Source organism: Vigna unguiculata, chromosome 1 (assembly GCF_004118075.2).
Source record: "Vigna unguiculata cultivar IT97K-499-35 chromosome 1, ASM411807v1, whole genome shotgun sequence".
NCBI lineage: Eukaryota > Viridiplantae > Streptophyta > Magnoliopsida > Fabales > Fabaceae > Vigna > Vigna unguiculata.
This window is the reverse complement of record NC_040279.1, coordinates 8,460,803-8,532,891: the sequence shown is the minus strand read 5'-3', so window position 1 is coordinate 8,532,891 and position 72,089 is coordinate 8,460,803. Positions and strand designations below refer to the sequence as shown.

At 34.7% G+C, this 72,089-nt stretch overlaps 2 protein-coding genes across 2 annotated transcripts; both read left to right on the top strand.

Annotated features, from left to right (window-relative positions):
* The first annotated feature begins 38,693 nt into the window (after positions 1-38,693).
* On the top strand, positions 38,694-39,676 carry LOC114187816. The gene is made up of 3 exons (XM_028076193.1): positions 38,694-38,891; positions 38,970-39,074; positions 39,362-39,676. The coding sequence occupies exons 1-3, from the start codon at positions 38,694-38,696 to the stop codon at positions 39,674-39,676; spliced, it is 618 nt and encodes a 205-aa protein (XP_027931994.1).
* Positions 39,677-41,916: 2,240 nt separating this feature from the next.
* Positions 41,917-43,377, top strand: LOC114176312 (glutathione S-transferase U19-like). Its single transcript, XM_028061314.1, has 2 exons — positions 41,917-42,415; positions 42,779-43,377. The coding sequence occupies exons 1-2, from the start codon at positions 42,101-42,103 to the stop codon at positions 43,121-43,123; spliced, it is 660 nt and encodes a 219-aa protein (XP_027917115.1). The 5' UTR covers positions 41,917-42,100; the 3' UTR covers positions 43,124-43,377.
* Positions 43,378-72,089: the final 28,712 nt, after the last annotated feature.

Sequence of the window (72,089 nt, the reverse complement as noted above, 5' to 3'; positions counted from 1 at the left end):
CTACCTTCTTCTCTTGCATCAACACGCAGCCTAAACCTAGATGGGAGGCATCATAATAAACCTCAAAGGGTTTACCAACATCCGGGATAGCCAATATCGGAGCACTCGTCAATCGTTATTTCAAGTCTTGGAAACTTTCCTCACACTTATCCATCCAAGTGAATGGTTGGTCTTTCTGGGTAAGTTGCGTCAGAGGCACCACTATCTTGGAGAATCCCTCTATGAATCTCCTATAGTAGCCAGCTAGCCCCACAAAGCTCCTGATCTCGGTTGCTGACTTGGGACTTTCCCACTTTATTATTTCCTCTACCTTTGTTGGGTCCACTACAATTCCCTATGCAGATATCACGTGTCCCAAAAATTTGACTTCATCTATCCAGAACTCGCACTTGGACAACTTGGCAGATAGTTGATTCTCCCTCAAGACACCAAGCACCAACCTCAAGTGTTTCGCATGTTCCTCTGGAGTCCTGGAATAGATGAGTATGTCGTCCATGAAGACTACAACAAACTTATCCAAGAACGGTATGAAAATCCTGTTAATATAGTCCATGAACACCGTCGGAGCATTGGTCACACCAAAAGGCATAACCACGTACTCATAGTGTCCACATCGGGACCAAAAGGCTGTCTTCTGCACATCATCCGCCTTCACTAAAATCTAATGGTATCCCGACCGCAAATCAATCTTCGAGAACACAGACGATCCATGCAACTGATCCATCAAGTCATCGATTCTCGAGAGAGGATATTTGTTCTTGATCGTCATCTTGTTCAATTGCCTGTAGTCCACACATAGGCGCAAACTTTCATCATTTTTCTTCACCAACAACACTGGTGCGCCCCAAGGCGAAGTACTGGGTCTTATGAATTGTTTCCCCAGTAATTCCTCAATCTGACTCTTTAGCTCTACCAGTTCTGCTGGAACCATACGGTATGAGGCCATCGACATTGGACCTGTTCCTGGTACCAAGTCGATAGAGAATTCTACTTCTCTACTAGGAGGCAACCCTGGTACTTCATCTGGGAACACATCTTCAAACTCATGCACCACTGGTATGATCGATGTTCCTTCCTTCTCCTCTACCTCCATACGAGTGAAAATTATGAAGCACTGCACGCCACTCTAAATCTCCTTCACAACTCCATGAGAAGATACCAACTTAGGCTCCTCTGAGTCGGGAAATAACAGCCTCTTCTCTCGGCAATCTATGAGAATGCGATTGACAAAGAGTCAATCCATCCCCAAGATCACCTCTAACTCTTGTAGAGGTAGGCAGATTAGGTTCACCTTATACCTGCGTCCCTCTACCTCCACTAGACACCTAACACATAAGGACGACGTCTTGACCAAACTCAAAGCCAGAGTAGATACCACAAGCTCACACATCGGCATACCCAAACGTTCCACACATGCATCTGACACAAAGGAGTGTGTCGCTCCAGAATCATATAGCACACAACAATTTTCACCAGCTATCACACAACAACCAATAACCAAGTTACCTTAGCCTGCCGCTTCCGTCCCTGACATAGCATAAACCCTGCCTGTCGCCTGAGGTCTGTTGACCTTGTTCCTCTGCTGGTTTTATGCAGAAGTCTGAACTGGAGGTCGTACCACTGCCCTAGTAAGGGTGGGGCAATCTTTCCCAAAGTGGCCTTTTTTGCCACAATTGTTGCATCGACGATAGCCCTCCATGCGTGGGCAAACGTTCCTCAGATGAGGGCCTCCACATATGAAACACTGTAATCGGCCCTGTTGGGTAGGTAAGTTCCTAGACCCCTGAGACTGATGGTGAGGTTGTTACAAGGCTTCCTCCTTTCCTCGTGCCTCGGCTTAGACCCAGATGGTCCACCTATCCTTTGTGATCGTTGTGGCCGCTGACCTTCTGCTTCATTTTTCATCTTTTCCATCACTCGTGCCTTCTCCACTAGTGCAACAAAGTCCTTGATGGACAGTGGGGCGACCATCAAGCGAATATGGTCCCGGAGACCATTCTCAAACTTGTGATATCTTCATTCTTCGTTGAGTGGTAGAGTGTAGAAGCGGCTGAGGTACTTGAACTTCTTAGCATACTCAATCACAGATTTCCCTCCCTGCGATAATTGGAGGAATTCCACCTCCTTCGCGTATCTAACACTGTTGGGAAAGTACTCAGAGAGAAACTTCCCCCTGAAAGCTTCCCACCTGACCGGCTCATCCCTTTCCTCCATTATGGACTTCATGCAAATCCACCAATGCTCTACCTCACCAGTGAGCATGTATACCGCAAACGCCAACCTGTTCTCTGTCGGGCACATCTTCTCATCGAAGATCCTCTCTATATCCTTCAGCCACTGGTCTGCTGCATCTGGGCTAGCTTTACCGTCAAATTTCATCGGGTGATGCTTTAGAAAGTCTTGTAGGCTCCACTCCCTGACTATAGGTCATGGCTCAAGACCAAAGGTGGGTGCAACCATCCTATTTTCCTCCAACTAGCGGAGGGCCTCCATATGCTGTCGGTGGGCATCCTCGGCAGCTACCCTAATAGCCTCCATCTACTGCATCACCATTTGTTGTTGCTCAAGCGACGCTTCTTGTTGTTGCATTGATGTTTCGTGTTGCTGCATCATCGTCGTGCTCTGTTGTGTCATCGCAACCACCATCGCCTCTATTGCCCTGGCGATATCGGGTACATCGCCCTGAAAGGATTGAGAAGTCATACGAGGAGGTGCCATAGTTCACTAGCACACAGGAAAACTGTAGGTTAGGCTTGATAAAACATGAATCTAACTAAAGGCACTTAGAATGACACATAGAAAGCTAAGCGAACATCCAAGTCCACAGACCTAAGGAATGACCGCTCTGATACCATAAATGTAACGTCCCGTTTAATAAAAAAAAGTTACTTAAATGACACGTCACACAATATAATAATACGACAAAAGATACGGAGTATAGACTCACTCCTTAAGGTATCCCAGAGTTTATAAAAGGAAATTTTGAGGCACACCACGATGCCAATACAAGATAGGGTACAAGGTCTAATGTAACTAGAAACACATTACTAATAATATAATACATGGGCCATAGCCCTAGCGAACGACGTGAAAAGCAGAGCCCAAGTCCAATCAACTAAGCAGCGAAACCTCCATCACCCTGATGACCACGGGTAGTTCTCGCATCTGCTCACATCAACAAGTTGATGATCATCGCAAAAAGAGAAAACCACACAAACAGAACACACAATAACAAACAGAAAGATAAGCTAGAGTAGAAAACAGTCTATCATGCAGTCACATGCTATTTCACAGTCCAAGCAGTATATGTCATCCAAACATGTTATGACTTCTCAAACAATACATTAAGACTCAGACTCGACTCATCCGGATACATATAATTTAGTCAGATTCAACGGATGCTTGCACTTGTGGTGGATTTCTCTGCTCACCCCCGAGTTGTTCACCCCCTTGCTAATACAATGTTTCAACCCCCACACACAAGGTTAGCCCTTAATGGATTTCAGGCCTCCTACTACTCTCACCACAAGAGTCAGTCTGCTTTAAGTGAGACTAACTGACTCCTTAGAGTGTCAGGATACAACCTTACCTTGAATCCTTACCAAATTATATAGATGGGGCACCACTATAAACTCCCACTAACAGGGGTCATGGAATTACGTCCCGACCACTGAAGCACCACCATGAGGTCTCACCTAGAGGCTCATGGAATTAGGTACTGACTACATACCAATCATACTCAATCAATCAAGTAATATTTATCATGCATATAAATATCATGCCAGCCTTTATAATTAATCCTCATTCATATGCCATGTTGAATCCACTCCAACTCATCCTTCCCGATCCATGAATATAGAAGTGTATTTCATACCGATACCATGTCACTTTGATAACCAACCATCCCATTTAAAATCACATGCCAAGATCATACCACACCCATCATTTACAACTCATGCACCATATGATTCATGCATAATCATTCTCCTCGTGCTTTTAATATAACAATTCAAATCAAACAAATTGCCAACCATCCAAGAACAGAGAAACAACAAAATATCACATTACCCTCGCCAGCTCCTCGCTCAGGCTGAAGGGTCTCGCTCAGGCGAGAGCTCGACAATCTGGAATAGTGGCCATTCGCACCATCTCGCTTAGGCGAGATCTCCTTGCTTGAGCAAGGCATTCTCTCGCTCAAAACAAAGATGGTCCGCTTGAGCGACAGCTCGTGTAGAAGGCCTGGGCGAGCCTCTGCCAGTCTCGCTTAGGCGAGACTAGCTTGCTTGGGCGAGACTACCTCGCTTCGGCGAGACTATCAGTTCTCACCCCTGTTCTCACCTGCAGTAGCCACATTTTCACATCCAAATAACAACCAAAGGCATCCCACATGTTCACAATAACTTATACTCCATACAAACACCAAGCAAACTCAAAAACAGGCCAAAAATAATTTAAAACTCGAAACCCTAGCTTCCCTTACATGGAAAGGGGCTGATATCATACTTCGACTCTTAAGCCAACGAAACTAGTAGCTCCAAGGGCAAATCTATGAACTGAAACAGCGGCACAACAAAGAAGATTGGATTCACTACAGTGAGCCCCAACATAAACCACGAAAACAACTTAGAAAGGGGGTTAGGTTCAAGAACTAACTTACGTGAATGGAAGAAGGAGGTTGAGCTCACTTGAACTTGGATGGATCTCCAAACCCTAGCAGAGGGCACTGATTTTTCAAAATGAATTACAAATGAGAGACCTTGGCTGCTTTAGGGGCCTTGGCACCCTATGGGCCAACCTTTAGGCCCAACAGTGTGGCAGCCCTTAACCATTAGGGCACTAAATAAAATTGGGCTTTACAACAAATAGTAAAATTATTCCAAGTAATTTAACATGAATCTCAAATAAGGCTACTAACAATCGTCCAACTAATATTAAAACCATGGGTGCAAAAAGTAAATGAATAGAGGTGGGTGCAACAACTGTGGGGTACACAAAGTAAACTGATAATTACACTACAAAAACCATAGTGGTATACTAGACCTGTCAAAGTGAGTCAGAACCCGTGGGCCAACCTAGCCCACCACGGGTTTGAGTTGGGTTGGGTTGAAATTTTTTTGCAAATGTCAATATGACTCAATTTTTTACCCGGCCCACCAAGAACCTGGTTCACCCGGGTTGGCCCACCAACCCGTATGGTCATACACATTATGTTCAACTTTGCAATGTTAGGTTGTTTTTTTAATCAAACACATTAGTGGGTTGACAAATGGAAACCTAGCTTCAACTCCAAATAGATGAGGATAAAGAAGATGCTTCAAGAGATGAAAATGTTGTGGATTTATCCATTCAAGACTCTAATATTATAGTTGGATAATGACAAGAATGTTTTGATCTTAGGTAGTAATTTTTCTTAAAATTTTGGTTTGTATTGGAGTTTAATATCATTTTGAATTATATTTAGATTGTATTGAAGTTTATTTAAATTTTAATCCAAATTATAATTTATGACTTAAGAAAAAAGAATTATATTTTATTTTAATTAAGTGAACTAGTGAATCAACCCGTTTAACCCACCAATTTGTGGTGAACCAGGCCGAGTTCAAAGTTTTTCAACTCGCTTATAAGTGAATCAAATTGGGTTGGCCTACTAAGTAACCAACCCGTGATAAGTCGGGTCGTGCCGGACGACCATTTTGACAGCTCTAGTATGTAGAATAAACAAAACAAATGTGAATCTAAAACTGGAAACCCAAAATGAATTTACTTATTCATCAATATCATATTATCTATGACCAAATGAACTCAAAATCCTATTATAATAAACCAATTCATTCATTCGGTAATAAAATTTTATCCCACCATTCATTTTCTCGTATTTATATCATCCACCACACAACAATCCTAATCGGAAGAAATTGGTGGAAAAATCGTCATTGGATGAAAGAGGATGTCACTTTGTTTCTCTATTGTAAACAGATATTTAAAAAAAACTAAATAATATATATTTAAAAAAATTTTACATAAAGCTGAACGTAAAAAAAAAAACAAAAACAAAAAGTGAAGTCGTTATGTCTAATGAGGACTTCACTCTTAAAGTGAATGGAAATCGGCTTCCTAGATCACGGTTTCGCCTTTTGGAAAAAAAAAAGAAACTGGCATGGTGGAGGATGACTTTACCTATAATATCGTCCTTGACCCTGAAGACTTGACCCTAATTTGCAAAAAAAAAAAAAATCAACCCATTTTTACAAATTTAAATTTAAAAGAACCTCTAAAATACAAAAAAGCTGCGTTTAGGATTCGCGCGACACTGGGCTTCCTTTTTCGTATACCGGAAACGAGGGAGAAGAAACAAATGAATGGAGGTTTGTGGTTGCAGCGATGAGGCTTTTACAGTAGACGTTGCCTTTGTGCGAATTTGAAGAAGAAGAACGGAGGAAGAAGAGAGAGAGAGAAAGAGAGAGAGAGAGAGAGAGGGAGAGGGAGAGAGAGAGAGTGAGAGAGAGAGATGGAGACAGAGAGAGAGAAAGGGAGGGAGGGAGGGAGGGAGAGAGAGAGAGAGAGGGAGAGGGAGAGAGAGGGAGAGGGAGAGAGAGAGAGAGGGAGAGGGAGAGAGAGAGAGGGAGAGGGAGAAAGAGAGGGAGGGAGGGAGAGAGAGAGGGAGGGAGGGAGAGAGAGAGGGAGGGAGAGGGAGATAGAGAGAGAGGGAGAGGGAGAGGGAGAGGGAGAGAGAGAGGGAGAGAGAGAGAGGTGTTGGTTTGGCATTTTTTTTTAACGGTGAGAGTAAAAAAAAAGGTGAGGATGTAATAAAAATAAAAAAATTGGTTTTAGATTTCTTAGAAAAAAAAAATGATAAGAATAGAAAACAAAGAGATCATACTTTTAAGAAAAGAGTTAATATTTTTAACAAAGAATGGGCCAAAAAGATATGTCTAAAAATGATATATTCTTTTTTATTTATGCTTTAATCAATTAACCTCTTTTTAATTTTTATTTCACATTTTTATTTCATTTTTTTCTATTATTATTGCTAATTACTATTTTTTATCTTCTGAAAATATTTTTTATCTACTCGGATGAAATTGGGTGTTGACAAAAACCAATTAATGCCCATTTTGAAATTCTCAAATCATAAAGTTTTTCGTCAAAGTGGAAAAAAGTTTTTACATTCTGAAACTTTTTCGTCTTGTCACTAGAATGCAATGATTAATAAAATTTTTCTTTCTACAAATTATTTGTATTGGATAGACATCACACAACACACCAACCACTATAATTTTGTTGGACTCGATGAACATTTGCAAAAAATCAATGAAACTTTTAACACTCGAGAACAAACAATTTGAGTTTTTGATATTTTTTACTCCAAAACTTGACATAACTTCTTCAATAATATTTCATTCTTTATTTTTACTGAAGAACCTGTCAAAGCTTCTTCCAGAAGCTATATTATTATTAAGACTTAAGAACCAACCATTTGATTTATTTATATATTACTCAAAACCAATCCTTCTACCACTATCAACATTCATGAAATTCAAACCGATCTAGAAAAATAATCACAAATTAAGAAAATAAGTATCACAAATGGGTTACTGGAACACAATTAAACAAACCACAGACCTTAAATAAAAATCGACTTACATTATCTGGATTAAGTAAAGAAATATAATTTTGGAAAAAATTGTGAAACTATGGTGCCTAGTTTACATATTCTTCCTAAGAAAAACCAAAGCACCAAAGCCAATGAACTCTATGAAAGAAACCTCGAGAAAAAAGAAACAAAGAAATACGAAGTGAATATTGGAATCAACAAATTGGTTCAAAATGCACTTGAGTATATAGTTCAATCAATTGTTTTTGGCACATCCACTAGCATGATTTGTTTTGGGGGATTAGTAAATTTTGAAGAGGTTCCCAAGAGATGCAAAGTTCTAGAATAAAATTTTGATGCACATGGGATGGTAATTGAGGAAATTAGAAACTATAGTAAGTTCCAATTTGCCAATGGTAGGATGTGTTTTGGGCCATGCAATGCATCAATTGGCACTGATTTGATATTTTTTTTGTTGGCGTTTTGAAGCCAACTAGAATGTATGAAATTGGTAGCCAAAAGTCATGTTCTATATGATGCAACAGTTAGACTAATTTTCGTTGTAGTAGAGTAAAAATCCAATTACTGGAAACTCTAAGCTTGAAGTACTGATTTGGTGTCGCTGGATTTGATTTCAGGAACAACATGAACAAGTTTCTTTAGCGGTTGTGATTTTGTGGTGAGTGACTTGCGTGTCGCTTAAAGAGGTGCCAAAAGGAGGTGGTAACAAGGAGGCCTATTTCCTTTTGACAATACGTATCTTGGTCCAAGCAGTGGAAACCCTCAATTTTTTGCACAGCTTTTGAAAGGAAGCTATTGGTGGCAGCAAATACCTTAGACTCGTGCAATTATCTCTGCAACCTATCTAGATTTATGCAATTGACAACAACCAATTTCTAGTGTATACAGTAACACAACAACCAATCCAAATTATTAAGTTTGGTCATGGTCTAATACCTTGAGGGGTTATTGATTGAATTTGTTTGGTGCCATCTTGAAGTGGTGACAATTGGTGCGTCAGCCGCATAAAACCAAGTTGATATTAATTGCATCAAAAACTCAACAACCAATTCTTTAATTCACCAAGGAAACCTTAAATCATTCGGTGGTAACTCTTAGAACAATTAAAAACTGATTTACCGGAGCAAGTGCTTCTTGCTTTGGTGATGTTTTGCTGCTACCTTATTCACGTTTGACTGTAGGTTTGGGGCCACTAATTGAGGTGATATTTGGATACAAATTGTAGTGCTTTAGTCACTTCTCTAGTTCAATTTCTGATACACCTTTTGCATTTTGCTTTGCCTATTATTACCACTTAGAGTCATTAATTATTCATCCTTGCTTTGCTTAAGTCTTTTGTCTATCATATTCCTTCGAGTTTAATTTCCTTAAATTCTTGGTCATGAGACAATGTATCTTGAACTGAATTGTTGGAAATATTACTTGTGGAAGTTTGAATTGATCGTCACAGAGTTTAGCTTGAGTACTTTATTTCACATTTCTAGTAGTAATTCTTAATACATTGTTTAGATTACCCTTGCTTTTAAAGTTCTTTTCTTGTTGTCATATTCTCTGTTTTGTCACATATTTACTCTCTTTGGTTTAGCCATGTCTTGATTTTGGTGCTTGTTAGTTTGTCTTCAAATTTCCTTGTTTTTTTCTTAGAGTTTTCCTTTCCTTGGCCTCTTGAATTGAGCTTTGATGTTAAATTCTTGATAGGTTTATTGGAGGTTCTTTGAAGAACTAAACAGGAACTTAAAGCCGACTTAATAAACTTTTGAGAGTGAAACACGAGTGGAATGAGTGTAAACATGTAAGGAGTGTCAAGGTCCATTTGAAAATTTTATCTACATTACTTGGGTTAACCACTTACTTTGTTTTGTGTAATTTTTTGTTTTCTATCTATCCCTGCAGGATTTATCAATTTTGAGCACTCTACAATGTTCCACACACGTCTGGCCTTGCTGAAGGATATTAATGTCATTTTGTCCAAAATTATCAAGTTGAATAGAAAACTTGCCAATCTTGAAAGGGAGCACAAACATGACAACAAATCATTGCCAAGAGGAAAAACAAGTGCTATTGGATGATTCAAGTGTGAAGGTTATGAACATGAAGTTTATCAATATCCTAATTGGGATGTAAGTCCCATGACTCATGAATACCTCAAGGATTACATTATATAGTTGAAAGAGATGGAGAGGATTATGGTGCAAAAGCACGAAGTGCTACACAAAGTGAGATGAGAGAAAAAAAGCATAAAGAGAGCAAGAAAAGAGAAAGAATGAGGAAAGAGCACAAAGACAAAGGAAAATAAAAGACACGGGAGAGTACAAATTCTATTACAACGACTAGAGATGTCGGAAAAAAGCAAGACAAGTGGAAAAGTTGAAGAGATAACAAAAGATGAAAGAGCTAAAAGAGAGAAAGGAGAAAGAGGGACAAGACACAAAAGAAGAACATAAACAAAACAAGAGAATGAGTCTATGCTCACCCATTTCATACATGGATGAGATGGAATCTTTAAAGGGGGATCACAATGCATTGAATTGTTGTTCCTATTCACATCTTGATTTGGATTTTCATTGGAAAAACTTACTAACCTATCTCTTTTTGTCTTTATGCCTAGGGAAGACTTGAACATTAAGGAGCAACGACATAAGCAATGGGGTGAAGAAAAGATGATAGAAAAAGAAGGAACAAGATTGGAAAAATATGAACCTATTTTTGAAACTATGCTTGTTTGTTTGTCATGCAGTGAACATTTTCCAAGGCTCTTTCTCTCTTTTGTGGTTTATTTGAGTGTTCTTCCTTGTTGTTTTCTTGAGAATAAAAAAGTTGTTTTGAAATTCTTTAATGTGTTTTGTAGGTTGGCCTTTAACCCTAGAGGATGACCTCCCAACACATTGATCATAAGCGATTGGCATCTCCTAGGATTTTCAATCTCAATTTAGATAGCGTTTCTAATTTTACATTATTATGGTTTTGCGTGTTTTAGGTATTTATGTTTGTGTGTTTTTTGTAGGTAACAAAATGCTAAAATTTGAGGTCGAATTTTCTCCAACCCGGAGGCAGTGATGGAGACATGGCTAGGATTGTCAAAGGAATTTCATAGCAATTGATGGAAACATGCCCAAGAAATTCACAGGGATCTTGAATTAGCTTTGAATTATAAAATAAGAACTTTTTTGTTTGTAATTTTGTAATTTTATGTTTGGGCTTCATCGGGCTTTTAGTCATGTTATGCTTTTGTATTGAGGCCCATAGTATATAAGCCTTTGTGAGACACATTTATAGCTAGATTTGAGAATATGAAAATTTGAGTTTTTCTCCCAAGTCTCGAGGTTTTCCTTTGAACCACCGATCCTTATTGTTGAATGTTTGATTCAAAGTTGCGGATCTTCCACACTTATATTGGAATCTCCTCCAATCAGCGTAATTTCCTTCCATTTCATATCTCCACCCATTCAATGTCACCCATATTCCCCTTCGTTGATTTTTGTTCTAGGGTTTTAACCACCTTTTTTTCCAAGACACGTTTTTCACTCCCAAATCCGAGACGATCCCTAATCAACTAATCTAGAAATTTATTTTAAAATTAGAAATTGTTGATAAAGCTAACATGAAATTATGATGTCCTATTTAAATGGTTGGGACCATTGCTAAGTTGCTTTTCCTGTTATACATGCAAAAATTACAAAGCTTCGTCATCTGAAGTTTGGGCTAATGATGGGCCCACAACGGTGAAATAGAGTTCGTTCTCTCCTTTTGAATGAGTTTAGGTACGATGATGTTCATGTGTTTTCTTGTAGTGTAAATAACTCCTTTGAAAACATATTCAAAGGCAAATTAAATATGAAAGTCATTAATTTATTTATTTAATCAATATCATTACTACCACTAGTACAGGAAAACCTTTTTATAACAATTAAAAAAGGTTTTCTATATCGATTCTAGAATCAGTATAGATACAACCAGTATAGAAAGTTTTCACTCTCTATACGAGTTCCAAATTCATTCCCTCATGTGTATGTTAATGTCCATTAAACAAATAATAGAATCATAATAAAGTCAACTTAATTCTAATTGAGCCTAATTTACTTTTCATAATCGACTCTTAATTTTCTGTCTATGTCGAAATGCACCTTGAACCTAGCCCCAACCTTGTCCAAATTCATTATCACACTAAGATTGACCAAGATGACCACTTTACACTTTTAATTTCAAATTTCTCGTATTGTCCCAAAAATTTAACGTTAATTATATAGTTACAAACTTCATGTTCCAAAAATTCAAGACCATAAGAATCCAAATTTTTGAAAAAAATATAATTCACTATAAGAAATATTAAAATTAGTGACAAAATTTTCCCATTGGATTTCAATTCATTTGTAATTTGTCATTACAGATAAAAATACCGACGATAATTTTCGTCGGTAAAGAGTTTCAATAAAGTTGTTGGTACGTTTCGTTGGTAATCGCTTTGTTTCTAATCGATAGGGTTCGTCAATAAATGAGGGTTAAAACTAAAATTTCATCCTAGGAAAACTTAAAATTAAAAACACAAATAGTTGATTGCATCCCAATAAGCATTTGTTCAACATATGTTAGCTCGATGCCCTATATTCACGATTCTTGATCAATTCTTCTTGTGTGATTCTTCCCTTCACACATATAAAGCTTTACTTTCCACTGGTCACCAATTTTGTCATTCCAGAATAAGGCTTTTAAATCTCCACTCTTCCATCAGCTTTAATCTCTTTGATAACCCATAGATTTGACCATTTTTTCTTTAGTCCTCCAAGAATAATTTTCCACTCTAATTTCCTTAACATAATTGGTTTGATTGGTTTGAGTTCATTCCCTCCTATCAAAGTGTGATGATTAACTAGTACATTTTTTTTCTTCTCTAAAGTAGGATCCTTTTCTTTTTCTTTTGCCCTATGTGGAGAAAACTAACTAGAACATTTTTTCATAACTTTGAAGTAAGCTTTGGTTTACTTGTCACAAATAGAGGACTTCATTTATAGTATTAAGATCCTTCTATTTTTTATTGTGTGTTGCCTTAAACACATTGAAATTCACCTCCTCATCTTGATTTCTAATTTTTAGCTTATATGATAATTTTTGTGGATTTCATGAATGGTTTCCCAAGTACCTACTGAATGACTCTATAAGTGCATTTGATAGACTGATCTACTAACTTTAAAATCCACATTCACAAGTACATCTTCAATGACTCCATAAGGGCATTTGATAGACTAATATGCTAACTTTAAAGTCCACCTTCACAAGTACATCCTTAATGACTTCATAAGGACATTTGATAGATCGATATACTAAATTTAAAGTCATCCTTGTTGGTTTGACTTCAATAGCATCATTTCTCTTAAGCATAGATAAAGGCATCAAGTTGATACTAGCTCCAAGGTCAATCAATGCTTTCCCAATAGCAAAATTTCAAATTATGCAATGATAGCATTGTAATTCCCTTAAACCTCAATAATCTCCTCCTCTATATATTTCGTGTTTTTAGTGAGCAAATCTTACATAAATTTTGCATAAACAGAGACTTGTTGTAATGCTTTTGAAAAAGGAAGATTAATCTCCAACATTTTAAAAATATCTATGATCGAGCAAATTGTTTCTCCTTACTCTTCTTAATTTTTTTCTTATTTTTTTAACTTCTTCTTTTTTATCTTCTTTACTTTCTTCCTCTATCCTTAGTATTTTTCTCATCCTCTTTTTTTTTCCAACATTTCTTCATTCCTAGAAATGATAAAATTACAATGCTCTATTGAATTTACCTCAGTATTGGTTGTAAAAGTTTTCGCAATTTTTCCTCCATTTGCTTTGCTAATGGACATAATTGTGTTTCCAGATTGCAAATAGAAGCTTTTGTGCTTTTATGATTTGAGAAAGACAGTTACTGAATTGTTGAAATGCCCTTCAAGCTTTTACTACCTCTCATGCAATGAAGGTTGTTGTTGTGGTGGCCTATTTAATGGTCCAGATTTTCCCATGCTTGGATGAGACTTCCATTCTTGATTGTAGTTTCCATAATTAACTTGGCGGCCTTGATTGCCTATGTAATTAGCCTCTTCTTGGCTTTGCATAGCATATTAGCCATTAGCATGATCTCTTCTACACAACACACAACTTTGTACTTGTTGGTGTTGAACTTGAATTTGCGAAGCATTTTTTATCTCTTGAGGTAACATTGAGAGTTTCTTCTAGAGCTTCCATTTATTGCCTCACAAGCTTAGTTTTAGCTAACAATGCATTGCAAGTTTGAAGTTGTAATACACCCCTTTTTTAGATTTCAGTTTGCTCATTCTGCACTTCATAATCATTTGAAGCCATGTTCTTTATTAATGCCTTGACTTCAATTGGAGTTTTGGATTTCATCATGCCTTCACAATTAGTTGACTAGGTATTTTTATTATAATTTTACATTAATGATCAAGTTTTTGATGTTATGAATTACAAAATGTTTCACATCTATGTCTAACATGTGAAATCTATTAGATGTTTTATCCGAATAAGGTTTCCCAAATTATCTTTCAATCAGTAGGTACTCCCACACATGCAATCAATAATCATGCGTTAAAACAAGAATAAAACAAAAGACTGGTGGTAAAGAATTAGATTGAATAGCGGAATTAAAAAAGAGTTAAGAATACATTACACCCAACTCTATGAATCAGGGAGTTAATTACTCTTAGACATACTGAATACTATATGTCACAACTGAAATCGTGACAGGACGACGAACCAAAAAAGGAATCGAGTTTGAAAAGAGATTTTGGAGTCACCACCATAGTTTATTTTGAAAAGCTATGGAAAAACATAAAGATAAAGCAAGTCTGTGAAAAACTAGGTTTTCGAATCCGGGAGTCAGTTATGCTTCGGGAAGGTGTTAGCAGCCTATAGTTCCCGCCCGAGGGTGGTACCTTTAATTAAACATGCAAGTTGATGTAGTTTTCAAAATTTTAATTTTTCCCAAAAATAATAAGACAAATAATACTATAAAGAAAAAAAAATTGTTTTTTTGGGCCCGACAAGGATTGACCTTAGTCCTATGTATTCTCATTAAAAATGGGAAATCAGAGTTATGTAATTCTTTACAAGATATTTAGAAAACTATATGGGAAATGATTTGGTTTTTTTAGAGGTGAACTTGACAAGGATTGACATTTCTCCTACGTATCTCACAGTGCAGAATCAAGGATCACATAGTTCTTAAAAAAAGACTTTTTGGCTGGAAATGTTGATATTTTTATATTTTGAACATTTTATATATTTTTTGGTATTTTTGAATTATTTGAAAATCATTGTCACATGATGCGAACGGCCGGACAAACACTAGAAAGAAAGAAAAATTATTTTTTGTATTTTTTGAATTTTCTATTTTTGTGAATTTTTATGATTTTCAATTTTTTTTGGCTTTTTAGAAAAATATCGTGTATAAAAAGGTGAGATTAAATAAATAAAAACTTGGTGAAAAATGAAACAAGATGCAAGGGAAGGTGTAGGCTTTAAACAATGGGGTGCAATGAGTAAAAACTGAAAGTAAAGTGAATATAAAAGGAGGGGTGTGAATTGTGAAAAGTGGGGTGCAATCAACAAATGGGGACCCATGAAATAAGGGGTGTTAGACATAAACAACAAGGGTGTAATGAGTGAACACAATTAGATACAAAATAACACAAGAGGTGTAGGTCTAGTAAACATCCAAGTACACACATCATAATAACAAAACAAGCATAAAATAAACATCAAACATAGGGGTGTAGAGTTAGCAAAATATGGAGGTGCGCGAAGAATATAAAACATGCTAAAAAATAACACAACACAAGGATCCTCTAACGAGCACCATTGTTGCAAGTGGCAGGTCTCCTCGTAAGGCCTCCTTCGTTTAGACAATTCAGCAGCCGCAGGTCTCCTCCATGTCGTCCCAATCGTCACGGGCCACCGTGTTTCCCTAGGTTACTACGGTTCCTTTAACCGTCCTCGATGCCGAACCAAGAACACCACCATAGAGTTGTCACCGTGGAGATGTTTCACCACTTGAAGACGTTATCCCTTTCCCCTCTATGTTTCTCTCTCTGTGGTTTTTTCGTTTTGGTGAAGATGAAGTTGTGGATGATTGTTGTTAATGATGTAAAACAAAAGACCGTGAAATGAAAGATTGGTTGGTGTGTTGTAAAAAGTTGGCTTGTGTCGTGAAGGAGATTATCGAAGGTGAGATGGGGACAGTGGGTTCTATTTTGTATTTTTATGCAGATGAAATGCGATAGTGTTGTGTAAGCCTGATGGAGGAAGATTTTTGGTGAATAAGAAAAGAAATGCTTTTGTGTAAATGGATTGAGATGAATGGAGGGCAGATGATGAAGTCGTGATGGATTGAGAGGCTTGGTATCTGTTTTTATTTTCTTTTTGTTCAAAAATTAAATAACACACTTGAACGGATACGAGCAGGTGAAGCAAGAGGAGAATGGTGTGGGGACTTTGGATGGGAGGAAACCGCATTTTGTTTTCAAGCATTCAAGTTATAACACCCAAATTCAAGTAAAAACACCCAAGCACATTTGCATATTGAGCATTCAACAGATAAAGATTCAAAGAATAAAGAAATGTTGTGCCAACACAAAAACAATCATGTTTATGGCAAGTCTTCAAGATGTAATATGTACCTCTTGTAGATCTCTTCAACGATGCTACGCCTCCTAACATCTTTAACAATGGACTTCCCTCTTATTTTTTGTTTTTGGCTTTTTTTTTTTATTTGATAACAGTGGCAATGAATGTGAACGAAGATGGTGCATAATGGAGGATGGAAGGGGATCAAGAGTTTTATACATGTGTGAGGGTGATAGTGAAGTTGGTTCACGGTGGTGTTGTGGGTTAGTGTTATGTGGTGTTGAAATTGTGAGGATGGAGGTGAGTCAAGGATGAATGCAAAGATGTTGTTCTGTTTGGAGTGAAAGGAACAAAGAAAAATGGTTTTTTTTTTGTGAGTTCCAAGATGAGGTTCCCTCTCTCCGTGACGAATGGTGATCTTTGGAGTTTCGTCCAAACTAGAAAATGTGGCTCAGGCCCCCCTCTGCATAGGGCGTCGCCTCCTACCATTTAGCCCCCTACCTCCTCCGATACGTACATACTAGTGCAACCATCAATGCATTCCTCATTGATGAATAAACCAACAACACATGGTTGACCCTTTTGGGTCACTTGACATGAGGGAATATAAGGAAAGGGTAGGATTGCTAGAAATTGTTGATAACTTGTGCAATGTGTAGCAACAACGTGATTGGGGGATTTGAAAATGGTTAGGATTTTAGGTGGGGATGTAAAAGGTAATGGAGAGGGGGGTGAGGATGTTAAAAATAGAATTGGACCAAACTTAAGACAAATAAGAGTGTTAAAAAAACAAAATATTGGACTTGATTTATGGAAATGCAAATGGAGGTTGTGAAAATAAGATGGGATGGTGTAAAAGTAGTAAAAACTTGTTGGACTCATAATTCAATAAAAATAAGGTATGGATAGAAAATAAGTGGTGTAGGTGGTAAGATTGAGATGAGCCTAACAAAAGAAAAAAATAAGGTGTAAAAAGAAAATGTGGACGGTGTAAATATAAAAAAAGATTTGGCCAAAACAAAAGTATAAAAGAACACTTTTCACCTTTTTATTTACTATCTATTCTTTGAAATTTGTTTGAAATAATTTTTTTTTTACCTGGACGAAATTAGGTGTTGACACTAGAATAATGATGAAATTAAATGCTTCTCGCCTTTAAAATGTGCTTCTACTGTCAAGTGTTTTTAGGCCAAGTTTCTTTCTCTTCAAGTGTGTTTTGACCTCTGTCAGGCCATCAATATATAGATTTCCTGCAACTTGCAGCTCATTGGGCAACTTAACTCGCTAGGCAAGTGATGCATGATTCACTAGGCGAGTGGCTCAGATTGGACTAAGCTTGTTGTTTTGTACTTGATCTTGTACTAGAATATCCTAGTTATAAATCTTTTTAATCTTTTGATACTCTATATCTTTAATGATTGGTATTAGAAGTAACCAACTCGGTAGATACTGATTTTGTGGATAATCTACTGAAATCTCTTAGATTTCCATTTATTTGCAAAATATAAACCAAATATTTATCTTTTGAAAATTTATTAAATAAAACATGAAATATCCAAAAACATAATAATAATAAAATAACAATAAAAGATAAAAAATGAACAATTATAAAAACATGATAATTCTAATTATTAGTAGGAGAAGGTTAAAGGAAACTTTTGTCATAGGAGTTGAAGAGTTTGTCTAAACAACTTGACTATATAAATATTATGCTATTGATGGATGGATTAGATGCTTACGCCTCAAGTGTGACTTGACTAGAATTTTGAAAAATGAGATTGTTAAAGTTCATCTACACAGATAAGAATTCATACCAAATTATTGGATTTGGACATATCATGGTGAAGAGATGCCTCTGTTGATTTGATTGAACATGAACATTACTTTCCTAGTTCAAGTACTATTGTACATACCTTTGAGATGGATCAATTTGTGAATATGCAAGAGATGGTTAATAATTTTATTAGCTAACATTATTCATTTGAACAACCAAACGATAATTATTTGGAAGAGTCTCCAAATGAATCAACTCAAAGGATTTACAATTTATTGGTAGAGGCAAAATAATATGTATTTGAAGGGGCATCAAAGTCAAACCTATCAGTATACATTACACTTATTACACTTTTGGCTTACAAATCGAATTAGAACATTCTCAACAAATGCTTGGACTTCATTTGAAAAATCTATTTAGATCTAGCACCACTCATACTTCTTTTCCAAACAATTATTATGAAGCTAAGAGATTAGTTTCAAAGTTAGTATTAGAGAGTAAGAAGATTGATTATTGTGTGAATAACTGTATGCTTTTTTATGACAATGATAGTGGCCAAACTAATGCATCCTTGCTTCAATGCAAATTTGTAAGAAGCCTCAATTTACACAACCTATCTAGGACGAAGGCAAAAAAAGACAAATTCCATTGAAGTCCATGTTCTATTTGTCTATAATTCCAAGATTATAAAGAATGTTTACTCCAATGCAAACAACACAACATATGACATGGAATGATGAGACAAAATACAAGGAAGCATAGTAGTACATGGTCAGATAGGTCTTAAACCTTCTCTATTTATTAGTAATGTTCTTCTTGTTGATGATTTAAATGTTGAGCATAAGCCATTTAAGTGACAATGGTTGTGACATGTTCTGATTTATGGGTAAGAAATAAGTATTCTTTGTTAATTTATCCACTTTTACCTATATAGCATCCATTCCCTTCTCATCCTTGGCATGTGTTACGAAGTCCATGGCCACAATATCTCATTTCCTCTTTGGCATGTCCAAAGCTTATAATGTTCCTCTAGGTCTCTCGAGCTTTAGCTTGGCTTTCTAACAAGTCAAACAACTTGTCACATATTGTGCCACATCTCACTTCTTCCAAAACCACCAAAATGATCCTTTTGAGTCCTTGTACATCTTGGTCATGCCAGGATTCATCAAAGGCAACTCTTGTGACCTTCCTTTAGCGTCATCCCTTTCAACTCTCCATAATCTTGAACATTTACACTTCTTTTTAATCTTAAGATTCCATCAATGCAAATTATAAACTTTCTCTCTTGCTTTGTTCCCAAGGCTTCCATAACTCTCTTCAAGATCATGTCTAACCCTGAATTTTCCTTTATCATCAAAAGAAACTCATTTTGTTAATGTTAATCATAAAAAAAAATGTTGCCCGTAGCAAACCTGGTGATCAAGTTTAGGTCCCTAAACTTCTTAAGCAATTCAACCTCCATAATCATCGTGAATGATACTTATGTTGCCTTTCTACACATTGTGTTTGCTATTGTGTTAGCCATTCCTAGATGATACAACAACTCAAACTCATAATCTTTCAATAATTCCATTCACCTTCTTTTTCTCATATTGAGCTCTTTCTAGTCAAATTGATATTTTGACTTTTATGGTTACTAAAAACTTGGAACTTAGACCCATACAAGTATTGTATGCACTTCTTCAAAGCAAAGACTATTGCTTCCAATTCCAAATCATGAGTAAGGTAGTTCCTCTCATGAACCTTGAGTTATCTAGAGGCATACGTGTAAGATTCGCTAAATTTAATTAATTAATTAATAATTGCGGGCAATGGGAGCCTTTATCACATTTAATTCTGACAAGTATGACGTTGAAAAGTATTAGCTCAAATGGTTGAGAGTACTTGATTGTGTGAGAGGACTTGGGTTCAAGTCTTATGTATGTCATTTATGTGATATTTAAATTATAATTATTTTAATTATGTAATTGTTTTATACAATATTTTGGTTGTGGGGCGTGATATTATATTCTTAAATGATTAGGAATTATCACAAAACATGAATTAGTTGAATGGTTGTGCATTGATTTGGCATTGGCATGATTATGGGTTTGAACCTTGGTAACTCTAAATTAAACTTCCTTTTTGTTAAAATTAGTTTTGGCATGAAGGTGAAAGGGTAGAGAAAACCCTAGATGAATGAGCAGCCAAGGGAGGCTGGAAAAATAATCCATAATGACTAATTGAATGGCAATTATCATGAACATTAAGCCATTTTCGTTGTAGTACATTAAACTACCATTAAGGTACCATTAAAAGTCAAATTTTGAGTGAGAAGGAAGGTTTTTGGGCGCAGAGGAGAAAGTCGACAGTGGTGCGGTGACGACTAGCGTTGGGCACGACAATTGCGGCATGGTGAGGGTGAGAGAGGAGGAAGAATTAGGGTTATGGTTTTTGATTGTGTGAAGGAGAGAAGGTGATAAGGTGTCATTCTATGATTGGGTATTTTAGTGAGTGGAGGATTAAGGATGTGGCAAGCTTTAATTGGTTATTTTAGTAAGTGAAGGATTGCAACATGGCGTAATCTAGTTGAGTGGAGTTTAAGTGATATTAGGGGTGCAAATTAGTAAAATGAAGAGGTGCAAAACAGAGTTAGAAGACTCAATTTTAGGAGGGGTGTGGAAAATTAAAACTGGAGGTGCATTTAGCTCCAAAAATATTCCTTTTTAGAAATAGATGGTCCAATTGCAAAAGGGGTGTAAAAATGAAAATTGGGGGTGCATTTAGCTCCTGAATTATTCCTCTCCAAAATTATGATTTTGGGACTTATTTTATGACTTGAAATATTCCCAATTTACACTCTTAAGGATCTAAAATAAATTTCAGTTGCATTATTAAACTTAAGAATATCCAATAATATATTATGCAACTAAAATCAATTCTTAAGTGCAAAAATAATATTAAATCCCCAAAATTTAAACACTTAATAAGAGAAAATGTTCGAACTCATCATACCCTCTAGACGGTCTGGAAGTGGAAATTGCCTGGCGCCTCGTGAGCAATGCCAGGCGATTTTGCTACAGCAAAATTATATTTTGCATGTGTGATTTACGTGGTCTACAAGGCTTCTAGGATAACTTAAAGGTCGAATTGCTGGTGTTCCTTGAGTTGTGGCTCAGAATGTATCCCTTGAGTTGTGGCTCAGGATAGAGGTTAAGCATGTGGCATTCCTTGAGTTGTGGCTCAGAATGGCATCCCTCGAGTTGTGGCTCGGGATGGCGGATGAACACGAGGAACTCTTAAGTTGTGGCTTGGGTTGGCAAGTGTTACCGGTGTGAGTGTGCTGGTTGTGGCCCGCACGGATGGGTCCAAATAGATTGCCCTCCTCAGTAATTAGCTAACGAGTTTGGTAGTCTTGGGACGTTACGAGCTATGTTCGTATTGGGAACTCCACCTGGCGTTACGATGTGTGATCTGTAGCATGGTTTCCCGCACGTGCTTTATCGGTTGTGGTCCATAGGTGTGGCAGCAAGACATCTTATGGTACTCACTAGAAGACGTAGAACACAATTAACATTGTTGTGGCCATGTGAGATGAAATCGAAGGATGGAATTCCTTTGGTGTGATTGTGTTATATATATATATATATATATATATATACATATATATGTATTGTATATATGTTTATTCTGTTAGCTCACCCTATCTGCTTATGTGTGGTGATGATCATATATGTGGTATACGTGAGCAGATGATGTTGATGATGGGTCTGATGAGGCATAAAGTCAAAGCGGGGCTAGTAATATCAATGATGGTGGGTCTGATGGGGTAATGATATTTCATTAAATGCAGTTTAATTATATTTCATTATTTTAATATTTAAGTCCATAATATCCGGTCGGGATGTTACAATACGTTATGACTCTCCTTTCTTGCATTAACACAAAAGTCAATCCTAGATTAGACATTTCACGGTAAAGTTCTAAAGGTTTAATGACATCTGAAATTATCAACACTAAGGCAGGGTCTACTATATGCCTTGCGTTGAGATCATATGTCCAAGGAACTACACATCCCCCAAACAAAAATCACATGCAGATAGTTTCACATATAACTTTTCCTCCCTCAGAATCCCTAACATTGTCTTTAAATGCCTTTCATGGTCCTTATTAGTCTTGGAGTAGAAAAGTATATTGTATATGAAGAGCACCACAAATTTATCCCAGAATTGGAAAAAGATCTTATTCATGTAATCCATGAATATGGCTGATGAGTCCCCAAGTGTTGAAAATTTTCAAAGTTAAAAGCACTCTTTTAAGGCTTAATTTGTGTGAGCCTTGACTTTTTTGGATACTTTTAGTGTAGATTAGAAGAGTTAGTTAGTTTTTAGACTATTTTTATTGTGAACCAATAGTATAGTAGTATTGTCTTCGAATTTCTTAAGTTGCATTACTTAGTTTAGATTATTTTTAATAGAGTAGGATGTTTCCCTAACTTTTCCTATTACAAATAGATTGTTATATTTGTTTTACTTTGTTTACATGGTTAGTCAAGTTTTATCTTTGATTCTAGCATAGCCTTTAGTATTATAGTTAGCTTGTTAGTGTAGGCTTTTATAAGTAGAGATTTAAATTCCCCATTTTAGTTGTTGTTTTGAATTTATAATAGTTTATTCCTTTGTTGTTTATAGAGTAGGAGTTGATATATCTTTGTTTAATTGAAAGTTAATTCTAGTTAGGAGTAGTTGTTTTAAACAATTTTTTACTCTATTTTTATTCTTTCACATGTTAGACTTTTATTCTTTTAAAATTAGGTAGTATTTTCAATATTTTAGATAGTTGATATTTTCTTTCACTTGATTAACAACTAATTACAACATTACCTCAATTCTTTTTCATATAAATTTCCTCCAATCTATGACACGTTGTCAGGTGCACTTAAGCTAAGGAGAAGTAACCTATGATTGAAGGTGAACATTGCAATTAAAGAAATGAGAACTAGGATTTCACTTGCACTTTTTGACATGTAGTTGTTGTAAAGCTTATTGCTAAATGACCCAGGAAAGGATGGTCTGAAAGGTTGTACTTGTTATAGGTTGTTAAAAACTCTAATGAACACTTTGGAAGAGCTGCAACAACTTGTTATAACTAATGGAGAAGAAGAAAACTTGATGGAAGACCATCTGGAAGGACTCACATTAGGCCTTTAACTAGGGTCATGGTTAGGAGAATGGAAGAGGAATGAGGTCTTCAAATATCTCTACTTTTATGGAGTGTGTTTTATTAGCTTGTCTTTTCCTTCTCTTGTCTTTGTAAAAATGTGAAAGTAAAAAAGTCCTTTCTTTAGGCCTTGTATTTTTGTCTAACTTACATTTCTTTTTGGGTAATCTATTTTGGCCATTTTAGTGTGACAACCTTAATTTAATCAATTATTTAAGTAGCATAATCAATTATATCAGGCAACATTTTACAAAGTGTGTAGTTTTGGCTTTTTAGCATAACTTCTTGCATGACAAGGCCTTGGCAAGTGGATTAGGGTTTTATTTGGGTTAGCTTAGGCCTCATGGAACCCTAGAACACTTACTTGGAGAGCTCTAGCTTACATTTTTCACATGTGGCAATGTGGAAAGCATGAATTTGCCAAAATGGCGAGTCACACTTGAAACATGTCTATTTTGGAGCCAATTATCTTTGAATTTTCTCCCTGTCTTTTTGTTCAGCCTGTGGTCAACTCCTAAACCTATAAATATGAGTGCTCAACCATGTAAAATCTACTTGGAACTCTTTCCTTTTCAAGTTTTCTTACACTATCAGGTTCAAAAGTTACTATTACCAGTTATTGATTGAAAGAAGGCACTCACAATTGTAAAATGACCCGAAGTCATCAATCATTGCATTATTGATTCTGCTTCGTTTCTTGACTGTCTTTCAGTGTTCAATTGTCTTCTAGTTCTGATATTTACAAAGAAAATACATCAAAGAATAAATGAGAGGCTAAATATTTCTTTGATGATGAATGGAAGGCTAGACAAATTGAATAAATTGAATGAGTGCAATTTGTATTACTTCTCTAAGGAACGATCTAAATTGTGCCACTAAAGATTCTTCGAATGATTTCAAAAACAAATCACCTCATTAGAAAAAATTTTCAACTCTTTCTTGACAATATAATCCAACATCACATTTTGTTCATATCTTTGTCTTACAAAGCTATGGTAATGCAAAACAATAAAGTAGTTAAGGTCTATTTGCATAAATTTCCCCAGAAGCACATTGGAAGAGAAAATATAAAGAAAAAAATTAAATAAATTTCTCCAAAACCTAAAATTAGGTTATGCTAATTTGTAAAAGTTCTCTCGTTATGTTGTTAGCCTTTCCATGAGTTAATTTTAGCTTTTTAAGAAGTTTATTCCATTTTTTCCTTTTATTTTCTTCTCCAAGTAGTTATAGAGAAATTGATCCAAATCTAAACCTCTTAGTTTATTGATGGCATAGAGATGAGGTCATTCTTAGTAATTTAATTCAACCAATAATTTACCTCTTATCTGGTACAATAATCCTAAGAAGTTCATTCATATATTCTGATATTAAATTTTGCACACCCTCTGAAAGAAGGACGTTTTCTTTTGAAGTCCTAATTCTTCTTGCGGATATAGATTCCAGAATATTAAAACCTCTGACAATTGTATTTGCAACCTCAAATGCCAAAATAGAAATTCCATTTCCCTTAATTGCTGCTCTAGATGCACACCCACTTCCACCATTTAAATTTGCAATGTTGCTTCCAATGGTATCCAAAATTTTTCCACATCCAATATTGCCAGCTTTGCCCAAAAGTAAACTCATCTTTGAGACCTGAAAATCAACACTTCTTTGGATAAACTACCAAATAAACTGTCACGGGAGAGAAAAAGAAAATCAAAATAAATCAAACACCCTCTAAAAGCTGAAGTGCACAACTTGAGGAAATTTTTTTCAAAGTTTATCTAAACATGTCCAAGATAAGAGACACAATTTAAAAAATTGTAATAGTTACTAACAAATATACTTTAAACCCAGTTCTATTTAACAGAACACACATTAGTAAATTAAATTAAGGGCGTTAAATAAGGACTGAGTATGATGAGTGACTACTTGATTTCAATGACGAGGTTGATTGGCGTCATTGTTTAAACTTAAAAGCCTTTTTGTTTATTCTAAAGTTTTCTTTTATCTAGTTTTTGTGGTTTTTTAACAAAGTGTAACATCAAAGGATGGTAAATTATAACGTAGAACTAGTTTTATATTAGGAGGCAAGCTTTGATATAGTGTATCCTTTGTATTTGTAGTAAGCATGGTTGATTTGGCTCCCCAAGTGTCAATAACGAACGTAGTAGAATGTTACTCAAATGTATTTGCTTAGAATGACACAAAATTGAACAACTATGATTAATATATATAACTACACCTTATTCTATCAAGAAAGTAAAAGAGGAATCATTAGTGAACAAATCATTATTTAACATGGAAAAAAAGGCACGACAATTATTTTTCCATTCTTAAAGTACCTGAAGGGAGTGAGGCAAGTTGAAATAAACAAACCATAAAAATACAAGATTTTCTCTTTTTAGAGGCAGTGTGCATTCAAATATTCCAGATTACAATAACAGTTGTTGAAACATGTCTTTCAAAATAACAAATCATAAGAACCATAACAAAGTTCTGCAACAATTATAGAAAAGGTTCATAAACATCAAAGACTTTCCTCCTAGTCTCTTACATTACATTACAAACGTGATTAACTAAATTTTCTACCAAATTATCATCGTCCGGTGTGAATGGCAGCCAAAATTTGTAGAATTCAAATGCTTTGCTTTGTTGCTGATTCTTGGCTGAGTTTCTCTCTTAGTTTTAATGTTTAAAATAAATAAGTTTACAGTCAAATCCAAACATTTAACTACACCTGAAAGTAATTAGGAATAAAGTTACAAAGAAGTGGCACAATAGAAATTCAATACTTAACAACAAAAGTTACTCTAGAAATTCAACCTCACCTGGTTCAAGATATTAAAAAAAATAGAGATTGAATGGGTTAAATAAAAATTTTAACTCACAAGAGTACCAATTTGAACACTATATTTGCATAATGTAAAGCCAGGCCTGTAGGGCCCAATCTTTGGTAATTGTTCATGTGTCCAATTGATGGTTTATGGTAATCTGCAAGTGTCCATGGATAAATATTACAGGTGCATGGAACATAGATCTCATTTAAAGATGGATTTCACCATGAATTTGAAATAAGAATCACTACAAAATAAATAGACCAGGTGAAGCAAACATAATCTAATAGCATCATAGATCAAGTAAAGTAAACATCATAGAAATGATATGTCTAACATGTATAAGAATTGATATTTAATACTTAATATTAAGTGGCACAAAACAACATCATAGATCAAGTGAAGCAAACATAATCTAATAGCCAACCTATATTGCCAAACACATTGATTTTTCCAAATGCAAAAAAAAAAAGAGGACAATATCTACAAGCTTCTCCATAACCTATAACACATTAGATTATGAATTATATTCAACTTTCGTAGGTTCTCTATTTATAATATGCACAAAAATGAACCCACATCTATAAAATAAAAAATATTCGGATATCTAATTGAGAATAAAACAAAAAAGGAGGACAACATTAAGCGACTAGATAAACATATTTTGTAGAGGAGAAATCTGGTGTTACCTCCTCCAAACTTCTAGACCAGAGTGACTTTTTCTTTAAGTGATTAATTTGCTTCTTTTAGCTTTTAATTTTCGTGCTCAAGACTACAAGATCATCAATACTTATATGATAGACATATTGAAGGTCAAAAGTATATCTAAGATTTTTCTTCACTTTAAATTAAGTCTTTAAGAGCTTCAGATTTAAGATTAAAATTTTCTACACACAAAGACAAGATGAATATTATGCTATGACCCATTGGTAACATTGAATAACTCCCTCTTTGATCCTGCAACTCACACTTACGAAAAATCTTGTTAAAGTTTATCCTAAGCATCAAACTCATGGTACAATTTTTGTAGCCACAAACAATTGTTTTCCAATTGTAGAACTAAACCCGCACAAAAGAAAAACTTAGTTGAATAACAAGAAGATGCATAGAGAACTTGTTTATGTAAAGGAGAGTAATAGAAAATATAGAAGATTAAGTAACTACAAAATGGGAGAAAATGAGCGGAGATAACAAAAGTTGCAGTAAATAAGATACCTAAGGTAATTTAATAAAATACATTTCCATAATTACTTGTAACCGTCTATTGATATGTATGCAATATAACATAAATAGTTTGAAATCCCTAAATAATTTCCCCTATAGTAAATTTCTGAAAAATTACAAAAAGTAATTCATGGATAAAGTATTTACTGTTAGAGGACGGTCATTTATTCAACTAGTTAAAAATATTGAAAGATTGGTTTCATTAGAAATAATTTATAATTAAATTATGTGGAGAAACTTTTCTATATCCTCCTCCAAGCCACCAGCGCAACTATGTCAATCAATCGCAACTAGCGCTTCTTTTCTTTCTCTCATTTTCTCAAATCTAGATCTACTAGTGGTACCAATCATGGTTGTTGCTTCTAAAAATTGTGGTATGGTATTGTATTCTTGGTTCATGTGAGTGGGTGTTTTGAAAAATGGAGGATGGTAACGGGTGTTTATTGGTGATGGTAGGGGGTTAGAATGAAGGATGAAGATGATTGAGGATGTGATTCCGGAATGAAGGTGTGATGAAGATGTGACAAATGAGCAAGGACAAGGATCCACTTGAAGAACTTGAAGGACCTATGACAAGGGTGAACAAGGAAAGCAAAGGAAGCTCTTTAACAAGTGTTGTCCATATTATTTGAATACAAGCCCAAGTTTCAACGAGAAAAGACCAAGGTTATAAATTGCATCATGGCCCAAATGAAGAAGGACTAATGCACCACTTTGATGTAGTTTTTTTTAAGTTATTAGTTTGTTTAAATAATGGTCCAATGCTTTGCAAAATTGGCTGACCAAATTATGTTTTGGGTTAATCAATTAATGCGCTTTCGTTTGGTTTTATTTCAAGTTGTAATAGTGGTCTAATTGGTAACTTAGTCATCAGACTTTGGGAGACCAAGAGGATGCATAACTAAATGTGTTTGGGGTGACTTTTGGGTTGCCATAATTTCAGTTACAATCAGCCATTAAATAGTGAGATTGTTAATAGCTTAAGTGAGATGTAATTGTAATTTATAGGTCTTTTGAAATATTGATGGTCAAAGCTTCTATATAAGCTAAACCATTTTTATCAATGAAGACAAGTTGAGTTTTATTCAGAAAATTAGAGTTTATCTCTTTTAGTTTAGTGAGAGTGATAGAGGTCATAACCCACCAAATTAAAACAGATAAAATATAGTATATGAAAGTTGAATCAAGTTGTCTCCAACCGACCAATGTTCTTTTTCAAAGCTACAATTCCCAGATTCAACACAAACTTAAATTTGCAATGCAGAGAAATTTAATAGTTATATGAAAACGCAATGATTCCTTGATTCAATTGAAAGTCCACCAATCACAGATTACCAAATTAATTGTACTATTCGAATTTCCTCTCATGAACCCTAAGTAATCAACTAAGCGAAAATTACCATGGATTCATTGTCATTAAGCACAACAAATTTCAGGCAGTTAACACCCACAGATTGAAGCAAGCTTTGACAGAACCCATAAACATTAAGCATGAATACGAGCCCCTTAATGTGCACACACGAATTTGAGGTTAAGCATGCATCAAAAACGTGTTTATCATCAAAATGCAACCTGAAATTAATGCAATTCCGCATACAACCCAAAAACGATCAATAATCTCATGGTTTCATTTGAATTTCATCAAGGAATCAATGTAAAAAACTTAGCTAGACATGGAAGTGGAGCACACAAGACATTCAAAACGGAATTCACAAAAATAGGGCATCAAACCCTAACCTACGAATTGTTAAAACTCAAACCCCATCAATGGGTGTTGTTCCAAGTCATTAAAATCCACAAAATGAGATGCCCAAGCTACCAAATGAATTCAAAACGTAAATCTCACATTGGGTGCTGTCAAATGTGTATATAAATGGCAAAAACTAGTGCAAAAACATAAAAAACGAGAACACCTCCATGGACACCCACAAAAGCTTGAGAGCACAAAAATGGAGGTTGGAAGAGATGAAGTGCGACTGCATAAGAGTATGACCTAAAATTCACGTGGTCAAATCAACCTTGGCACTAGTATTTACAAAAATGTCACTCTGTCACTCAAAATTACAAAAATGCCACTACTAGGCCTCAAATTTGGCTCATTCACTTAGATGACGTGGAAATGACGTGGAAATGATGTGGCAATGATGTGACAACTCTCTTCAATTGAATATTAATGTCCAAGCTCAAAAATTGCTTCACCCAAATACCTAAAAAAATTAAAAACAAAAATTAGGCCAAATAATGTGAAATTAACCCAAATTCGGAGTAGTGGCCCAATAAAGCCCAACATATGAAAACACACTAAAGATAAACAATTAAGCACTGAACCACTATCAAATAATGACTCATCACAGAGTGATTATCTTATGTTTTTGAGTGATTCAAGAACTCCTTAGTTATATTAAAGGACTTTCCCATCCTTTGTGTGTTGCCTCCCTTGGAAAGAGTGATTCTTTCCTTCCACCTTTCATATTCACCTACTACTTTTTCTTTTTCACCAAAATTTAGAAAACCCAATTCTACCCAGATTTATGTCGTGGTCATAGCTCTCGTTCAACTCACCCAAAATTAGTGATTCTTAAGCCTAAATTAAAGTCCAAAACGAACTTTCACGTCATTTTGGAATCACCTTAATTGGCATTCAGCTTAAGATATTGACGTTCTTAAACTATTTCCCAAATTGGAATTTCAGTCACTTTCCAATTCACCTTTTTCACTAATTTTCCAAGTTTCCTACAAGGTTCTAACCCTAAAATCCTAAGTCATCCCTTGGAGTCCTTCTTGGTGGGTGTATTCTTGAAGGAGAATTTGGTTTTCGGGATGGTTTGGTTGGTGAGGTTTTGGAGGGATTATCTTAGGTCAAAGACGATTTTGAGGGAGGTTCAAACATAATAAGAGGGTGGGAGGTAGGAGTTTTCCAAATCGAAGATTAATTCAAAAATATTTTGGAAATGGAGTTTGAGGTTGTGTGGATCAAAGAATTCTTACATGTGGTCACCACACGTGTCAGACACATTTCACCACATTGTTAGACCTATGTCACCACACGTGTCAATATCTTAGACATGTGTCATCACATGTGTTAATATCTCTAAATCGTTGTATACCACATAGAACTTTAATGTTGTTGAAAAATATGGACTAAAATAAATGCTTTTGAAAGAACAAAGATCGAATGATATAAAATTTTCGACCATAATCATTCTCAATTTGACGTAATATTTGAAGGACTAAAAATATATTTATCCTTTTTTTATTAAAGTAATTTAGTGTCTACCAAGTCCACGTTAATGCATTTTTTATTTTAAAATTTATTTAATTTAATATCGATCAAGCCAATGATAGTAAATTATAAAAATTGTACAATACCTTCACATTTAAAAAATATAAATGAAAGAAATAAGAAAAAATATAATAAATGAGAGAGATAAATGTGTATAAGCAAGATGAATGTGTATAAGAGAAATAAATGTGATGGAAGAGATGAATATGAAAAAAAGAGATGAAGAAATAAGCTATTTATTTATTATATTTTTAGTTAGCATTCGCTAAGCAGACACTAACACAAACATTTATAGAATAAAATAATTTTTAAAAAATAGGTTTTTTTTATAATTTTTCTTAAATTAATTTTTTTTTCTTACTAAAATCATTTAAGTTAACGTTAACACCATTATAATTTACCAAGCTAATATTTGAAAGTTCAATTTATATTTTCTCATAGTATTTTTAATTGTTTTTCAAACTCAATTAATTACATACAATAAAAATGTTACTGATGATATAATTATAAAATTTATTTATATTTTCATTACATTTTGTGAATATAGTTTTTTATAATTTATCAACTTTTTTATTTTAATATATATGATAATTTTTTTCTTTTTTCTTTTTGTTATCATAAAAAAAAGACACATGTAATAATAGTAAGAAAATTATTCTTATTCTTACCGGAAAGGTAGTTTGCAAATGGTAGGATCTGAATAAAGGTCCAAATGCACGTGCGAGAGGAGCTTCACCTACAAAAGACTCTCTGATGCCTAAGTAAGTAAAGGAATTTCGTATTTAAGTGTTCAAAAATGAGAAAGATAGATTACAAATCAGAGTTAGGTGGAGAAAAAGGGATATATATATATATATATATATATATATATATATATATATAGTGTTATTCAACCTTGGTCGTTGTTGATTATGGTTGTATCTAACCGTCTTACTATAATATTAGGCATAGTATCTTTGCTAGATATCTAGAGTTGTTGTAATCATGCCATTGTTTCGATCCCAAATTCGTCGAGTGACATCGTTAGGGTCTATCACCATGAATTTGAGGTATTTAAACCACCTTAGGCATTGACTTCTAAGTGATGTGGGGGTGCGGTAGGAACATTGTTGGGTATTGGGCTCCCTTCCTATGTGGAGAAAAGGCCCAAAAAACTTGAGAAGCCCATGTCTCACTTAACCTAGTGGAGAGGGGGCTATAAAATAAAGAGAGAGGCAGAACAATAGAGTCAGAACACACTGAAAGCCCTAACACATAGAGAGAGAGGTAGAGGGAAAATTATGTTCACGTTTTTCATAGAGTTGTCGCCGTAAATTCAGCACTGTGGGTTCGTTCACCGTTAGGTCGGGCTGAAATTTTGACAACAGGTTCGGAACTCATTGCTCTTCATTCTGACCGGTCAGATCTTTGATACGAGGTCTGAGTTGGGAGATATTAATTTCGCACTGCGGTAGTGATATTATAGGTTTTCCTCTCTTCTTCTTCTCTATTTTGAAAGCTTTGTTGCTTTGTTATTTGGTTGGGTGTTGGCACTAATTTGTGCTATTGATTGAGACTCTTTTGTACTCTTGTTGATCATAGTTGAGCTATTTCTTTGATCTGGACGACTCGTGGTTTTTACACTTGATTTGAGGGGTTTTCCACGTTAAAAATATTGGTGCCTTTATTTGTGCCTGTGGTGATTTATTATTGCTGCTCTTTGATTGTTGCTCCTCATAGATTCTTACAAGTTAGGGGAAATTATATCCGCTGCATTCTCTGGTATATTGTTTGTATTGTTGTTTTCCCCATCAGAGTGGCATCAAAGCTCTTGGTTGGGCTATATTTACTTGCTTGAATGACGGAGGCAAATGCAAAGATGGTTGCTTTGAATGGTACAAATTATCATTTATGGAAGGGCAAGATGAAAGATTTATTATTTATCAAGAAATTGCATCTTCCAGTCATTACTATACAAAAGCCAGATTCTATGTCTGAAGAAGAATGGGACTTTGAGCACCAACAGGTATGTGGTTTTATTCGGCAATATGTTGAAGATAATGTTTATAATCATATTGCTAATGAGACACATGCCAGAGCTTTGTGGGAGAAGATTGAGTCTTTGTATGCTTCTAAGTCAGGCAATAATAAATTATATTTGTTAAATTGCTTGATGAATTTGAGGTACAGGGAGAATTCTTCTATTTCTGATCACTTAAATTAGTTTCAAGGGCTCCTAGATCAATTGTCAGGAATGGGCATAAAGTTTGATGACGAAGTTATGGGATTATGGTTGCTTAATACTCTACCAGAGTCTTGGGAGGTATTTCGAGTTTTAATTACGAACTCTGCCTCGAATGGTGTTGTTTCTTTTCAGATGGCAAAGAGCGGTGCTCTTAATGAAGAGATGAGAAGGAAGGCACATGGTTCTTCATCTCAGTCTGAGATGCTTGTTACAAAAGCTAGGGGGAGAAGTTAGAAAAAGGAACATAAAGGTGGTAGAGAGAAGAGTAAGAGCAAGTCCAAGTCAAGATACAAGAATTTAGAGTGCCATTTTTGTCACAAAATTGGGCACATTCAGAAATACTGTTTTAAGTGAAAAAAGGAGAACAAAGACAAGAAAGGCAAGCAGAGAGAGAATGACCATGATGATGATGATCGTGTCACTACTGCTACAGAAGGTGATCTTATTCTTCTTCGTGACTTTGAGTCCGTTAATCTTGTATTTGATGAGAGCATGTGGATTATTGATAGTGGTGCTACACTGCATGTTACACCTAGGAAGGAGTTCTTCACATCTTACACTTCTAGTGATTTTGGAGTGTTGAAGACGAGTAATGATGGTGAGTCTAAAGTGATTGGTGTTGGTGATGTTTGCCTGCAAACCAACATGGGAGTGCAGTTGTTGCTTAAAGGAGTCAAACATGCTTCGGATGTCCGTTTTAATTTAATCTCTGTGCAGTTGCTTGATGATTGTGGTTATGACAATCACTTTGGTTCTAGTAAATGGAAGCTCACTAAAGGTAACTTGGTTATGGCCAAAGGGAAGAAACAATCTAAATTGTATTGGACTAAAGCTTTGGTTGCTAAAGACAGTGTGAATGCCATGTATATGGAGGCATCTTTGTGGCACCGGAGGCTTGGTCATATAAGTGAGAAAGGGCTTAACTGCTTAGCTAGAAAGGATGTGCTTATGGGATTGAGGAATGCAGAATTGGAGAAATGTTCTCATTGCATGGCTGGTAAACAAATCAGAGTATCTTTTAAGAAGCATCCTCCTTCAAGGAAGTCAGAATTGCTTGAATTGGTGCATTTTGACGTTTGTGGCCCATTAAAGGTAAAGTCATTTAATGGTGCACTTTACTTTGTTACTTTTATTGATGATTGTTCCAAGAAGCTATGGGTCTATGCTCTTCAGCGGAAAGATCAAGTACTTGAAAAGTTCAAGGAATTTCATGCTATGATTGAGAGGCAATCAGGCAAGAAGCTGAAATGCATCCGTAGTGATAATAGTGGTGAGTATCGTGGACCCTTTGATGTTTATTGCAGGCAGCATGGTATTAGACACGAGAAGACTCCTCTTAAAACTCCTCAGTTGAATGGTCTAGCGGAGAGGATGAACAAGACCTTGGTTGAAAGGGTTACATGTATGCTTTCAAAAGCAAAGTTGCCTAAGCACTTTTGGGGAGAGGCACTGCTTGCAGATGTGCATATTATTAATCTCAGTCCCATAGTTGCTTTGAATACTGAGGTGCCAGACAAAATTTGGTTTGGTAAGAATGTTAGCTATGACCATTTGCGTGTCTTTGGTTGTAGGGCATTTGTTCATGTTCCTAAGATGAAAGATTCAAGTTAGATAAAAAGACAAGGCAATGTATCTTTATTGGCTATGGTGAGGATGAATTTGGCTACAGGTTTTATGATCCTGTTGGGAAGAAGCTTCTTAGAAGCCGTGATGTACAATTCATGGAAGACCAGACCATTGAAGACATTTATAAGGTGGAGAAGACCACACCCGAGAAAGATAGTAATCTCACCGATGGTAATCCGATGAGGTTCCCCCTCACAATTTGGAGAATGTTGAAACGGAAGCTCAAGACAATGAGCAACATGGTGATGTTGATGACCAATAGGTTGGAAGTGGAGTAGAGGTTCCAATTGATGATGCTCAAGAGGAACATGATGATGATGATCTTGGAGATGTACCTGAACCATCTCAAGTCCAACTCAGGAGGTCTAACAAACAGAAACAACCTTCAACAAGGTATTCTTGTGATGAGTACATAACCTTGACTAATGGTGGAGAACCTGAGTGTTTTGAAGAGGCAGAGTTCATTGTTATTACTGAAGCATGCAAGGAGTTGCTATGGTTGAAGAAATTCTTGTAGGAGCTTGGTTTTGTGCAAAACAACTATCCATTATTTGTGGATAGCCAAAGTGCTATCCATCTTGGTAAGAATCCAACTTTTCATTCTAGATCCAAACATATTGATGTGAGGTATCATTGGATATGTGATGCTTTGGATGCTAAGTTGTTGGAGTTGGAAAAGGTTCATACAGATGATAATGGTACTAATATGATGACTAAAGCATTGCCAAGAGGGAAGTTTGAAGTTTGTTGTGAGATCGCCAGTTTGGCGGTTATCTCCACAAAGTTGTGAGGGGGAGATTTGTTGGGTATTGGGCTCCCTTTCTATGTGGAGAAAAGGCCTAAAAAACTTGAGAAGCTCATGTCTCACTTAATCTAGTGGATAGGGGGCTATAAAATAAAGAGAGAGGCAGAACAATAGAGTCAGAACACACTGAAAGCCCTAACACATAGAGAGAGGTAGAGGGAAAATTCTGTTCACGTTTTTCATAGAGCTGTCGCCGTAAATTCGGCACTGCAGTTTCGTTCACCGTTGGATCGGGCTGAAATTTTTACAACAGGTTCAGAACTCATTGCTCTTCATTCTGACCGGTCGGATCTTTAAAAAGAGGTCTGAGTTGGGAGATATTAATTTCGCACTGCAGTAGCGATATTATAGGTTTTCCTCTCTTCTTCTTCTCTATTTTGAAAGCTTTGTTGCTTTGTTATTTGGTTGGGTGTTGGCACTAATTTGTGCTATTGATTGAGACTCTTTTGTACTCTTGTTGATCATAATGGAGTTATTTCTTTGGTCTGGACGACCCGTGGTTTTTACCCTTGATTTGAGGGTTTTTCCACGTTAAAAATATTGGTGCCTTTATTTGTGCCTGTGGTGATTTATTATTGCTGCTCTTTGATTGTTGCTCCTCATAGATTCTTGCAAGTTAGGGGAAATTATATCCGCTGCATTCTCTGGTATATTGTTTGTATTGTTGTTTTCCCCATCAAACATAAGCCCCAATCGAGGTTTAAGGAGAATGAGCAGGTCATCTCTAATGGAAGGCTTAAGGGACCGACGGTTCACATGTAGAACCTCGATATCGACCCCACGGTGGGTGCCACTATTCCGATACCAAGTCCTCCGAGTGACATCATTAGGGTCAATCACATACATCTAAGGTATTGTCCGTTTTGGAGCGTGGTTTCATCACTATTTTTTCATTAAAAGGCACCTCAGAGGGTAGAAGGGAAGGACGGGGTATTTAAACTGCCTTAGGCCTCGATTTCTAAGCTATGTGAGACTATTTGGTGTGGTAGGAACAATTTTGTTTTAACTAAGTTATACACAAATTCATATCTTATTATATAATTTAAATTATTATTTTCTTAATTTTAAATAATTATTAATAATAAAAGAATTTATAAAAAATATTTATTTTTATAAAACTTTTTATAAAAAATACTTACAAGAAAATTATAAAAATATTTATTTTTATAAAACTTTATATAATTTAATAATGTTTTCTTTTAATAGTTTTTATTTATTTTTTTATTAATGGACACATGCTTGGGAGTAAGGGCGGCTCAACAGTCTGGGAGGCCTAAAGCAAACATAAAAAATGAGGTCTTTCATTTAAAATTTATTTTTCGACCTTTTTTTGATTGAAAATTATTTGTTAAATTGTCATAATTAATTTCATTTAACATTTCTTTCTTCAATAGATAATAGGACCAATATGTTTAATCTTTATTAGGACATTGTTGATCTTATATAAATTTTTATTATATTTAGCTTTTATAAAGTCCTTTCAGCTAAAGCAATTGATACTGAAATTGTTGACAATATTCTATAAGTTATCTATACATTTGGAAAATAATTTATTCTTTTTATGTAACTAAGAATGTCATCTGATTTATCATTTTTCAAACCTATAATTTTCCTTAAGATATTTAATTCTGAAAATAAATCAAACCCATCAATACAAATTATCTTGTTCCGAAGATTTTCAACGTTTAAGCATTTTTCTTTCAAAAATGTATAATTTAGTGACTTTAATTTTTTAACAATAAATAGAAAACCAAAAATATCTTCATATATTTTCAAAAATATATAAAAGAATGAATTAAAACAATAAAACCTGGTACTTGTAGTATCTTGAAGTCCCAAATCACTTTTTCGTTCTCAACTCTCAACTTTTTCACAAACATGCATAGTTATTTATTTTAAGATTAATCACTAATAAAAATAATTAAAAAACTATTGTTCTTCTCAACTCGATAATAAGTATTTTTTTTCCTAAACTTGAATTATCTTTCTACAAAAAAACCCAACTTTGAATTATGCTCAAATTAATCTATTATCTACCAAAAAACTAAAGAATAATCTAATTAATAGTTTTGTAGAAAAATTTAATTCCTCGTCAAGATATATGTAAAAAATAAAAAAAAATTAAAAAACTCTCGAAACTCGTAAATTAAAAAGTACCAAAAAATTGAATTGGACAAAAGAAACAAATTTCTAATTCTAATACAAATCCAAAACAGAATAAAAATAACAACAAAATAGAAAGAAAAAACATATTAACCACCAGATAAAAAATTTGGTACATAAGAACAGTGGTGCACTATAGTTATGACAAAGGGGGGCCATCCCCCCATTTTTTAAGATTAATTTTTTTATATATTTTAATATTTGATATTCTAAAAACATTTATACATCTATATGTATATATAAATAAAGAATTTTTTTGTTGTTTTCTATATTTATTTTTCAATCTTAACTTTTAAATGTTTTTTTGAATAAAAATAGTTATTTTATTAATATTATCTTTTAAGTGATATTTTCTTAATTTAACCATTTTTTTATTTTCTATTTTTTAAAAATTAATTATTATAAATGAAAATTAAATATTATAAAACTATAAAAATTATTTATATTTAATTTTATAATTATAATAATAACAATAATTATAGTTTTATTTTATTTATTAGCATAAAAAAACTTAAATCCAATGTTTTTACTAGTTTATATAAAACAAATTGGAATTACTCTTTTAGTTTTTATTTTCGTTCAAAAATATGAAGTTGATCTTTTAGTGTTTTTTAGTCTAGATTTAGTCTCGATTTTTGAAAAAAATGATGCAATTTGGTCATTTTTTGTTAAATTTCTTAAATTATATCAATGTTTTTTCATAAAAATTGAAGTTGTGAATAAGAATGGTTTGCTTTATTGGTATAATTGACATAATCATAGTGTTAATTTTGAAAAACAAAATTGTTCAACCTCAAGAAATTTAACAAGAAGAACCAAATTGCATCAATTTTTATAAATTGAGACCAAATTGAGACTAAAAAACACTAGAGAACCAACTTGATATTTTTGGTATAAAACTGGATCAAAAGAGTAATTCAACCAAAATTTTGACACCCCAAAATATTGGTTGAAGATCCGCCACTGCATACGAACAACATGAGATTCAATAGATTTAAGGAATGTGGTATGTCAAAACTCTAAAAACTAACTCTTAGGAGAGAAGAAAGGAAGGGGATGCAAGAGAAAGAAGACATAGAGAGATAAAAGAAGAAAATAAAATCCAAATTGATTAGAAGATAATAAAGATAACTAATTATTGTCTTTTTTTAAACAAAATTATAATTTACTAAAAAAATGTTTTAACTTATTATTATATTGATATTTGTATTCTACTTTATTATTATACAATTTTAACCTATATTCATTACAATCTTAAAGAAAGGTGTCATGGAGGGTTGAGGATGAGGATAGAATTCTAAAAAAATTTCACTCCAAAGCATCTCATAGACTTTCAGAGATGTTTAAAGAGGCTCGAAGAGAAGGTAAGAGGCCTGATTGGATTAGAGATTCTATTTGGAACAGTTTGTTGGAGAAATGGAACATGCCTATGTATCGAGAGAAATGTGATACAGCTAAGAAAAATCGATTATTTGAAAAAGGTGGGAGTTTGCACACGGGGGGATCTATCAGCGTGCATGACCATGCTATTCATTTGGTATGACATCTTTATATATTTCCTATTCATGTATGACGTAATAACAATTGTTTCATTTATAAACTTTTTTTGTTTCAGACAGAGGAGCTTGGTCGTGCAGTCCATGTTGATGAAATCTTTGAACAAACGCACATACGAAAGGCTACAGGGGATTTTGTCGATGAGAGATCTAGGCGGACACATGTTAGTTTCTACCATGTTTTTTACAGTTTGACACCTCAATTATTTACTATTTTAATACAAACATTTCTTATTTGAACAAGAAGAATTTCAAAATAGATTTTCTCAAGCATTATCTAAGATCTGCATTTGTTGGTGTCTCACAATCCACACCCATGGACCCTACTAAGGAGGAGAGACTAAGGAACAGAGGTTAGTTAGAGGCGGCAGGTGGAAGGTACAAGGGACGAGTGTATGGGGTTGGACATGTTGATTCTAATGATGATTGTGTTGATAGTTACATACAACAGACACAAGCATCTTCTAGTCAGCAAGTAAATCCAGAGCAGATTATTCAACTTCAAACACGACTAGCAACTAGTGAAGAGCGCATTCATCAAATGAGTTCCCAATTTCAAACCCAATTTGATACGATACAAAATTTTATTGGTGCAATCATCCAGTATTTGCCGCCTTCAGCAGCAGCGATTGCACAAACTATTTTCCAACAGCCAAATATTGTGCAAGGGAATCAGGCTGAACAAGAGAATCAAGTGCAGCATCAACAAGTGGAACAAGATCAAGAAGAAGCCCATATTTCACCTCGTCCTTATCGTGATTATTAGCAGACTTTGTTTTTGTATTATATATTATCACTGCATGTTTTTATATTCAGATATTTGTATTTTATTGTCTTTGGATCTTTGACTTTGTTTGTTAAAACCTAGGTACGAATATTGTATTTAACGACTTTGATGTTATATAAATTCTCTGCTATGTAGTTATGTTTCAAATTTTAATGATAAACTATTATGTCCAAATTTGTACAGGTGTTGTATAAAATAGTTTCATTAAAACTAATACAAGATGAAAATCGTGCAATTTAGTAGCAGTCAGGTTTACATACGGATGAATCCGTAGGTAATTACATACGGATGAACCCGTAGGTAATTACATACAAATATATCCGTATGTAATCCGTAAGTAATACTCTCTTACCTACGGATTTTGTTAGTTACATACAGATTTTGGCTGTAGGTAAATCGAATTTTTCTTGTAGTGTTAATTATTATTTTTTATTACCAATAAAAATTAACATACACTAAGAATAATTTTATTTTATTTTACTCTCAAATGTAAACTTATAATTAATTAAATAGAAATATATTAGTAATAAAATTATTTTTGATATTTTGTTAATCTTAAATATAATTTTATAATTAATTTAATAAAAATATATTAATTAGTACTAAAAAAATTGAATTTTTTTTAAACATAATTTTATAATTAATTTAATAAAAAATATTAATAAAAAAAATTTGAATTTTTTTTAAGTCTAAAATAAATATTTTACTTATTTTATTTTATTTTTGAGCCAAACGTTTTTGAAAACACGTGATTCTAGCTAATCTGCCTGTGAGCACGTGATTCCACCTGTATACATGAAAAACCAAGAGAAGATAAATTTGACTGCTCAAACTTTTCTTTAAGATTAAATTAAATTAAATGCACTAATATAAGAGATAACTTACGTAAGCCATGACCCATCGTCAGGAAAAGGGGTTTGTGTAGAGAGCATAAAAGGAGAATGATGCCAGAAAGTTAGAATATTTAATTTATGGACCCCACAAAGATGCGTATAATATAAATTAAGTTCGAACTGAAATCGACGATTTGAAGATGGCAATCACACTCAACAAGGTGGATTGGCATGTTGTTGAAGTTATATTTTAACAATCCATAGCCCCAAATTAGCTATTTAATGACGAGTTTCTTCATATAATAATATAATAATTCATAGTAGATAAATGTGTTTGATCAAGAGAGTGTATCAATAAATATTATAGATGTGATTTACCGAGGTAATGTAATCGTATTTAATATATATATATATATATATATATATATATATATATATATATATATATATATATTTATTCGTCATTTTATGATATTTTATTAATATTTGTTATTAAAATATCTAATTTATACAATAATAATATTTTTATTTTAGGATATTTTATTAATATTTATTATTAAAATATCTAATTTATACAATAGTAATATTTTTATAATGATAAATAATTTCTAAATTTTTATATTGATAATTCTAATATATGTGATTTTAATTTGGATTCACACAATAACAATTATATATTTATTATGTTTTTAAGAATTATTATACATTTTTCAACATGAATACGTATCGTATCCAAATATTTTTAAAATAAACATATAAGAATATCGGATACATGTCTTATTTAATATATACATATTGTATCTGTATCTGGGGGATAAAATAAAACGTTATCGAAGTATTTGTTTTGCTTTGAAGAATGCATTTTCAACACATTCACAAAAGAGTGAAAAGATGATAAAAAATATTAAATTGTGTTTGACGTAAACGCTAAACGGCATCAAATAAACATTAACATTATTTCTTTTAAATTTATATAACTTATTTTGTTTTCACATATGAAAATAAAAATTTGATTAAATATCATTTGATTTTATAAAATATAATGTTTATATTAAATATTAATTATATTCAAAAATTAAATTTATATGATAAATATATTTTATTTTCTCAAAATGCCGTGATAAATATAAAAATAGTGAAATAAATTTTGCTGTTCAAACTTTCTTTTAAGATTAAATCAAGTTAAATCCGGTAATATAAGAAATAGCCGTAGAATAAACAAATTTCTTACGTAAGCCATGACCCATGTTAAAGGAAAAAGGCTCGTGGAGCCATGAAAGGAGAATGATGCCTGAAAGTGCTAGAATATTTAACATAAGGACCCCACAACGTATCAAGCGTGACTCAAAGATCCGTGTAATATAAACTTTCGTAGAGCTGAACTCGAAAATTTGAAGATGGCAAGCAATAAGCACAGAGACCAAAGTGCACTGGCCTGTTGAAGTCATATTTTAACAATCCAAAGCCCAAAACTAGCTATAAATAAACAAGTCACAACCTTCTTTTGAACCATAAATACTTTCTTGTTACTTGATCTGCTTCAACATTTTTCCGTTTTCCTTGAATCAGTATGGCAGATGAAGTGGTTCTGTTGGATTTCTGGCCAAGTCCATTTGGGATGAGACTGAGAATTGCACTTTCTGAAAAGGGTATAGAGTATGAGTACAGACAAGAGAATTTGAGGAACAAGAGTTCTTTACTCCTTCAAATGAACCCGGTTCACAAGAAAATCCCTGTTCTCATCCACCATGGCAAGCCCATTTGTGAATCTCTCATTGCTGTTCAGTACATTGATGAGGTTTGGAATCACACAAATCCCTTTTTGCCTTCTGACCCTTACCTGAAAGCTCAGGCTTTATTCTGGTCTGATTATGCTGACAAGAAGGTACCCCTTTTTGAGTTTCCATTATGTTACTTTTAGTTCCCATGCTAGCTTTTACTATAGAATGTAGCTTATGGAATATGGAATATGCATAATGCAAGGAAGATGGTCCCTTTTAAAACAAAAAATAGCTACTCTCTTTAGATTTCTTATACTTTCTAAGATTCTCCATAATGTTAAGTGGTTAAGCTAGTTTCCCTGCATGAAAGATCTATTCGTTTTGCTTTGGTAAATATTCCAGAGCCTACTTGAGCATGATGCAGAAAAAAGTATCAAATTGTCTAAATGAAAGATCTCACTAAGTTATATTAGTGGCTTTTTTCTCCTTTTCAAGATCTAATTAAGTGATGTTCTCAATGTGAATAGATATTTGATGTTGGAAGGAAGATTTGGACATCAAAAGGAGAGGAAAAAGAAGGTGCCAAGAAGGAGTTGATAGAAGCCCTTAAATTGTTGGAGGAAGAGCTGGGAGACAAGACTTATTTTGGAGGAGACAACCTTGGTTTTGTGGATGTAGCACTTGTCCCATTCTACACTTGGTTCAAGGGCTATGAGACTTTTGGCTCCTTTAGCATAGAGAGTGAATGCCCCAAGTTTATTGCTTGGGCCAAGAGGTGCCTCCAAAGGGAGAGTGTTGCCAAGTCTCTTCCTGATCAACATAAGGTCTATGAGTTCATTGTGGAGCTAAGAAAGAAGTTAGGCATTGAGTAAGTTCAAACTTGAGCTTAAATGGCCATGGTGAAGTATTGGTCTTCCATTGATATTCAATAATATTTTATAAAATAAAAGTCATTTGAATGTGCCAAACTTCAAGTACCATGTAGTTTATTTAAATTTTGCGATGTATTATCTTCCAAGAGTTTATTGGTTTTGTAATAGAGACAAATTGCCTTGAGTACTTGCAAGTTCCGTTGTCTCCTTCATAACTCTTTCAATTAAAGCTTTCAAGGGGCAATATTATCTTACTCTTTTCTTTCTTTTTAGAATGGTAATTTTATTTTTTTTAGCTTTGTCTATATATATATATATATATATATATATATATATATATATATATATATATATATATATATATAAAAGAATGTATAATTATTATTTTTATAGTTTTAATTACTTATTTAGAATATGAGAAAGATCCTTTTATATAAATAGCCACATGTGTTTCAGAATGTATTTAATTTATATGAATAAAAAATATTAATTTTTCAGCCGATTTTTACTTATATAATAAATTCAATTTAGTCCAAATAAGCTCATATTTAAATATTATTATAAACTTTAACATTTCAACTAGGTTAATTTATTTATCATTTGTCATTAGAAAATTTATAAAAATAAAAATAATAAAAAAATACAATTCACCATGTCAAACTAAACTCATGATTAAAAAACATTATATCTCATAAAACATAGACAAATTACACCTATAATAAAAAAAATCAAACTAACACGTGAAGAAAAAAAAATTATATGTGATATCACTCTTTATTAATGAAACAAAAATTAGCTAATTTATCTACACGATGATTCACTTCACAATATTCTCGTGAGTCCCCAAGGTACAATTATTTGATTCAAAAAAGCTTGACAAACTAAAGATGAATTACATTCCAAACAAAACCTCTAAAAGTCCATACTCCAAGCACGCTCCAATGCATAAAAGACTCCCAAAAGGGCCAAAAAACTTCCAACATTCTCCTATACTTTCTCTAAAAATAGTAACACATGCTAGCAAACCAGGACAACCACTAACAACACCATCATTGTTCACTTTTAAGCAATTAGTTGCTAGAAATTGTCAAATAATGTCCTTAAAAGCTACCACATGGCCCTATCTAGGTTGATATTAAAATACATAAGCTCCAAAAGTTCTAAGATTGTATTGCTTATAAGTTTCCTAGAATGATTTTCAGCCAAACGCAACATCTCTTTAACTTAGTACATAGTAGAATTAAAAGCAATTGAGGCACTAAATGATGTGATCCCAACAAGGCTTATAGCTTGGACCAACGCCTAGGTCCAAATCATGCTCAAGGCCCAATCCATGGCCAACATGCATCTCAATCCCAATGCCCATCAAGAAGCCCAATAACAAGGGACATGCTAAAAAAGATCCAATTGGGCTTCATCCAAGATGGCCCAAAGCCACATGGGCTTCTTACACTCTTCACATGGGCCAAAGAAGATATGAATATTTGAAGACCACGCGAAAAACACGAGAAACAACATTTTTTTCACAAAAAAACCCTATTCCACACATGCATTCATCACTTGGCGGTAGTTCATCACCGTTGGCAGTTCCCATCAGGAACCCATAAATGCACATCAAAAGGTATGTGTCGCCCGGCGGCTTCGAAGGCCTGCCAGGCGATTTCTGGAAAATTTCCAGAAACTTAACCCAATTCTAGAAAACATGAGAATAAAACAATCATACATCACCTTGTATACATGTTTACGCAATTAAACTAGAAAAATAAGACGTACAACTCCCCTAACGTGGTTTCCTCGCTTCCAATTTGCAAAGCTTATGATCCTTGATGATAGCAAAATCCCACTCCTTGGCACCTTCTTCTTTTTCCACGTTCAATGGCTTCCAATTACCCTTTTATCTTTCTCTCTCTCTCTCTCTCTTTAGTGCAGATTGATTAAAAGTATCAAAAGGACTCTACCTCACCCTTAACTCCCTATTATTCTCACCTTCTACTGTAATTTTTAATGGCCTTAATTATTAAAACGAATTTTGCATTAACAAGGAGCTTAATGATCATTCAATTACTGTTTTATGATGATTTTTCAGCCTTTCCAACTGCTCTTCTTGACGCCTAGGGTTTTCTATTTCTTCCCATCCATATCAAAAATAATTTTAGCAAAAAGGAACCTTATTTCGCATAAGCCAAAGTTTAAACACACAACCGCACCATTTTCGAGTTAATGCACAACCATTCAACCAATTCATGATTCGTGATAATTCCTATACATCTAGGAATTTATAATCACTCATCATGATTAAGCATATCATTAAAATTAATAAACTATTAAAATAACATACAAAGGCATAAACTAGACTCAAACCCAAGTCCATTCATAATAACCAAGTACTCTTAACCATTTGAGCTAGTACTTTTCCACGTCATAAACCCCAGCATTAAAGGACATAAAGGTCCCACTACCCATATTTATTAAATAATTATTTACTTAATTATTTAAATTTCTTGGGTCTTACATTTTGCATTTCATTTTGGTGGCCTAAGGGGCTTATAAGTGCCTTACTTGGTGGTGGTCCTTGTTCAAATCAAAAGGAGGCTACAAGCCAAGCTCTTGGCTCTTGATTTTGTGCAAATTGGCAGCACATTTGGAGTTGCATTGTTTCTTATTTTTGGCTTTATTTCTTTGTACTTCGTAATTCTTTTTAGCACATCTTATTTGGTACCATTTTGAATTGTCCTTGCTTGTGAAATTGTATCTTTTGAGCATCAAAATTTGAGATATTAAGTGGCTTGAGGTTGCTTCATTTTGAGTACCAAATTAGTGAACCAAAATTGCTTTAAAGTTCTCAATTGTATCAATGGCCTACTTAGGTGTCTTGGGGAACCAAAGGTGTTCAATCCCATCTCCAAGTAGAACCTTTTTCATACTATAGTGCATCGTTTTTAGTAAGTGAGTGTGTTAAAAGTTCTAAGTGCTTTCTCACCTTGCTTTTAGGCCGTACAATTTAGATTCATGTTTTCATGTTGCATAGTGGCTTGATTTGTGAGACCAAAGTCTCTAAAATTTTGCCAATTAGGGGTCTATTTTTAATGTTAAATTTCTTTGAGTCTTGTTTGCTTGTTTTGTGCTTAGTGACTCAAGTGTTCTATTTACTTAGCACTTAGACACTTGTGTGATCTTTGACACCTTTTACAAGTGTATCTTGGCAAGGATTGGCCTTGGTATTTAAGAAGTCTTAAAGACTCACCTCGTCTAACCAGGAGGTCCACTTGTGATTGATTTCCTCTACCACACTTTCTTCAAGTTTCATAAGTTCATTCAATCACCATGAGTACATATTCTACATATAGTTCTAGGTTGCATAAGCATGGTAGTCATGAGTTGCATCATACATTTCATAGTGACATTCCATTCTTTGGAGAGGATATATGACCAACATCATTTAGAGATTGGATGTGGGATACAGAGAAATTGGTGCAACCATTGTTTAGTAAATATAGTCAATTTGACATTCTTAGGCATGTTATTTATAGGTTTATAGGACGTGCATCTGAGTGGTGGCAAAAAAGACAGTCTAAAGTGCAAAAGGGGAGAGAATCATGCATTAAAACATTTTATGAATTGAAAGCATGATGTGGAAACACTTCATTCCCTCTTCATTTAGGATAACTCGAGAGCAACAATCTAGGATAGAAAATTTCATTGACATAGGTGATGCATTCATCCAAAATCTTGCTAAGTTTTCTAGACTAGAAGAAGATTTTAAGAACAATTTGGACTTGCTTTTGAGTGAACAACGCGAGAGAGAAAAACAAAAGAGAGCAAGAGAAAAGCTTGGAAAGCTTCGAGAGTTTGATATGAAAAGAGTAAAAGAAAAGCTTGAGAAGCTTCGTGTTGAGGCAAAGAAAAGGGAACAAGAGGAATATGATAAAAATGAGAAGAAGAAAAGAGATGAGAAGAAAAGGCAAAAGAGGAGAGTCTTAGAAAAGCCAAAGAAGAGAATGAGAGAAAAGAATTTGAAGAAAGAGAGAAAATTAGACAAGAGAATGAGCTTGAAAGAAAATCAAAAGTGGTAGAGTTAAAGAGCATCTCAAACGAAGGGAACTCATTGTTAGGGATTTGGTGTATCATCCATCACCAATTCCTTCCATGAAGACCCAATTTCCAAAGAGAGTTTTTCCATCTTTAAACTCTTCTCAATTTTTCATTAAATATTTTGTTTTGTTTTCCTCTCAAACATTTTGTTTTATATCTCATTCCCTTATTTCATACTCCTCAACATATTGTGCCAAAACACACTTTGACTTTCAAAGTCAATGTGTAAGACACTCTTTTTGTGAAGTGGGCCTATTATCAAATTATTCCAATTTTATGAGCCCATTTTCACACATTACACATTCATGTCTACTACATGGTCTATCTGAATTTAATGCAATTTTATTTGATGACTATTGCAGATATATTTTTTATCCTAGTGGAAACCTCAAATTTGGTTGTTGTGAGCCTTAAAAAACCCTCTTGATCTGAGGACAGATCCTCTTCAAGAGGGAGGGGATGATGTGATCCCAACAAGGTTTATAGCTTAGACCAACGCCTAGGTCCAAATCATGCTCAAGGCCTAATCCATGACCTACATGCATCTCAATCCCAATGCCCATCAGGAGGCCCAATAACAAAGGGCATGCTAAAAAAGATCCAATTGGACTTCATTTAAGATGGCCCAAAACCACATGGGCTTCTCACACTCTTCACATGGGCCAAAGAATATGTGAAGATTTGAAGAGGTGTATCGAAGAACAATAAAATAGCAATAAGATTGGCCCATTGTTTAGGCCTTGCTTTCTAGAATAATAAATCAAACAATGTGTAGTTGAATTGCTAAAATTGGGCTTGACTAAGCCCAATAGGAGGGGTGGTTGTGAGCTATCAAAGGTCCATGGTGGACTAAGTGGAAGTCAACTCTCCTCCCTACACCTCATGGATCCAATGCATCCAAGGGTTTGGAATGCTTCCTCCTTTTCCAAGCCGTCATCCAATGACCGTGAGCCTTCCTCCTTCTCCAAGCCATCTTTCACGACCAAGATTGAAGGCCATTCTTATCCAAGGGCTAAGAGTGCTTATGTGTATTTGCTTTCATATAGAAGCCTAAATTTTAGGCTATTGTAATCACTCTTGATTTGCTAGTAGATGCTAGTTTTGAGATCACTCCACACTTTTATTAATTTGAGAGCATACATGGCTATCCTTCTTCTTCATCTCCTCTAGCCACCTTCCAAACCATAGCACGACTTCTACTTTTCATCTTCACCAAAGCATCCATTTCCGAGAGCAAGTTTTTTCTTGATAACGTTGTCGTTGACGCGATCAAATTAATACTACTAAACTGTAGCAACTTTAGTATTGCTAAGATAATAGTTAAGGAAATAGAAAGGGTATAGTTAACCCTAAGTCGTCTCCCAACAAACACGAAATTGATTTTTAACAAGTTAGTTCTTATAAAATCCATACAAAACGCTTAGTCAAATAAAATAATAAAAATATGGGAGGATTAAGATAAACAAGAAAGAAATAGAAAAGATAAAAAGAGATAAAAACAATAGTAAAGAAAATAGGTTGATTCCATTGCTTTTTCAAAATAGATTCATCATCGGTTATCTAAAGATTATTGCTCAATTAATTATTGTTGTAGATTTACAAATTAATCAATGTAAAGTCTCAATTAATTTGTTGGCGTTCTCTCTTTTAACCAAAGTATAGTCTCAATTAAAAGTGAGAACTTTTAGATTATCCACAGTAAATTCAACCAAAGTACAGTCTCAATCAAATTTTACTATGCCTAATCATGTCTATTCTTTTATCTCCTCACAAAATAAAAAGCTTAATTAATCAAAGTAAAGTCTCGATTAATTTTCGTTAGAGTAAATACCTTTAACCAAAGTAAAGTCTCAATCATTGGTAAAAACTCATTTAATCACATGAAAGTTTCTAAATAAAACCAAAGTAAAGTCTCAATTAAATTTAAAAACCCTTGGACTCATATGATCAACATGCATATAGATTTAAAATCATTACTTTTTACGTGATTCAAAGATAAAAGTCATAGATAAATGAAAACCTCAACAATAATAAAAAGAACAAAGAAATTATTTCATTCTAACCTCAGAATCCATAATGAAATTACAATGGAATCAACCCAAGAAGTTTAGCAATCCATAGAATGCAAAAGTAAAATAAAAATAGACAGAAGAATAGAGAGAAAAAGGAAACGAAATTAGGCCCCCCTAAGGGTTGCAAAACTCCAAAGTCCCGAGTTTGTCTTTTCTACTTCTCCCTTGGTGTCTTTATATAGGACTTGGACTGAGTTTTTCGGTTACTAAAACCTCTCAAATATCTTATAAAATAAAGATAAATATTATTTATCTTTATAGTGATTTTAAAAATATTTGAAGAGATAGTTAGTTTTAAAAATATTTAACAAATATAGTTGGTTAATAATTTATGATATAATTAAATAAATAAATTATTTAAAGATATCTAATAAATTATCACCAAATAATATTTGCATTAATTTTCTCAATAAGCCATTTCAATCTTATAGTCCAAATTTGCTAGGAAATCCAAAAATATCAATATTTGTAGTTAAACCCCTCTCGTTTGACCAGTCTTTGACCAGATTTGAACATTTGACCAGAGTTTGACTAGACCATTTGACTGTCCATTGAGAAACTAACACGTGGTAATGCATTTTCTCTCTCGAGAATTAGGGTTTCTTCGTGGTGGCTACTTGAAGGTGCGCGGATGAAGCTTGAGTGGCTGTTGTGCTCTCCGTTTCCGGCAAGGTGCAAGGCTGACGGTGGACTACTGATTTGCATCGACTTGCATCTGCTCTTGGCTTGCAATTTTGGGACCGTGAATGCCACCACGTGTCATTCTCTGATTGGTCAGTTTAATAAATGGAGGATTGCCACATGGCATGATCTGGTTGAGTGGAGTTTAAGTGGTAAAAGGGGTGCAATTTAGTAAAAACCAGGAGTGCAGAACATGTATTTTAAGTGGTCCATTTGTAGGAGGAGTGTGTAAAATAAAAACTGGGAGTGCAAAAGTGATTTTTTCAAAACTTGCTAATTTCAACCTTATTTAAAGGTGGTTTATAACTTCAATCAATTTATTTTCCCACCTTGAATGAGCTTAATCTTAACTTCAACTGCATCAACGAACGTTAAAATATCCAAAAATAATTTATACAGCTAAAAATCACTTTTTAAGACATTTTTATCACACAAGCTCAAACAACCTAATTATCAGAATTATCAATTAAATCACTCTTTAAGCACACAAATTCAATTAAATACCCAGAATTAAACATTAAATGAGGACAAAAATACGCACTCATCATTTCTCCATGGATTTCTTTCCACTCCTCCACCAAGGACGTCCATCACTAAATCTACTATAATTTCTCATCCATCGTATCATTGAATAATTGTAGTAACAAAAACACCTTCGTCAATTTACACAATGTGTTTGTCTCAAGCTCTCTTGTATATCTAGGTGATACTTCCTTATATATTTTTTTCTTCAAGATCTCTATGTAGAAATGCATTTTTTCCATCAAATTGTTGAAAATTCCAATCATGGTTTGCTGCCAAAATTAAAACTCTCCAAAAGTAATCCACTCCATATGTTTGAATTCTCTTGCCACTAGTCTAGCCTTGTACCTCTCAATAGTTATATCTGCCTTGTATTTTACTATATAAACCAACTTGAACCCAACATGTATTTTCCAAGTGGTATACTAACTAGCTTCCAAGTATTATCTTCTTTAATGCCTTCATTTCCAAATGCATAACATGTTTACATTTTTTGGCAATTAATGCCTCATATACAGAATAAGGTATGGTTGTAGTGTTAAGGCTTGTGAGAAAGGTTTTATGTGTAGGAGAGAATTTTCCACATGAAAGATAATTTGCTAAGGGATAGGAAGGTTTAATCATGACTCTAGTTCCTTTGTTAAGGGTGATTAACAAACTCATCATAACAAAATTCTTCATGGTTAATAGAATTAGGACTCACATGTGCAGATATATTTAACTCTTGTAATTGATAAGCCCCTAACCCCTACCAAAGATGGAGGAAAGTGTTTAGGGAAAATAAACATTTTTATGAGGGAAGTTTCTTCACCTTTTTTCTCTTACTTAGTTTAGTTGTTGTCTTAAAATAAACTCTAAACTTATTATTTATGTTATGTTTTTGTAGGTTTGATTTTGGCATCTCTTTCTTTTATGTTGAGACTCGCTTTGAATATTTTAGATGGTGAGAAGCCTAGCCCAATATGAGAATTCCTCTAGGACACCCCAAGCTTGCTAAACACACCTTGATGGATGAAGAAAGGCCTTAAAGCTTCGCCCAACACTTGGGGTAACACATGGAGTGGAGAGGAGACTTGGTTGACCTTTTAGATGGTAAGGGCCATGCATCATATCTTTGGAGACAGTAAAAAAAAATGTGCATTCCACGTCACAGGTTTCACACTAGGTGGTGTAAAAATTCGCGTAAAATGTGTGGTGGCAATCTTGTAAACAATTTAAAGAGTTTAACGTCAGACGCTTCCACAACAAGTGTTAAATCACAATTTATGTTGGCCTTAGGTGCAACTGACATAAATTTATTTTTATATTTACATCTACAGGTTCTATCCTCATTCTCATTGCGAAAAGACACGCTGAAACACTCTTATGATTAGGGTTTCATCTCTGGTGGCAAAATGGTGGTGGTTTAGGGTTAATTTTTTGACATGTCTTCATCTTTAGTGATGGACATCTCATGGATATTTTATCTATTCGATTGGTTTAGTCAATGAGGTTGTTTACTTAAGTTTCCATTTTGTTTTGCGATCATGACTGTTTTTGGGGAACTCAGTCATGGATTTATATGGCTTTACATGAACTCAGTCGTGTATCATGTGAATAAGTTTGGGACAGAGGTTGTGCCACTTAAAAGAAGAAGAGTTGTACATGTTTAAGGATACTTAAGTGAAAGATGAACTTCTGCTCCAATGCCATTGAACATATACATATGAATCTTCTTTTAGAGTGGTACAATCTTTGACCTAAGTTTGGTTTCTCTATTCACCAACTCTTCCTCAACTTAAGCAAAATCCCTCCTTTGATAAGAACACACAAATTGTAAAGTTTAGAAATGGTCATTTCATAGTTTTCTTTTTCTTAATTGATGTAGGACTTTTTACGTCAGTTCTCCAAAATTTACGTACGTCTATAACTCACAAGGTTTGACGTAAATTTACATTGGTCATTTGGAGGAACCAAAGTAAAATTACGCCACATGTTACAACGTCAGACTTGTGTCAGACGTAAAAATCCAAAAATAACAGACTTAAAAAGTTTCTTTTTGTGTTAGTGAGAGCAAGCACTTCAATACCAATGTGAAAGGCATTTTTCATCTTTTTTTGACTGTGTCTTATTTTTGGGCCAACTTTGGGCCTAGATCAGAGAAAAGTTAGGGTTTAGTTAGGGTCTAGTGATGTGACCACGTCCTTTATCTCTCATTTCTGCACTTTTACGTTTTCAAACACACTCTCTTCCTCTCGACTCTATATTCACATTTTCTGCATTTTGGACAACACCCAACTTAGGGTTACACGGTCTAGTTTTTGTCTTCTTTATAATGTATTTTCGTTTTCTGTTGAGCTATAGTTTCATATCCATGTAGAACTAATTGTTTGTATTGATTCCTTAAAGAGAATGAAATTAAACCTTAAAGTTCTTGTTCAATTTGCATTTTCTTTTCTATTTTTTCTTTTTCAATCTATGGTTAAAGAATGAACACGAAATTGATGTATGCTTAATTTTAGTCTCATGTTTCTGCACCTTAATCAACCTTTGTTCATGCTTAAAGGATGTGGGTTGTTCACAACATCTTAATTTGTTGGTGTGAGTTGATTGAAGTATAATTTGCTTTATTTCATAATAAACTTGTTTAAATCTTTGTTTAGTTGGTTAATTTTAGATATCATGAGAGGTAGTTGAACTGAGTAATTAATTTAGTAACCTATGATTCAGGGATTTTCATTAAATCAAGGAGTCAATAAGATTTTATTCACTATTATATTCAATTTGAGTTTGCATTTTTGAACCTTTTTTGTTATTTTTTGAATTTTCCAAACCCCTTCTCCCCTCTCTATGTAGTGTTTGGAACCTTTGATTGAGAACATTGGTCACTAAGAGATAACCTTGGGAAGATATTTTGAGTTCTACATTTAATATGTTTATTTGTTTGAGAACAACACTGTTTAAATTTGGCATTGTTATCGAGGAGCATTGTTTTTGTCAAAGTTAATTTTCAGTGTTGTTTTTATATTATTAGTGTTATTCAGGGTTGTGTTTGTGCTATATTTTGTTGTTGATATGTGTTTTGTCACTACGAATGTCATGGTATTATTTTTGTTTAGTGTTGGTTTGAATTTTAGTTAAATTAGTGTTGTTGTAGTTGTTGTTTTAGTCCATTTCATAGTAGTAATTGTGTGTATTTTGGCACAAATTGAAATGGCCATAATTGTTGCTCATGATGTCGAAAAGGGATGTATTATATATTCATTTAGGGTAGAAAAAACAATTCCTTTTCAATATCGGATTGGCTTTTCACCATTGCGATTGTTTCCTCTACCTCCCCGACCTCTTCTTCTGCTTTGAGTGTTTTGAGTATAAAACGCTTTTTCCTGCTTAATTGTGGCTTTTATTTGAGTGCATGTTCAAGGGACTCTACCTTCTTCTTCTTCTTTCTTTGCTCGTGTGCCTCGAGAGATCCGGCAAGCTCTTCAACCGTGACTGTTGGTAAGTCCTTGGACTCTTCAATCGTGCACACCACGTTCTCAAAGTCATCCGTCAGAAACCTTAAAATCTTTTCTATAACTCGGCTAGCGGGCAATGTCTCTCTGTTTCTACTAAGTTGATTCGCCATAGTTTCATCTTTATGCTCTCCAATTCGCCTCTAAGTGTTTGAAGCCGCACTTGCTTCACTCGATCATCTCCCTTATACGCCTTGTCCAATATGTCTCACACTTCTTTTGAAGATTTAACACTTGCAATCTTCTCAAAGTTAGAGTTGTCCACAACTTGGTACAGGATGTACAAAGCTGCCTCGTCCTTCCCATGTGCGTGTTTCAAAACTTTCAACTAGACATTTGACCAACCTGTAGTGTTGGCTGGTTCATCGAAACCATCTTCAACCACCTCCCAATTTTCTTGGGAGCCAAGAAGAACCTTCATTTTTAGACTCCAATTGTCATAGTTGACAACTTTTGTCAACTTGGGTAGGGAAACACTGTTTGTAAGATTGACCATCTCATTTTTTTTTCTGAAACACTTAGCTCTCTAGCTCTCTTTTTTCAAGTACTCAAGCTCTCTAGCTCTCTCTTTTTTCCACTTAGACACTCAAGCTAACTAGCTTTTGATACCACTTTGTAGACAATAAACCTCACTTGTGAAAAAAAAGTTTATTCAACTCTTGTGTTGTGTACTATTCATACTATCAACAATACAATTTATAGGCTCACAATTTTTTTACTGTTGTGCTCAAAATGGCTATAAATGACTGATCCATTAAGTACCTAGACTCCAACGGCTATTACATTTACTACTCACAACAACTAGTTTCTTACAACGACTAGTTACTCACAACGGCTAATACATTTAAGTTTATTAAAAACCTAACACTCATTATAAAGTAAGCCAGGTTAGACTCACTCATTTTTGTATGGATTGACTTACTTTAACATCCTTATCTCTCACACACACACCTGTGGGACCCACACTTCCATGACCTATTTTCATCACCTCACCCTTTTCTCTTTCATAAACAACACACACGTCAGTGCATCTCACGCACCACACCCACACCATTTAACCTCACTCGATGCACTAAACATTTTCTCTCACTCAGACTAACACACACCTGCACCATGCATTTTATTTTTGGACATTGATATTTTGACTACTAAATTTTGACAACTTTTTCTTACAGCATGATGTGTCATTTTTTAAGTGGTTTTGAAATATTGAGAATGATAAAACAGAAAAATGGAAAACCACTTAGAAGATACCACATAAGATTGTAGGAGAAAGTTGTCAAAATTTAGTAGTAAAAAAATCATTTTCCTTTCTTTTTCTCACTAACTCATGCACTACTCTCACATACCCACACTCCTCTCTCACAAACACACTAACTGCACAATATCACTAACACTCGCACCACGAAAACACACTCTTAACTCACTAAACCCACACACACATGCACCACCCACAAACCCCACAATTCTCACGTCACAATCACCCATGCACTCTCCTCACTCACTTAACCTCAAACACACACTCTTTCACTGAACTCATTAACCCACTAACGTATCACAGCAAATACACCCATCTCACAGCGAACACACGCATGTACCTACACTACCCTTTTCTAACTCACACACTTACTAACTATAAGCTAACCCACACTCATTAACGGTCTCACTAACTCACTTATCGTCTCAAAAACGCAGCAACGCACACACCCATTTAGCTTACCCACACCTGCATCTTATACACTCACATTTTCTTTCTCACTAACCCCCGTGCATCTCACTCACTCTTCTCACTAAAATTTCTTCCCACACTCATCAATGCACTCTCTTCATTCACGTGCGCCTTTCACTTAGATCCTTCTCGAATGTTCCCCCAACAGACACATTCATGCACTTGACAAATGCAATAACTAATATAACAGAATGGTGTGTCCTTTCATTAACTTAGGGGAGCTATAAATAAGAGATAGCACAAAAAGGTTTGGGGGTTCTTTTCGGAGATTATCGGAAGAGAGGAAGCGAGAAAAATAAGGGAAGAAAGAACCAGAGAAAGAAAAAGAGCAATCAGCGAAGGTTTTTGTTTTCTAGTGCATTTCTGAGTTTAACGTCTTGCTCTTCCTTTCTTGATTACTTCCTGATAGTATTTTGAGGTTGTGAAAGGAATAGTTGATAAGATAGAGAAAATTGTGGAGATAGTAGAATGTGGATGTTGTAGTTGGACGAAGTGTATTTTGTAGTTGAGAGTGATTGTATTGGATGTTGTGTTAGTTGTTCTTTATGTTCTAAATGGTAGGATACATGAGGTATTTATAGACCCATAGATTATTCTAGAAACTTCTAGCTAGAACTTGAGCAAATAGTTCTAGATTTTTCTACATAGTAGAATGTTCTTGACTTTTCTTTCTATCCTAAGCTTTTCTCCAATACTCTATAAGTTTCATTATATTTCAATAACTGTATCTTAGATTTTTCTAGATTTTTCTAGAATTTGCATTATACTTTAATACTCCTCCTTGATGCAAATTCAGTAACTCCAAGCATAGCGCGTAGTAGTTCAAACCTTGGTTTTGGTAGTGCTTTTGTAAAAATATCTGCCATTTGGTCTTCTGTTGTGCAGTACTCGAGTTGGATCTTCATTTTTGTCTCTGCTTCTTTGATGAAATGATATTTAATTGCTACGTGTCTTGTTCTACTAAGATGTACTGGGTTCTTCATCATTGCGATAGCTGATTTATTGTCACAGTTGATTGTAGTAGGTCCACTTTGTTTCTCTCCCATATCTTTGAATATATTTCGAAGCCATATAGCTTGACTTGTTGCTTCAGCAGCAGCCACGTATTCTGCTTCAGCTGTTGATTGTGCCACAATTGCTTGCTTCTTTGATGTCCAAGAGAATATTCCCAATCCAAGCGAGAAAGCATAGCCTGAGGTGCTCTTCATGTCATCTATTGATCCTGCCCAATCACTATCGGTGTAGCCAATGATCCTTGAGTTGGTCATGGTTTTGTACCATATTCCAAACTCCTTTGTACCTTGTAGATATCTTAAAATTCTTTTCCCTACTCCATAATGAATCTAACTTGGCTTTTGCATGGATCTTGATAGAAGACTTGTGGCATACATAATGTATGGTCTTGTGGTTGTGATATATAAGAGACTTCCAATCAAACTTCTGTAGCGTGATGCATCTGTTTCTTGTGCTCCATCATCTTTTTGTAGTTTCTCATTTACCACCAATGGAGTAGTGACAAGTTTACAATCATACATCTTGAACTTCTTCAATAGGGCTTCTATATATTTCTTTTAAGAGATAAATATGCCGTCTTCTTGTTGTTTCACCTCTATACTGAGGAAATAGTTCATCAACCCAAGGTTGGTCATCTTAAATGTCTTCATCATGTCTTCTTTAAATTCTTTCATCATTTCCAAATTGTTTCCTGTATAGAAAAGATCATCGACATATAAGGAGACAATGAGATGATACTGACCTTGTGATTTAATATATAGTGTTGGCTCACTTTGGCTCCTCTTGAATCCTTGATCGATGAAGTATTGATCAATCTTGCTATACCATGCTCGAGGAGCTTGCTTTAGGCCGTATAAGGCTTTTTTTAGTCTTAGTACTTTGCCTTCATTGCCTTTATTGATGAAGCCTTGAGGTTGTTCAACATAAATCTCTTCTTTGAGCACTCCATTTAGGAAGGCTGATTTGACATCTAGTTGATAGATGTTCCATCCTTTTTGTGCTGCAAGGGCTATTAGAGCTTTGATTGTATCTAGTCGTGCGACTGGAGCAAATGTCTCATTGTAGTCGATTCCTAGTTGTTCTTAGTAGCCTTTTGCAACCAATCTGGCCTTGAGCTTTTGTATAATTCCATCAGGATTGAACTTTGTTTTATATACCCATTTCACTCCAATGATGTCTTTTCCTTAAGCACAGTTTACGAGCTCCCAAGTGTTATTCTTCTCAATCATTTTAACCTCTTCTTCCATAGCCTTAACCCATACTTCTTGCTTTGATGCTTCCTCATAGCAGTTAGGCTCAATCATAGCCATATTGCAGGTTTCGTATATGTCTACCAAAGATCTTACTCGTCTTGGAGTGGACTCTAATGAAGAATCTTCTAATGGAGGTGGAGAAGGCGTACCTGAAGCTTCTGCCTCTTCTTGAATTTCTTCTTGATATTGTTGCACTAGAATAAAGTGCTCCTTTTAACAACTTTTTCTTCTTCCCAATTCCAAGAATCATTTTCATCAATTTCAACATCTCGACTAATGACGAGTTTTTTTGTTTGTAGGTTGTAAACTCGATAGCCTTTTGATTATGTGCTATATCCCAAGAATATTCCTCGTATAGTCTTATCTTCAAGCTTGTGCCTCCATTGATCAGGAACATGTATGTAGTAGATAGATCTAAATACTCGTAGGTGTTTGGCTGATGGCTTTCTTCCACTCCAAGCTTCAACAGGAGTCTTGTCTTTGACTGCCTTAGTTGGACATCTGTTTAAAATGTAAACTGCAGTGTAGACTGCTTCAGCCCAAAAAGTGTTAGGCATACCTTTCTCTTTTAGCATTGATCTTGCCATCTCCATGACTGTGCAATTTTTTCTTTCTGACACACCGTTTTGTTGTGGAGTATATGCGATTGTGAGTTGTCTCTCTATGCCTTCATCTTCGCAGAATTTGTCAAACTCGCGAGATGTATACTCCTTTCCACGATCACTTCTAAGTACTTTTATCTGTTTTCCACTTTGCTTCTCAATAAGGGCCTTGAATTTCTTGAATATTCCAAAGACTTCTGACTCTGCCTTTAAGAAATAGACCCATGTCATTCTAGAGAAGTCATCAATGAAGAGGATGAAATACCTATTGTTGTGATGTGAAGGCATCCTCATTGGTCCGCAAACATCAGTATGGATCAACTCTAGTAAGTCTTTTGCTCTCCATGCTTTGTCCGTCGAGAATGGTAATCGATGTTGTTTACCAAGGAGACATCCTTTGCATGATTCATTATTCTCCTTCAAGCATGGAAGATTTTTCATCATGTTTCTCTGATATAGAAGCTTTAAGGCATGTGTGTTGAAGTGGCCAAATCTCCTATGCCAAAGCCACGAGTCATCAACTTCTGCCTTCATGGCAATATTAGTTCCAGGTTTGAAGCTTATGGGAAAGCTTTTATTTCTCTTCTCCATTTTTACTTGGCCAATTTCTATCTTTCTACTGTCATAAATTTTGCATGTATCTTTCTCAAAGTGGAGAGAATATCCATTCTCCATCATTTGGCCAATACTTAAAAGATTCTCTTTAAGATTGGGAACTAGTAAAACATCATTGATGAATTTCGTACCTTTTTTGTCTCCACCATGACAATTCCTTTGCCTTGAGACTCCACTGTGGCACCGTTTCCTAGTCGAACTTTGACATTCACAGATTTATCAATGTCTTTAAAGATGCTTTGATCTTTGGCCATGTGATTGCTGCATCCACTATCCAAGTACCAACCTTCTCCTTCGCTAGGAGATTCTTGATTGGCATAAAATAAGCGTTGCTCCTGATTATGTTCTTCAGCAAAGTTTGCTTGATGCTTATTTTTATTACGACAATACTTTTGTACGTGGCCAAATTTCTTGCAGTACTGACATTGAGGTTTTCCATGATGCCAACAATCTTTTTCCATGTGACTTGTCTTTTTACATATGCCACATGGGGGATATTTTCCTTGACGGGTCATAGGGAAGCTTCTAGAATTTTCTTTATTTCCAGAAATTTCTCCTCTACTTTTATTTCCTTCATATTATTTATTCTGAGACCGTAATTTTAGTTTTGATTGAAAGACATTTTCGACCAAGTCTTCTTCATGCCTTTTCAATCTTTGTTCATAAGCTTCAAGAGAGCGCATTAGTTGTGTTACTGACAATGTGGCCAAATCTTTTGTTTGTTCAATCGCGGTTGCGATTGCATCATATTTTTAGGGAATAGAAATTAAAATTTTCTCAACGATTTTTTTGTCAAGAATAGTTTCCTCATAGGCTCTCATCTAACTAACTATTTCCTTTGTTCTACAATAGTAGTCTTTAATGGTCTCAGATTCTTTCATTCTTATTAATTCAAACTCTCGTCTTAGAGAATGAAGTTTAACATTGCGTACCTCATCACTTCCTTGAAACTCTTCTTGTATTGTGTTCCAAGCTTGCTTTGCACTTGTGGCACCTATTATTCTCGGAAAGATTGTGTCATCAACTTCTTGTTGAAGAACAAATAAAGCCCTTGAATCCTTCTGTTTGTTTTCCTTTAACTCCTTCTTCTAAGCTGCAGTAGGAGTGGAAGTGTCTTCTGGAATAGTGAATCCCTCTTCTATAATGTCCCATAAGTCTTGGGAGTGAAAGAATGTCTTCATTTTAACACTCCAAAAATCATAATTTTCTCCTGTGAAAATAGGTATTGAAATTGATGATGTTTGATTGGTAGTGGCCATAGGTTGAGAAAATATTTTGGAAGTAGTATAGAATGAAGTTCTAATTTTTTTTCAAGTAGTTGAAAAATTTATCTACGCCTAGTAGATGACCGAACGTAGCTCTGGTACCGCTGATAGTATTTTGAGGTTGTGAAAGGAATAGTTGATAAGATAGAGAAAATTGTGGAGATAGTAGAATGTGGAAGTTGTAGTTGGAAGAAGTGTATTTTGTAGTTGAGAGTAGTTGTATTGGATGTTGTGTTAGTTGTTCTTTATGTTCCAAATGGTAGGATACATGGGGTATTTATAGACCCATAGATTATTCTAGAAACTTCTAGCTAGAACTTGAGCAAATAGTTCTAGATTTTTCTACATAGTAGAATGTTCTTGACTTTTCTTTCTATCCTAAACTTTTCTCCAATACTCTAGAAGTTTCATTACATTTCAATAACTCTATCTTAGATTTTTCTAGATTGTTCTAGAATTTGCATTATACTTTAATAATTCCTCATATTTGATTCATATGTTTGTCCACCAATGTACTTCGTATTTAGATGTATTCGATTGCTTCTGTTTTTTTTTGTCTTACAAAGATGTGTTCGATTGATTCCTGTTAAATTGCTTTAATTCTTCCGTTTGCACCAATACAGACATAGTACCGTAAATTATAGACTATTTAATTTAGATGAACTCTAGATAGAAGGAAAAGGTCACAATCAAGAACAGAACAGAAAACTAAACGTTCTTTATGACATCAATAGCGTTGTTGGTGTCGTGATTTTTGCACGAGTGCTATCGTCGATGAGTTGAACGAACGGTGGTGGTCGGCGTTGCTGGCTGGTGTTATTTGAGAATGCCAATTTTTAGGGCAATGTGATGAGTGTGACGAGGCGATACGGTTCAGTTCCAAACGTTTCTCGAAACATGACATTGGTCGGGGAAGAATCAGTGTTGGTGGTGGTTCAAGAGGCTTAAAATGGGTTGAGTGAAGCAACACCGGTGATGATGGTGCAGGCTGCTACGGTAAGTCCTTGATTCAGACGAAATTCGATCGTGGTGGCAGCGAAGCGGAAACTGCGTTTATAGGTGAAGATCTTCAAGGTGGCCAGAATTGTCCTCGGAGACCGGAGACTGGTGTCGTGGATGAAGGCCATGGCAGAGAATTGGGATGTGATAGAGGAAATGATGTTGTACGGTGCTCTCAGCCTTAGTTTTCATTATTTTGAGGAATTTGAATGTTTTAATTTAGGGTTTGAGTTTTTAGGTTTAATTTTAGGTCAAAGTTTTTTTTTTTTTTAAGTTTTCAATGTTTTTAGAATAAAAAAAAGGTATTATTAAAAGAAACAATAAATTAGTAATAAAAATAAATAAATAATTGAAATTAGAAGTGGTGTTAATATTCGCTGTGTGCACAGTTGATATCTACATCCTTTAGTACTTTTTTTTAATGAAAATGATACACCGATAAAAAAAAATGATAACTTCTTTCGCAACCTTATGTGGTAGTGAGAATTTTATTTTATTTTTTTCTTAGATTCCAATGACAGTTTCTTTTACTTTTGTATTTCCTTTTGTTTAAAGGCAGCAGAAGGGTTTAGAAAAGGAAGTTTTCGTGCAAAAGCGTGATTCTGAAACCCATTTTCAATTGCATCTTCTCAAAGTTTTCTTCTTCTTCCTCAACTCGCGCTTACTTCTCCATGTCCCTTACTTCCTCAATTTGAGTTTCCTCAACTCTTGTCTTCTTCAACCTTTCAATAAAGTGTTCAACCCCTTTTTCTCTGAAAATCCCCTTGGTTCTTCATTTCCCCTTTTTTACTATTGGTGGAAACGTTTTTCGTTTACCTAGTGTACGAAAGGTGTGATGGTTCGTTTTTGGTATCAATTTTGGCATAAATGACCCCTTTTTATTATGGTTTTTAGTTTGTAGTGGCTGAAAGGACCCATTTTTACTGTATTTTGTGGTTTGTAATGGTGGAAAGGACCCATTTTTCTGTAGTTTGTAGTTTGTAGTAGCATTAGGTCATGGGTTTAGTCTTCATCGTCGAAGGACATCAGGGTTCACTTATCGAAAACTTTATTGGTGGTAAGTACAATTGATTTGTGCGGTTTTGTTTTCATTAGTATTTCTGTTTAAGGGTGGGTCAAATAATGGTTTTTGTTGGGAATTTGTGTTTGGTCGATTAGTGTTTATTTTTTGGTTGTTTATGAATTCGTTCTGCCTGGGTTTGTTCTCGGATTAAGTTATTGAGGTTAGTTATTGCAGTCATGTATTTGTGTAATCTTTTGCATGTTCTATGGTTGGCTATTGTAGTAGATTAATTCAATGAGTATAGAAATTCTGAATTCATTGTATTTTAGTGTTTGCTGGAAAACGTATTAAATAGGTTAAGCACACATGTGCAAAGCAATGCTGAAATAAATACAAATCCACTTGATATCATTTGAGACTCATCAGCCTATGTTCCTTTTTTAATTTCTTTTGAAACATTTGGTTGTGGTTCCCTTATTATTTACCTAGAAGCTTCATTTGGTTAAGTATAAATGTGCCTTTTAATTATGGATGACAAGTGAATCAACTCTGGAAGAAATCTACAATCTAATGGATTAATAAGTGCAAACACACTTCATGCCATTTGCACCTCATAAACCCACATTCATATCTCACCATTTTAGGTTGCAATGGGTCTAAGAACCAAATGAAATAGAGGAGCAATGAGGAAAAAGTCAAAATCAAGCGCAAAAGCAATCCCAACTTGTTTACTTCCAATTCCATTCCTCACACAATGGTTATACCCAGATTGTTTTTCTTCTTTTTCTTTTATCTTATTTTCTTTCCTTTTTTATGTTTTTCATTTTTGTAATTTAAAACAACTTCCAAGGCCACTCTACAGAGTGAACAATCCAAAAACCAACACAAATATGAATACCCCCACACTTGATTGAGCACCCATTCCCAAAACAATTCCAAAACTCCAAAATTTGCTAAGGTAGGATAATCGTGGTTTTTCAAGCTATGATCATTTGGATAGAGGCTATCAAAGGAAATGGTGGAGCTCCAAAGGTGCATGAAGAGCTCCATGTGCAGCGAAAATGGATGAAGGAATGGAGGCAAGTTGGAAGGCACTTGCAAGCAATGGAAGGTGAAAGAGGTGATAGGATTTCCTAATCTATGCTAGCCTAAGGAAGGTGGCTAGAGGTAGAGAGAGGAAATCTCTAGAAAGTGGTGACTCTCAAAGGCAATAGAGGGAGGAGTGCTCTCAACTCAAGTTTCATCTATTGCATAAAATTTCAAGAGTGTCTACAAATGAGTGAAATTTTGGCTTTTATATGAAGCCATTTACACATGAGAAAGGGGAGCCATTAGATGGAGTGGGCCTTGATCTTGGCCCTTAGATCAAGCTTGGAGAAGGAGGCTTAATCTTGGCCATTGGATGATGCCTTGGAAAAGGAGGAAGCATTCCTAACCCTTGGATGCTTTGGATCCATAAGGTGTAGGAAGAAGTGTTGACTTCCACTTAGTCCACCTTGGCTCTTTTGATAGCTCATGGCCAAATCTCCTATTGGGCTTAGTCAAGCCCAATTTTATCAATTGAACTACTCATTGTTTGACTTATTATTCTAGAAAGCAAGGCCTAAACAATGGGCCAATCTTATTGCTATTCTATTGCTCTTTGATACACCTCTTCAAATCTTCATATCTTCTTTGGCCAATGTGAAGAGTGTGAGAAGCCCATGTGGGTTTGGGCCATCTTGAATGAAGCCCAATTGGATCTTTTTGAACATGCCTCTTGTTATTGGGCCTCTTGATGGGCTTGGGCTTGAGATGCATGTGGGTCATGGATTGGGCCTTGTGCATGATTTGGGCTTAGGCGTTGCCCAAGCTATAAGCCTTATTGGGATCACATCAGGAAACAATTCAAGGTATGATCATTTGGATAGAGGCTCATCAAAACAAAATAGCTTAGATGTCAAACATGCTGTAGCTCCAAAAGTTTGACTTAGACATCTATGATAGGAGTGGAGCACAAACTTTAGTGGCTAACCACCTTAGCTCGATTGAGAAGGTTGCTGATGATGCTTCATCAATTCGAGATGACTTTCTCGATGAGAGTTTGTTCACCATTTCTAATTCTTCTCCCCCTTTGGTTTGCAAATATTATTAATTATCTTGTTGCTTATTTTTTCCCTTCTTTGGCATCCAAAGCTCAAACTAACAAGATGAAAAGTGATGCTAAGTATTATATTTGGGATGACCCATATTTGTGGAAGTTGTATAGTGATCAGGTCATTAGGAGATGCATTCCAGACCATGAGATTAAATCGATTCACAATTTTGTCACTCTTCCTCACTTGGTGGTCACCTTTGCACTCAAAGGACCACTCGCTTTTATCACACATGTCTAAGTCAAACTCTTGGAGTTAGAGCATGTTTGGAGATGATTTAGGCAATTTTGTTCTGATGAGCCTCTATCTTGATGAATGTACCTTGAACTATTTCCGTTTATAACCCCTTTGAGACTATTTACCCTATTTCATTGTCTTATAGCTCATTACAAGCCCTTAGCATAAAAATCCATGATTTATGCTACCTTAAGAAATTTTGGAGCTTTGGATTTGTTTTGGAAATGGGTGCTCAATCAAGTGTGAGGGTGTGCATAACTGTGTTGGTTCTTGCATTGTTCATTCTGCATAGTGGCCTTGGAAGTTTTTTTGAACTACAAAATGAAAAACATAAAAAAAAATAAATTAAGAAGAAAAAATAGAATAAAAAAAGATAAGAAAAAGAATAAGAATTTGGTTTGTGAGGATTGGAATTGGAAGTGTAGGAGTTAGGGATTGTTTTCATTCTTGATTTTGACTTATTCCCTATTGTTCCTCTATCTCCTTTGGTTCTTAGCTAGTTATTGTTAGCAATCCAATTTTCATTATTTTTCCTTTCTAGAAGTTATCTTTTTATTTTAAATAATTATGTTCTTGTCATTATTTAATTAGTTTTTATTGATAGGTTACATAAATAAAGTTATAAGAAAATCTTGACAAAAAGTTTATGTTTAAGAGTTTTTTAAAGCATTTAGTTTTGTGTTTTTAGAATTCCCTTTTAAATAAATTTTCTTTGCCTGGAAGCCCTCCTTTTTTTCTATATTAAGTTTTGCACCCCTTACTCTCATTTTTTCCTCTTCGCAGATTAGTGCCTAAGGGGTCCACTAACCTTGTGTTTGGATAGAGCATTTCAACAATGTTTAGAAATTGAAATGCTTTGTATTTGAATTGCTTGTAATTAAATTCCATTCATTTTTTAAATAACTTGTTTGGATAAGGAAATTAAAATACCTTATATTTCAATTTCTTGTTTGAAAAAAAAAATTGAATTTATTCTGAGATAAAATTTAATTTTAACAATATTTATTTTACGCTTAATTATGTTTTAAGTTCATGATAAATTTGGAAACATGCTCGACAACCCAGATTGGTCGGGCATACCCAACTACGCAACCGGATTGGTTAAACCCGATAATCCACCCGAGCTGGACCGACTAGGAAGCCCAGACAGGTTGGATGACCCGATGATCTAGAGGCCCGACGGCCAATACTTCACGATTGTGCCGTCAAGTTCGTCAATATGGCTCGGTCCAACCCGTCTAGGTCATTGCCCAATGCTCTAGACGGGTTCGACAACCTGGACGGGCCCGATGACCTGAACGGACACGACGAGCTGAACAAGCCTAAAAATTTGGACGGGTTCGATGACTCAGACGGGCCAGTACACCCTGACAGTCCCGAAGACCCAGACGAGTTCGACGACTAGGATGGGCCTGAGGACCCGTACGGGTCTGACGACTTAGATGGGTCCAACGACTTGGACACGTCCGACGACCCAGACAAGCCTGACGACCTAAACGGGCTCGAGACTCGAACGAGTCGGACAACTCGTACGAGCCCTTTCAAACCATCGGGTCCGTTTGGGTCGTCGGGCCCGTTTGGATGGTCTGGCCCGTATGAGTCATCGGGACCGTTTGGATCGATAGAACCGTCCGGGTCATCGGGCCCGTCCGGGTCGTCGGGCCTGTCCGGGTCGTCAGACATGTCCAAGTTGTTGGGCCCATTCGAGTCGTCAGGCCCGTCCTAGTTGTCGGACTCGTACGGGTCTTCGAGCCCGTTTCGGTGTACGGGCCCAATGATTTGGAAGGGCTCATCCAAGTTGTCGGGCTCGTTTGGGTCGTCGTGCCCGTTTAGGTCGTTAGGCTCGTCTGGGTTGTCTGGCTCGTCTAGGTCATCAGGCCCGTCCGGGTCATCGGGCTCGTTTGGATCGTCGGGCCCTTTTGGATCGACAAACCTGTCTAGGTAACCGGGCCCGTTTGGGTCGTCGTGCCCGTCTAGGTCGTCGAGATCGTCCTGGTTGTTTGGCCCGTCTAGGTCGTTAGGCCCGTTCGGGTCGTCAGGCACGTTCGGGTCGTCAGGCACGTCCGGGTCATCGTGCTCATCCGGATCTTCTAGAATGTGAGGTTGAGTGAGAAGAATTTCAAATTCCACCTATTTTGAGGGTATTTGAATTTCTACTAATTTAACTAATTGAAATTCTTCAAAAAAATGCTTGCATTTGAAATGCTTTTTAATTTCTCTATCCAAACAAAGCATTTCATTACAAAGAAATCAAAATTCTTCAAAAAAATGAATTACTTCATTAAAATACTCTATCCAAACACACTCTAAAGGTACTATCGTTGCTTTCATCAAAACGTGTCTTTCATTAAAGGAGGGCAAATTCTTTGTGATACGTAATCAAAGAAGGCACGAAATCATTCCACCACAAATTAAAGCCACGAATTTTCTGAACCTGGTTCAAAAAGTGGCAAAAATGATGCTTGACAAAGGCCACACGAGGGTTCTGGATCACAATGACCAGATGAAGGTTGATGTGTGATATGTGAAGATAGATTGAGGCAGCATTGAGATGGATGAATGAGGATAAGACTGAATCTGATCATGGGCTACAAAGAGAGGTTTGAAGGTCGTGATTATGGAATTAAAGGCAAGGAGAAAAGGGTTAGATTTTTCTTTTGCGTTTTCTAAATTTTGGGTGAGGGGTTTTTGAAGGCAACGATTAGGTTTTTGTAAAGGGGAGCCCTATAGTGTGTGTGAGTGAGAAATACTAAGGATAGGATTCGAGCGTTCTTGTGAGCAAGGGAGAGAGATTGCCTTGTAAGGGGGATTTCTCCATTTTTTATGAGCACATAGTGGCCTTCAGAGATTGGGTCTTCTCTAGTGTAATTAGCTTCACTTGGGTAATCACGAGCACAAAGTGGTCATGATGTGCTAAGTGAGCTTTCATTTAACTATTTTAATTTCAGCACTTTCTTACTTCTGTGTACCACCTCTTGATTCAACACTTCTTTACTTTTGGGTCTGATTATTAGTCTATGTTTCTACCTATTTAATCTTGTTTGAAATTTTATGCTTTTTGTCCTTTATTTCTTGAGGATTTTAAATTGCATGTGTTGTTTTCAATGTTTATGGTTAAGTTTGTGTTGTTGAGTTAATGATTTAAGCATGTTGTAAATTTGCACATTTCAATGTTTCCTCTTGGGAAACAGGTGACCCCAAAGTGGGCACAAATTCACGAGATGTCTTCTCGAGTGCAAAAGAACCCTAGTTTGATCACCATATCATGTTTTCAATTTCGTGTTTGCTCTACAGTTTTTTTTATTGTTGTTTTAAGATTATGCACCAATTTTACTTTTCCTGTCTTGCTTTAATTTCCTACAGTAAATAGTTTTGATTCATGCTTTCTATTAGTGGTTTGGATGAACTTTTTATTTCCATGCATTAGAAATAACTCAATCATGATAATTTCTTGTGTATAGTTGGTGTGCGTAGTATTAAAATCTTTTAATGCATATTTTGATCTTACTCATGCATACTTACATTATCACATGAAAGTTAACATGCTGTCATTGTAAATTTAGCTTTTGATTTTGTTTTATCTTTCTTTTACAATTTAAAATTTTCTTGGACAACTGAATTGTGTTTTACTTTTCTGGTTTAATGTAGTTTTCATTTCACCACTTTTAGCCTAGTTTAGTTGCTAGTTTTGGTTCTTAAGTAGTCAAAATTTTTAGTCTTGTGCATATTTCTAATTTTTAGTTGTTTCTTAACTTGATTTTACCACTTTAAATTTGTTAGGATAGTTATTTTACCATTTATGGTAACAATTTAATGCAAATTTCAGTTTTAGTATTTTTAGCTTTTTCAATCAAATTTTAGGTCTTTATTAGGAATATTTTCATTCTCTTGTTATTTTTTATCTATGACCCGTTTCCTGTCTTTCTTTAGCTAATTAGAAGTTGTCTTAGTAGTTACATTGTATTTTTGTACATTATTTTAAACTAGTTTTAAGGTTTTGAGTTTTGAGTTTATTTTAGTGTAGTTTTAGGTTCTAGGTAGCTTTATTTTGAGTTGTAACTAGTTTTGGTAACTTTAGTTGTCTTTTAGTCAGATTTTGTCATTATAAACTTGTTAGGATAATTAGTTTACAATCCTATAGGCTATTTTAGTACATGCATATGCATTTTGGTTAATTTACAATCTTTATTATGTTTTGTTGGCTTTTTAGACTAGTTTTGTGAAATTAGCTTAATTAGGCCTTTTTAGTGCACTTTTAGTTCGGCTTTTATAGATTTGAATTTTTCTCACTTTTCTAGCCTAGCTCTTAAGTTTTAGGTGGTGGTAGAAAGTCTAATTTGAATGAATGAGTTATTTAATCATTTTGCTAAACTACAATGCATTGATTCAAATGGTTTTTACATGAAAAAGTTGTGGCATGAGCAATTTTAGCATAATTGACCATGAAGAGCATTGAGCCTGAAATTCATTCTTGTATGTGCATTCATGAAAGTGGCATTCTAGGCTTTGAATTGTTTCTATGCATAATTGATCATGGGATGTGAATTGCTAGTGTGATATAGGCCATTCTTGATATAAGCCACTTCCCAAATAAATCTTGCCTTGAAAAATATCTTTTCACCCCAAAATTTGAGCCAGAAATGACTTTTTTGTGTAACATTTACCTTGACAACAACCCTGTTTCCAAAAAAAAACATGTTGCTATTATATCCTAGAGATGTGAAGTGAAATGGGCTTAGTTATAGGATGATGGTTATTTCAAGTGTGGGGATGCATGATGTTTGAAGGCATATACAAGTGACAAAGTGGCTGGAACAACTTGTAATCAAGAGAAAATTGAGTGAAAGCTGGAACAAAATTCAAAAAAATATTGGGAAGAAGCAGAACAGAAGAGAAAATTGAAAAAGTGTGAAACAAAAGCAAGGAAGTTTGAGTAAAAACTGTTGGAATAAAATTGGCATACCATAACAATTTATGCACTTGAACTTAGTATGTTCCACCTACATTCACTTCACATTTTCTAGATTTAATAGCCTTGCTTCCCTTTCATTTGCATACCTTGAGCCTAACCTTATTACAAGCCATTGTTTAGAAATTATGTAAAGTTATAAGAGTATTCATTGGATATTGAATTGTGAGAGTCAACATGAACCCATACACTTGAGTGTAGAGTGGAAACACTATCCATGAGGGTTGGAGTTGTTCATTGCCATTGGTTCTTGATTGTCCACTACTTAATGTTTTTGTTTGGAGTTGTTTTTAATGATTGAAAGTTTTACAACTTAAATTAGATGGTTCTATTAGCATGTGTAGGTTAGAGTTAGCTTGTTGTGAGTCAAAATGAGCAAATTTGTTAGCTTTAGTTTTCTGTTTTAGAAATGTTAGTGAGTTTTTATCTTTTATCTTGCTAGGAGTGCAATATTTCAAGTGTGCGGATGTGATAAGTGCCTTTTTTATGCAGATTTTCTTGAGTTTTTGTATTGTTTTTGGTTGATTTAAGTTGTTAATTAGGAGTTTTTAGCTCAAATTTAGTTTAGTTAGCTTTTTATACTAGTTTTTGTGAAATATGCTTAATTAGGCCTTTTTAGTGCATTTATAATGTAAGTCTTAGAAGTACTCTTAGAATAGTTAGTGATACATAGTTTAGCCTAGATGATAGAATCTTATATAGGTTTATAGCATATTAGTTCGAATAAATAGATTTAGTAACGTGTCTAGAGCAGTCTTAGATTGTCTAATCTAGTGTTACTATGTAGAGTCTTTAGTTTGACTAACTTTTGTAATCATAACAAGTTAAACTCTTCAACACGAGAAGATTTTGGGATAGCCTTCTATGTATAGGTGGAATTTCAACCTGATTCAATTTTAGGAAGTTTTGACTTACCATTCTTTCCCTCTCAACAGGTTCAATTTCAATAGTATTATTCTTTTGTCCTTCAAAAATTGGATCTAGGTGACTCCAAATGTTAAAATCCAATGATTGATAAAGTGTGTATTTGAGACACTAAAATCCAACAAAAAGTGATAATTTACTAAAATATGTTAGTGAACACATACTTGTTGGTCTTCCATGTTCTTAAGGAAGGATAAAAACTTGTCACACACCTAGATTAGGATAAAAATTACAATAATGAAAGCTACAATTATGTATGATAATACAAATCAAAACACACAAGAAGTAGACTTTAAATATAACTCAACACGACAAAATTGACTTGTAAGATGACATTTCGACCCACTTATATATTGTAAATTGACATAGTTTTAGTCGATGTGAAACATCTCACATACCCCTTCATGTCGAGACATATACATTTTGAGTTTCGAACTACAATAATAGATCCAACAAACAAAAAAGTTCAATAAAATAAACTATAACTATGACTTTGATACATCTAAAAGATAAAAGAAAATAGAATGATTATCACATACTTTTGTCATTACACATAAATTCTTTTGAATAATTTTTTGAATCCTACCGAACAATTTTAGAAATAAAAATAAAATATAAAAACTTAAAATCCAATAAACACATATTATAAAGTAATAAGAATAATATCATAAATTTTATAATTTAGAACATGTTGGAAATTCGACAATATGAAAATCTAATGTATGGAGAATTTAAACGTTCTCAACACTTCCATGAAGATGCGTGAAGAAACCATTGGGATGAAGGAAAAAAATAGCCTTGGATTAAAAGTTAGTTTTAATAACTAAAAAGAAATTCCAGTAAAAGTTTATAATCTTTCCATAGTGATACATTAGAATACCGAAATAAACATTTAGTGACTGTCTGTGAGTAGTACGGATTTCATTTTTTTCACTTGTGCTATCATTTATTTTTTCTTAGTCTTTTTTGTTTTTTTTTTTTTAATACTGTTGCAGGCATAGATTTATTTAAAGGAGATTTGAATTGTGTGAACATGAATTTAAGCAATACAAGTTTGAATTGCGTGAACATGAATTTAAGCAAATAAAAAATAAGTGGTCAAAGATGAGAAAAAAAAAAACTAAAAGAAAGAAAGACATATATTAGCAATACCAAATAACAAGAACGATAAAGAAATAGTAGACGAAACTGGAAGGCGAGAAAAATTATTGTATCATCCTTTACGACCCCTTCTGAATCAATTTTTATACTACACGTAATTGTTTATTTATTGAAGATTGAAGATAGAAGATCGTGTGTGCGATTTAGAATGGTCTCTGGTCTCCATTTCATTTAAATATTGAAGGTTCTGTAACTTTGA

What these genes read in the sequence shown, in the direction of transcription:
- LOC114176312 (XM_028061314.1), top strand. Translation starts at nt 42,101, where the DNA reads ATGGCAGATGAAGTGGTTCTGTTGGATTTCTGGCCAAGTCCATTTGGG. An exon ending in CTGATTATGCTGACAAGAAG is followed by an intron (nt 42,416 to 42,778) that starts GTACCCCTTTTT and finishes CAATGTGAATAG; the next exon opens with ATATTTGATGTTGGAAGGAA.
- LOC114187816 (XM_028076193.1), top strand. Translation starts at nt 38,694, where the DNA reads ATGTTTAAAGAGGCTCGAAGAGAAGGTAAGAGGCCTGATTGGATTAGA. An exon ending in ATGACCATGCTATTCATTTG is followed by an intron (nt 38,892 to 38,969) that starts GTATGACATCTT and finishes TTTTTGTTTCAG; the next exon opens with ACAGAGGAGCTTGGTCGTGC. An exon ending in AGAGATCTAGGCGGACACAT is followed by an intron (nt 39,075 to 39,361) that starts GTTAGTTTCTAC and finishes TACATACAACAG; the next exon opens with ACACAAGCATCTTCTAGTCA.